This window comes from Panicum virgatum, chromosome 2N (genome assembly GCF_016808335.1).
Source record: "Panicum virgatum strain AP13 chromosome 2N, P.virgatum_v5, whole genome shotgun sequence".
Lineage (NCBI taxonomy): Eukaryota > Viridiplantae > Streptophyta > Magnoliopsida > Poales > Poaceae > Panicum > Panicum virgatum.
Window position 1 is genome coordinate 48,024,708 of NC_053146.1, and position 69,109 is coordinate 48,093,816.

General features: G+C 51.5%; 5 protein-coding genes and 2 long non-coding RNA genes across 7 annotated transcripts in view; 4 read left to right on the forward strand and 3 right to left on the reverse strand.

Annotated features, from left to right (window-relative positions):
- The first annotated feature begins 11,092 nt into the window (after positions 1–11,092).
- Positions 11,093–12,356, forward strand: LOC120660845. Its single transcript, XR_005669751.1, has 2 exons — positions 11,093–11,431; positions 11,665–12,356. It is a non-coding gene; the product is annotated as an uncharacterized LOC120660845 (long non-coding RNA).
- Positions 12,357–15,035: 2,679 nt separating this feature from the next.
- Positions 15,036–15,917, forward strand: LOC120660846 (agamous-like MADS-box protein AGL80). The gene has a single exon (XM_039939490.1). It carries the CDS (start codon positions 15,473–15,475, stop codon positions 15,728–15,730), a length of 258 nt encoding a protein of 85 aa, XP_039795424.1. The 5' UTR covers positions 15,036–15,472; the 3' UTR covers positions 15,731–15,917.
- Positions 15,918–16,906: 989 nt separating this feature from the next.
- On the reverse strand, positions 16,907–43,980 carry LOC120660847. The gene is made up of 2 exons (XR_005669753.1): positions 43,725–43,980; positions 16,907–17,544 (listed from the first exon to the last, which is right to left on the reverse strand). It is a non-coding gene; the product is annotated as an uncharacterized LOC120660847 (long non-coding RNA).
- Positions 43,981–44,978: 998 nt separating this feature from the next.
- On the forward strand, positions 44,979–46,670 carry LOC120660848 (aspartic proteinase nepenthesin-2-like). The gene has a single exon (XM_039939491.1). It carries the CDS (start codon positions 45,084–45,086, stop codon positions 46,437–46,439), a length of 1,356 nt encoding a protein of 451 aa, XP_039795425.1. The 5' UTR covers positions 44,979–45,083; the 3' UTR covers positions 46,440–46,670.
- Positions 46,671–49,316: 2,646 nt separating this feature from the next.
- Positions 49,317–50,312, forward strand: LOC120662693. Its single transcript, XM_039941788.1, has one exon. It carries the CDS (start codon positions 49,317–49,319, stop codon positions 50,310–50,312), a length of 996 nt encoding a protein of 331 aa, XP_039797722.1.
- A 10,443-nt stretch (positions 50,313–60,755) lies between these two features.
- On the reverse strand, positions 60,756–64,414 carry LOC120660849 (beta-1,3-galactosyltransferase 7-like). The gene is made up of 11 exons (XM_039939492.1): positions 64,096–64,414; positions 63,878–63,968; positions 63,412–63,470; positions 63,127–63,317; positions 62,849–62,912; positions 62,329–62,401; positions 62,017–62,137; positions 61,852–61,939; positions 61,636–61,761; positions 61,436–61,545; positions 60,756–61,333 (listed from the first exon to the last, which is right to left on the reverse strand). The coding sequence occupies exons 1-11, from the start codon at positions 64,200–64,202 to the stop codon at positions 61,185–61,187; spliced, it is 1,179 nt and encodes a 392-aa protein (XP_039795426.1). The 5' UTR covers positions 64,203–64,414; the 3' UTR covers positions 60,756–61,184.
- Positions 64,415–66,936: 2,522 nt separating this feature from the next.
- The window catches only part of LOC120660850 (transmembrane protein 50 homolog), a 2,826-nt gene continuing 653 nt past the window's right edge, over positions 66,937–69,109 (reverse strand). The window contains exons 3-4 of the mRNA XM_039939493.1: positions 67,350–67,502; positions 66,937–67,271 (exon numbers count right to left, since the gene is read on the reverse strand). Of these exons, the coding sequence (XP_039795427.1) occupies positions 67,235–67,271; positions 67,350–67,502 (190 nt within the window). The 3' untranslated portion in view covers positions 66,937–67,234. The remainder of the gene's footprint in view (positions 67,272–67,349; positions 67,503–69,109) is intronic.

Below are 69,109 nucleotides of genomic sequence, written 5' to 3' on the forward strand. Positions count from 1 at the left end.
CCACGTCTTAGATCCTTAATTCCAAATCTTTGCTCGGGGGCTACCCGCAGAAAAAGGGATTTTGATTTAAGGCTCGGGGGCTGCGGGATATGTGCATCAGAGATTTATTTTTCATTTTTTTTGGAAAATAATAAAGAGAAAAGACTGAAGTGACCCTCAGCCTGATTCTGCGATTCAACCTAAATCTCGGGGGCTACTCCATATGGAGCGTGAGTACTTCGCGCACCATATATTTGATCAAGATTTCGGGGCTTGAGCACCTCACAGCCTCGGAGCAACCAGAAGTAGTTGGAGGACTACTCGACGTATCTGAAGGAAGGACCAGAAGCAACCAGGAGGATGTTCTAACTACTTGAAGTACTCGACGCCTGCAGGACTCGGCTACGAAGAGCTCGGGGGCTTGTCAGACCCGGGGCAGCGGGACTGCTTATAGACATAGAATGTTCTATAGTAAGGGATAGATCATGGATGTACCTTACCTCTCTTGTAACTACCCGAATAGGCGTAGAACTAGATGCAGTACAAAGGAAACTACCTGATTGTGTTGTAGTAGGACTCCAACTGTACTCGGTGTTGTAGTAGGACTCCAACTGTACTCGGCTAGGACTTTCCATGTAACCCTGTCCCCCCGGATATATAATGGCGGGCATGGACCCCCTCGAAAGATCATGAACACCTAAGGCAATACAAACAACCACACAGGATGTAGGGTATTACGCAACTCGTGGCCTGAACCTGTCTAAATCATTGTGTTCCTTGCACCATCGAGTTCCAGAGCCGTCGATCCCTACCTACAAACCTTACTGCTAAGGGTATCCCTGAGCAGGCTTGGCGGTAAACACCGACAACTCCACCTCCGGTCCAACGTGCAAACCAAGGTCCAGCTTCTTCCACTTCACCGGCCCAGTGCACAAACTAGTGTCCCAGCTCCCCAATCCATCGTTGCCTCACTTTCATGTGGGTCCCATCTAGTGGTTCTTCTACCTCCACCTCTGGGCTCTGTTGCTCTGCACCCCCGACCGGGATCTGCACCCCCGACCATCACGCCCCCCGCGTAGGCTGCTCCGCAGCAGCTCCTCCCTCCGGGCACAGGGGACCCGACGACCCATGGTGGGAGGGGACCCGGCGGGGGGCGCCTCGCCCGGCGGTGCGGGAGGGCCCAGGTGGGCAGCGCATGAGGCTCCGGCAGACGGCGCTGGAGGGGCCCCGTGTGACGGAATCGCCAAATTAAAACTCTAATTAAGCGTAATGGCCATCATTTGAACACATCGGGTGCATTAGCTTAATGGCTTAATTTGGCGATCCTTTCTCAACCCACGGCCCGATCGAAAAAACACCAGAAGTCTCATGCGAAGGCGGGCGCAGATGGTACAAGCACGACATAATACTTAAAAATTCAGGAATGAAACACTTATTTTACAAGCCGAGTTCCAAATATACATAAAGGTTACATAAACAAAATAATTTTACAAAACATTACAAGGGTAGCCAATGTTCAAAAGAACAATTTCTACACCTAAACTTTACTCCACCCTATCCTGCCTGCACCCAACCGGTCAGACCGGTTCCTTCAACCGGTCAGTCTGGTTGCCACTGCCTGATCCACACCACCGGTCAGACCGGTCCTCGCAAAATAGAGGGGTTGCACACACAGCCCTCAAGGGTGCAACCCGACAACTCCCTAGCCTAGGGGTCTCGCTCCACCACTTCCCACCCCTCTGCATCTCGGCGGATGAACTTGACACAGCAGGGGCAGAAGTCAACATCCGGATGGCTTGAAATGATTGTGGCAACAAACCCTGAGTATACTAATACTCAGCAAGGTTTACCCGACTATTGGGTATACTTACCCACATATCTAGACATGCAAAGCTTTCTGGCTGGTGGTTTATTTTGCAGAAATGCAACTAAAGTAATTCCTTATTTTCCCTATTTTAGCCCAAGTTCTATATAAATTAATCATAGTCTAATATTTGCACAACCAAATCTAGAGCGAACATAGTGGAGCAATCAATAATAATTCATTGTGTTCATCATCGTAGGTATAACTATTATTCCATCACAACACTACGATGCGACGCAGTGACCAAAGTGCTCATATCCGAGAACGACTAACGGCGAATCGATTCGATTTAACCTTGCAAGGTGGACCTAACCAACACGACACGCGTATGCCCCGTCGGACCACACGCACCAGCCCTTCCCCTCCCCGCCTCGAACTACAGAACCGCCCCACCTACATATAGTCAGCCGAGCTCAACGAGAGACCACCAAAAGTAAACATATGCATCTCGTTTCTCCGTGACTACTCGACTCGCCCTAAGGGGTGGTGATGAAGTTCTGTACTTTCGATGTGAGGCAGTACTAGGCTTATCGGTTTCGACTACCTCCTACTCCCGGCATGCGGTTAGTACAGTTCAAACATGATCAGCAGTGCCAACAACGGTACGGTCCTTAACTGACTCAGACGGGACTAAGACACCCAGGAACCCTATCATGCTGCCATACCTATACATCATCATCAATTCCCGTCCGGTCTCAAATTTCCATGCATTCTATATCCATTTCAACAACTCATGTGTCGGAATATAAGTAAATCTCATATCTCGCGAGTAACCGGAAATTACTCGACTTCTAAACATCCTATATCTCGCGAGTGACAAGAAGTCACTCGACTTCTACCGAGAACTCTTAAGCATAGCATTACTATCGTCCTAACATACTAGTATAAATTCAAGGAAACCTAGGAATCATGCAACTAGGGTTTCAACCAATTTCTATACGTAATGCACAAGTAATAGATATATATATATAGGTGTCATAATTTAAATTAATAGGTTGTGCAACGGGCTTGCCTTGAGTCTGCTACTCAGAACTGGGGTGCACTGGGCCCTGGGCCTGGTTCTCACGCCTCTCCTCCTGCTGGGCCTGCTCTAATGGCTCCGGAGGCTCCGCAACCACCTCGTATATCGCCTCCTCCGCTGTGGCTGCTACACGTATGCACATGCATATGATATGAGAGAGTGCATGCATGACTTGCAAAAATTACTAGTAATCAACAACCAAATTAATTTCTATCCAATTGTGCCAACTAACCCTAATTAAACCCTCTCAGCCCTACTAGCACCGGTCAGTCCGGTCTGGCCTGTGTGCGACTCGAGACCAAAAATCTGGAGTATCCGGACGTATTCTCGGAATATCCGGACTCCCAAGTCCAGAGAATCCGGACCTAAACCCGGAATGTCCAGACTACCACAAACCCGGAGTATCCGAACCCATGATCGGACTGTCCGGACCCCTACCGGTCAGACCGGTCCCTCCGACCGGTCAGACCGGTCCTGCCCAGATCAAAACCTATAATCCTTGGCGCGGCAAAAATCGCCCACAAATTCTAAAACCTTTCTAGGTACTAGTTCAGGGATACATTTGGACATGTTTGACCAAAGGGAATCGCTTAAAGCCATCTAGAACAAGAGATCGAGTAAACACAAGCTAAAACACCAAGAATGAGTTTTTCCCCGCAAGAACTTGAACCCACTGCACAAACCTATCTAGGCTCTAGCTTAGAAATGTAAATAAAGATGATTGACCGGAGGAAATCGATTTAAACCCCCTAGAACAAGGGACATGCCAAACCCTAGATTATTTACCTTGGGGGTGAGCTCTTCCTTGCACCAAGAGCTCAAACCCAAGCCACCCAGGGAAGGAGCACGCGGGATAGATGATCCACCACCCAATTGAAGCTCCCTTGGGCCTTGGATCAAGGGTAGAGTGAGGGTTTTGGATCTCTAGGGTTTGGTGTGAGAGAGAGCACGGGAGAGTGAGAGAGAGCTGGGGCGACGGGAAAGAGTGAGAGTAAGTGAGAGTGGAGAGAGTGTAGTTTAAATGATGTGGGGCCACTTAGCCCCATTTCAACCGGTTCAACCGATCTGGCTGGTCGCTCCGACCGGTCGGACCAGTCCGGGCTGAGCCAGCCAAAGATTGTTAGAAAATATTCCTGGTGATTTGTCCCATCGATTTAGACCTTAATGTCCATAATTAGCCTAAATGAAAGGTAATTAACACCCGAGGTGTTACACCCCGGTGGGCGGCGGCGCGGAAGGGGCCGCGGTGGCAGCGCAGGAGGTGCCCCGTCGGGCGGGCGGCGGCGGGAGGGGCTCCTGCGTGCGGGGCCGGCGGCGCGGGTGGGGCTCTGACGGGCGGTGCAGGAGGGGCCCCAGCGGGCGGACAGCGGTGGGATGGGCCCCTGCGGTTGGACGGCGAACCCTGTGAGCGGACGGCGGAGGGAGGGGCCACGGCGGGCGGTGCCCCGACCGGCGGCGCGGTAGCGACGACGGGAGCTGTGTTGACTGAGTCATCGATAATAGAAAAGATTGAAACATTTTCTGTGTAATGAGTGGCAGTGGTGGGTAATTTTACCCAACTCCACCAGCTCTAAAAATTGATGGAGCACCTCTTGAGAAGCTCCATAAAAAAAGTGGAATGGAACCAGTTTTTGGTGGAGCCGCTAGTGGTGTTTGGGTTTTTTTTTGGAGTGGGTCAAATTTGATGGAGCAGAGTGCTCCCAAACACCCCCCATAAGCGGCGGCGGCCCGGACCATCATCGTATGCTCCGGTGCTGCGCCGGAAACGTTCAGCTGGTCTCATCCCGCTCACGGGCTCAGGCTCAGCGCCCCTAATTCGCAGGACAAAAGAAACCCACCAAGGAGAGGACAAGGATGGCGACATGGCGTTGCATATTGGGCTGTCATGGGTGCCGGTAACGGCTCACGCGTATTAAGGTTCACGGCATGGGCGGCACCAAAGTGGCCTCTTAAAAAAAATACTCAAGTGGTATAGATAGGCAAACTTGCTCGAAAACAAGCAGACAAAATATAAGTTTTGCCTACCTAGACAACGCTTTCCTCGAAAATCTAAAGGTTGTTTTTTTTATCCGAGTGCTAATAGGTGAAAGTACTAAATTTTAGCACTAGTGTATCCAAACAAAGGTGCTAATAGGTGAGCTAAAGTTTAGCCAAGATTCAAAACTTCAGCAAAGGTACAAGTGCTTAATAAGTGGTGAAGTTTAGCGCTCAACTTTAGCCCCTCCAAACAAATCCTAAACCCTCGTTGATGTGGTGATTGTGAAGGCACGAGAGCAGGAATGTATCCACTATTCAAATGATTTTAGTGACGAAATTTGAAGTTGTACCATGGATAGAGGCACGGATGTGTGAATGTGTGATACATAAGTAGCTTAGCTGTAGGTCAGTGCGTATGCGTAATCTTTGTTACCAAGAGAAAGAAGAAACCTCCAAGAATAAAAGCTAATCCATACTGCCTAGAATTTTAGAATTGTATGATAAAAAAATAAGAATTTTATAATTGTGCAACCGAAGAACTTGATCCAAATATGACTAGAGACCGAATCCATCGGAAAGACGAAAAATTCGATCCTTTCATTCTCAGAAAGAATAAAGCAAAAGAAAAGTAGAAAGTCCGCACTTTGCTTATATTCAAAGTCAGAAATGGGTAGTGCAGTAGTAAGGCCAGGTACAACATCAACTAGGCACTCTAACGTCATCGCATCACTTGGTTCATTATTACGTAGTTAATCCAATGAGAAAGCTGGTAGGAAAAATGAAATATTTGGGCCTGATACTGATCAACACCGCCTTTTAAAAAAGCAGCACAAATTCGATTATTCCTATGTCACATCACTGCATCCGAGATGGTCCTGATGGATTCCAAGTTGACTATTTCTGTTTCAAGCCAATTCGGTACACATAATATGCTTTCAAACAAAACCTGAGAACTTTTACAGTGCACTATACTACTACACGCACGATAAGTAACAGTTTGCGCCCTCTAGGTTTCTCAAGACATAAGGTGAAGAATTGTGCTTATACGGACAAATAAATCGGATCTTTCTCATGCTCCTTTATGGGGCATTCCTGATCATTCCTTTTTTTCTCAATACCACATCCTATGGCTATCCTCGTTCTTATACTCTCTCGTTGCCCTCGTTGCCCGCACCACATGCATGTTCTTTGCGAAACGCATTAGAGATGGAGACGCTTATATACACGTATGTGCACTCACCCCTATAAATACACGCACACAACTCTACTCCTATGAGTACTTCCGAGAGATCAAATCGACAGATTCTGAAGATTGATAAAATCACCACAAGTATCTTCGGTGACAATCTTGCTCCTATGAGCACCTCCGCGAGATCTAATTGGCAGATCTTGAGATTGATGAAATCAGCATAAGCACCTCGCTACCAAAAGGCACATTGCTTACCACTAAAAGAATAGCGCTGGTTATAAGCATCTCCAGCAAATTTTGATAAATCTTTTCCAATAACCATCTGGGTATGTCCTAATAATTTTTTCATGATTTATTGAGAGAGTTGCTTTTACAGTTCCCCACTAATCTCATCCCAAGCCAACTACTGTCGCTATTTGGGCTTCAACTCTCCCTCTTTTGGGGGAGAGTTGGGGTGGATTATAGGGTTGTCCCCAATAATATTGGGGGAAATGGAAAGATAAAAGAGATCTCTAGAGTATAGTTATTATACAAATTCTTCTAATATGATAGTTGGATTGGAAAATAGAAATTCACTAGATATGCTCTTAAATTCTAAAATAATTTAGGAAAATATGAACACCGTACCGAGTCGAGGAGTCGACTCGAACTCGTAAAGAATCTTAGAGAAACTCTAGCCCAAGCCTCTACTCTAAATTTTGAAAGTTTAGGAAAAAAACAAACTTCAGCCGCTTAAATGGGCTCCCATTTTAAATGGACTCTCAAATTAACACGCCTGGTAGCAATAGCAGCCTCCCATCTCGCACCCCACGAGGCAGGGCCGGCCGGCCCCGCCCCGCGCCTCCACCTCGTGGCCTGCACCTCCACCTCCGCCCCGCCTGTAGACGGCCGCCGCGCCTCCGCTGCTGTGTTCCCAAGGAGCAGGAGCTGCGCCGCCCCCGGGACTGGACGTGCCGCCGGACGCAGGGCCAGGGTCGCCGCTCTCGCCTCCTGATGATGTTGAAACTTCTCCCTCCTCGTGTCACTGTGATTGATTGATCGATGAACAAAATTTCCCTTTGTTTTTTCAAGCCGCTGGAACCTGCAATTGGTTTTGGCGGTCATGTTCTATCTTTCCCCTCTTTGAGTGATTACTCGTTCTTGCTTTTTGTTCTCATGTTTAGTATAATATATACGAGTGTAAATAATGTTTAATAATCATGGTACAGAAACCAAGTTGTTTTTCTTTTTCAGTTTGGTTTGGTTGGTTTTAAGATAAACAGAGCAGCATCGTTCTTTTGCAAAGTGCTTGATTCTCTAGAGCAGAGCACCACTTGTATATACTTCTTCCATCAGGTAGTCGTAATGTCTGGTCTTTTCCGGTCGTCCAACAAGGTTAACGACATGAATTTCTGTTTTTTTGTGCTGTCATTACTTGAAGTTTATGTGAACAGATATTAATGTCATTGAGTTTCATTTATCCTCAATTCTTGGTGGGAATTCATTTAAGCACTTCTGCATATGGCATACACGGTTTTGTATATGCTCACAGGTGCTGCATGGCTTATGAGCAATTCTTGGTGCTGATTGTTATCTGAAACAAGTGAATATTTTGCCTGACTTAAGCTATAACCTGAATATGGATGCTCCTGAATTGACTATGGACTCCAAGCATTGTGCTACTGAATTTTGCTCTAGCACTGTAATTGTTCAAACTGCAAAGCCCAATGTGCTACTATTGACTATCTGACAATGGAAGTTCACAATGACCCTGCCGAAATTGTTCACAGAAGCTACTTTAAATTATATTTTATTGTAGTCTCTGTTTAGCAGTTACAAGTTACATTTAGTCACTCCTTCCTCAGTGGGGGGGTCTGTAAAATACATCCTATAGTTGGAGCTGCATTTGGTGGCTGGATGAATGAGAACTTTTCACTGTGTGTATGTATGGCAGTACTTTTCACTATGTGCAAAGCTAATAACTTCAGTATCTATGTCTGCATATAACAGGAATGCTGGTTAAACTCTGAAATAGCATGTATTTTTTCAGAAATGGGATCAAATATTAAGAAGAAATAATAGTTAAAACTTGCACTCGCAGAAATAGTAAACAGGTTCTCTATTTAGTTAGAACTTGGATTTCTATGCATAAATAATTAAGAGGCCATGAAGAACTGTTCAGTTGCACAAAGGCTGAAAAAGTTGACAATCATTCACTGAACTCAGCTTTCATTCGCTGAACTGAAAAGGCTTCAAGAGCTACAACTGTATCATACATTTGCTGAAGCTATGTGCATAACTTCATCATGGATTATGGACTAATACTGAACTGAAGCTACAACTAATACTGAAAAAATTAAAAAATGCACCAGGCTGGATTACGGAAACTCCACGCCAATAAAAAACTAAGGACTCAATCAAAACTTGAACTTCATCATGAAAAGGCTTCCATAGCTTCACGGTTATTTCTCTAAGTAGCAATCTGAACTGGCTTCAGTTTCTTCAGTTTGCCTGGGAGCTTACTGATTTAGTTTACTTGAGGTAAATAACAGTTGGTCTCGCCTTTCGACCTGCACAGGAATACAGTAGTATCTCCTCCTTGATGAACTGCCTATCAACTGATTCGCCTATCATCCTGTCAACTGATTCGCCTATCAACTGCAAGATTGTTTGAACATACCATCAACATGTTAATTCAGACTTCAATACTTGATAGATGTTGTGTAATCTTTTCTTACATCTATGGTACCTTAAAACCCATATCTTTTTTTTAAAAAAAACATTAAAACCTATATCTAGGCATCACTAAAATGTTCCACAAATTCTGAAGCCCTCCTCTGAACTAAAGAATCACTTCAACATTTATAAGGTTGTGCATCTCTGCCAGCAGCATTGCTGAGCACACAATCACTTCAACACAACGCAGTAATATTTGTAGCAAGAAACAGCTAAATATACAACAGTAATCATTTGCAGTACACAATCAAGATAGTTGGGGGATAAAATCGCTAATACCTTGACTCTGGCATGAACGAAGAGGCCAAGAACGTTCAGTAGATGGAGATCCTGGAGCTGCAGGTATCGATCTTGCGGTCCCATGATTTGGCAATTCAGATGCTTGCCAAGTAGCAACCTGAGACAGGGGAGTGTTGGAAATTTGTGATCTCAGGATAACAATATAGATCTGCATGGCAATAATTTCCACAAATTAGATATAACATACCAAATAAATCATGTACCGTGATTGGCAGGTACACATAATGTTTTCATCTATAAGTCGGCCCCGGTCCCACAGTGCTATCTATAAATATGAGACAAAGGGGTACCCTCTGTAACCCTAATTTCAGTCTAATCGCGAGATTAACAAAACACCAATCAATTAGAGCACTGGAGGGGCTGGAAGCGCGATTTCCCCATCTACTTCGTGACAGGCACAAGGAAGAGGGACAAGGAGTTGCTGCTCGTCATCAACTTCATCAACAGAGGGAGATCTAAGTCTCTCTAATTAGTGAAGATCAAATCTACATCAGCTACTGCTACGACTATGGAGGCAATAATGGGATCTAAAGGCTATGGTCAGTTTAATCTAAGATTTCCGCATTAAGTTGATGATTAGTGATCATGATTAGACTAAGCTAAGATTTTGGTCATGGATAATTAAATCTAACAGGGAGAGCATGTGACGGCGGGCGACGCCGAGCAGCAGCCGACGCGGCGCCGGAAGGAGGAGGCAAAGGCGGAGGAGGCGGAGGCGGCGCTAGAAGGAGGAGGTGGTGGTAGTGCCGGGCCATCACGGCGGGTGGCACGTCTCAGGGGCAAGCACCGCAGTCGGGGCAGAGCGCGACCGCGGCGGGCAGCATGGAGGCCGGGGGCAGGCACGTGGCGACCGCGGCGCGGAGGGCGAGGGCGCGACGGGGCGGCGGCGTGTGCTGGGGCGGACAGGACAAGAGGAGACGCTGACACGGTTATGCTGAGTTGCATGCCGAGATTTGAGAGGCCCGCAGGAGTTGAGCTCTAATTTTATTTTGGCCCTCAAATTTTGCAGGCCAGCTCTCAAATGGAGAAATAGGAGCTTGATTTTGGGTCTCTCGAGAGTCTCAAAATCGAGTGTGGCTATTTTACGGTCAACCGTACGGAGGGAGTCCGGTCGATTTTCCGACAACAACTCTTTTATATTTTTAGTAATTTTTTTGTCGTTTTTCGATTTTAGAAATTTTTTTCTAAGAGAAATTTTGGAGAGAGAAAATTTTTTGACGAGAAAAATTTAGAAACAAAAATTTGAGAGACAAAAATTGAGAAATTTTGTAAAGAGAAATTTGGCATCCAGAATAGAAAAAAAATTTGCATCCGAAAAAAAATACTTAGAATAAAAGATTTTGCATCAAAATCAAAAAGAAAAAAAGTTTAGGTCAAATTTTGGTCGGTAAAAAAAATTGTTAAATCAAAAAAAGAAAAAAGAAAAAGAAAAAAACCTACCTCCCCGCCGACGCCGCCGGCCCGTCGGCGGTGCACCGCGCCGCCCATCCCCCGCCGCACAGCGCAGGGAGCCGGATCCGGCGGCGGGCGAGCGCACAGCAGCCCACCGCGCCGCCCATCCCCCGCAGCACAGCGCAGGGAGCCGGATCCGGCGGCGGCGACGGCGGGCAAGCGCACGGCGGCCCAGGGAGGCAGATCCGGCGCTGCCGCCACCGAGGGAGCGCGCGGCGTCCCATGGAGGCGGTCCAACGATGGAGGCGGCGGCGGCCGCGGGGGAGGTGCGGCGGCTCCAGGGAGGAAGGGGAGCGGACTCAGGGGAGGGAAGGGAGCGCGGCTCCGGGGAGGAAGGGGAGCGGCGGCATGGGCGGGGAGGCGCGCCGACAGCGGCACGGTCGGGATCTGTAGAGAGAGTGGGAGGGAAAGGAAGAGGGAACGGGGAAGGAGAAGGTGCGGGGAAGGAGAAGGAAAAAATCGACCGCTAGAGGCGGGAGTTACAATCGATCGTAAACTCAGCATTTCGCTCAAAAATAGACCTTATTTTTCTAATTTTGGATCCGGCCACGATCTAGGAGCTCAAATTCGGATCCAACTACAGGGCTCTCAAATCCCGGCCTGCAAATAAGCGGGGCCCACTGTCAGCAACAGAGTCGTCCGTGGAGTCCATCCGTGGAGCTGCCGCCGTCGCCGCGCCCGCCGCCCCGCGCTCCCGCCCCCATGGCCGCGCCCGCCGCCGCGCGCGCCCGCCCTAGCACACGCCGCCAAATCCTCGCCGGCCGTGCGCGCGCCGTAGCGCCCTCGCCCGCCGCGCCACGTGCCGCCCCCGGCCTTCGTGCTGCGCGCTGGCATGGCACTGCCTCCGCCTCCTCCGCCCAGCGCCGATTCCTCCCGGCGCCGGGTCGCCTGCTGCTCGTCGTCGCCCGCTGTCACATGCTCTCCCCTGCCTCAGGTGAAAAGGGTTCATTTTCTTGCATTTCTACAAATCGATTGCCCTGTACATGTTCTATTTCTGTTGCATGGCACTAGCTTCGTTGTGTTGCATTTGATTTGCGCACTCCGAATTGGCTGTGCATCTAATCACCTGGAATGCAGTTTCTACTTTCCTGATGTGTTTATTGGAGGAACTATGATTTGCCTAAAGCGGATAGAAGCATAATTTGTCATTTTGCGAATTACTTGTAGTTCACCGGGCCGGGAACCACATTGCAAACGCCGCTATGAAAATGCTTTTGTGCTGCGTAGCAGGTTAAATTATGTTTGAACTTTATTATGGATAATGGAGGTTGGAAACAGCAGAGGAAAACAGCTAACGTGGTAAAAAGATTGATAAGTTGCAAAGCCAGTTCAGGTGATCTGACGTAGTGGTTACTATCCGCCGGACCAAGAAAAGTGATTCTCCGTGTAGCAAAGTTGGTACATGTCAAATGTTTCCTTTCAGAATTCAAACCGTTTGAACATGCATTATAGTTTGTATCCACCGCTGACACATTGTGAGGAATGTACAGCCGTACAGGGCAACCGCAAGTGCAGATGATAGTTGAAGATGAGCGTGAGGAGCCTGACGATTGTAACTACCATCAAGAGCCGAACGGTATCCGTGTGTTGAAGCCCAAGGACTATGAGCATCGTGTTCCTCTTCTTCTAAATGACTTCCTCAAGATACACGAAGAAATTGAGGATAGGTCGTCACATGAGCGACTTCGTGATGATCTAGTAGAGCATATATAGGCAAGATATAGTGCTAGGTAGTTCTCATGTAATTTATTCATGTTATATTTAATGTGTGAAAATTAGAATTCAGATTCTTGTTCAGTTTACCTTTTGTGAAAATCTGAATGTTATATTTGGATCTGCAATAAAATAATGTTTCTAAATTTTGAATTCTGGATAAACTAGCTTCTAATTATTATTACTAATGGCTTACTGATGGATATCTGAATTGGCCAAATATTAGTCTGAGATGTAGGATCTTGGTTGGATTTGACCTAGTGGGTTCTGTTACCTGACCGAACTGGGAATCAATGTTCAGTAAACTGAAAATGACCATGAACAGTAGTGGGTACTGAATTGGACATCCTTTTTTAGTCCTGATTTTGCCTTTCACTTTCAGTCACATATACCAGCAGTGCTGCATTTTGGGTTTCAGAGGTAATCTGAATATTCATCAGTGCTATGTCAGATCATGACTCACGCATTCCACTGAATATCATAGCATTTAAGTTGCAGGTAACTTTCTGGACATGTGCAAGTTAAATTCAGAACTAGAGTAAAGAAACCTGGAAAAAAGACGTGCATGTCCAAGTGAAATCAAACTGAAAACTCAAACTCCATTAAAAATGATAAAAATGCCATAAGGTGTAAATCTGAAAGTGTCAAGTGATGTGCAGTTCAATGTATTTCAGTCGAACCATAGCACTATGCACTAGGTGTAAATCTTCTCCAAGTACCAGAATGTGGTTAGAATTTATTCCAAGAACCATACTGTGTTCCGCCCCTACAGAATCATACAAGCACCAGAATGTGTTTTGCTTGACAGCAAGGTAGCATTCAGGTGCTGCAGAGAAATACTGTGTTCTCAATTCAGGTACTTTGGTTGTTTAAAACACCAGAATGTACTTTTCATTGAAGTGGCATGAACATGTTCAGGTTTATATTTAAAACTTTTTCAGTGATACACTGATGAAGCATTCATGTTTTCTGCAAATGCTGCTCAGACTGTTTCCAATACTTCAAGCATAATGTATGTCCAGTCAGATATACTAGAGAATGCCCTGGCCAAGCAAAGGTCGACAACAGATTGTTGTTACTTCATTAATTTCTTGCAAACATTCATTGCCAGTGGATGGTATATCTTTTCTCAAGTTCAGAAAAAAAAAACAAACAAACTGAACTTTAGTAGTGTTTTTCAGTTACTCTGAACCAGCTGTATGTTCAGAACAACAACTTCATTGGGGTGCTTCCAGTAGAACTTTTTTTTTTATCATGCTTCCAGTAGAACTTGGAAGGCTCTCCCAGCGGCAGAAGTTGGTTGCTTCCAACAACCAATTGAAAGTTAATTCCCAAAGACAAATTAAAGAAATAGGACAAACAGATGACACTGGTATACCAAGTTGAGATCTGAGAAACAGTCAACAATTCTGTAACTCAAACTGAAAACTCAGACTCCTTTGAGATCAATGACAATGGTTCAGAGGAGTTTCAAAACTAACTCAAATTACAGCAGATGTAAACTTTTATCACCATAACAGTTTTCGGTACTTCAGCATGCCTTCAAATAGAAGGTAAATGTGATGCCACAAGCCCACAACCTACAGATCATTTACAGCTGAACTAATGCCTATCCACAGAATGGAAACAAGACCTGGAAGAACCATACTGTGTACACGCACTCCATCTTCTCCAAGTACCAGAATGTGGTCAGACTTTATTCCAAGAACCAGATGGAGTCGCCGAGGGAGAGGCCGGAGAAGGCGGCCGTCTGCAGGCGCAGCTCGGAGCCGGTGCCGCGGGCGCCAGAGCTCGGGGCCGGCGGCGGGGGCGCTGGAGCGCGGGACCAGCGACGCGGGCGCCGCCGGCGGCTCGGTCGCCGCAGCTCCAGACCGGCTTGGTCGCCAAGATTCACCGGAGGAGCAGCCGGCGGCAGTGGTGCGCGGTGAACCCCACGGCGAGCCCCCCGCACGCGAACCGCGTGAGCTGGACGAGCATGAGCTCCTCCGCGCCGGCCTCGCTCGGGTGCAACCGTGTCACCTCAGGGGCCGGGCTGAGCGGCAGCACGGCGTCGAGCGGGGCGTCGGCGGCGGCCTCGACGATTCGCGCGCTCTCGTCGGTGAGGAGGATGGCGCGGGCGCCGGTGCGGGGGGTCCGCGCCGCCGCGGCCCGCGCGCCATGGCCACCGCACCCGCGTGCCATGGCCGCCGTCCCGCACGCGCCATGGTCGCCGTCGACAAAGGGGGTCGTGGCCTAGCTCGAGGGGAGGCCGGCACGCCGACGCCCGCCGCACCGGCCGGGCCGCCGCGCTCGCCGAGTCCCGCAGCGCGCTCGCCATGGCCGCTGCCACCGAGCCGTCTCCGCCGTCGCCCGCCACCGAGCCGCCTCCGCCGACCACGGGCCGCCGCTGCACGCCACGGAGGGCTGTCGCGCATGCCACGGGTCGCACGCCGCCGCGGTCGGCGCGAGCGGAGGGAGCCGCGGCCGCCGCGCGTGCCCGCCCCTGCTCGCCGGGCCGGAGAGGAAGGGAGGGCGCGGTGGAGGCCGGAGAGGGAGAGAGGGTGCGGGATGAGGCAGGAGGGAGGAGGGGCGGCGCGGATCCGCCCGCCCTCGCCGGCAGACGGCCGGCGCGCCGGCGGCGCGGGGGTGGGGGCGTCGGGGCGATGGAATGGGAGGGAGGATCGGGCCCTCCATTTTTCCTAGGGCTTGACCGGGAGCTAATTTGGTTTTTTTTTTATTTTCTTCCTAAACACTCAAAATTTAGAGTAAGGAACCAAATAAGAGCCTCGCTGGAGTTGCTCCTAAGCCTCTATTTAAGTCTTTATTCTAAATTTTGAGAGTTTAAAAAAAAATAAACTCCAACAGACTCCCTAAATAAAGCTCTCATTTTAGATGGTCTCTCGAGTTAACACCTAAGTCCTAATAGGAGCCTCCCATCTCGCCCCCCACGCACCGCCCTGCCGCCGCGCCGGCCGCCGCGCCTCCACCTCGTCGCCTGCACCTCCGCCCCGCCTGCAGACGGCCGGGGGGTAGCCCGCGCACGGCGGCTGGAAACCCACGTGACGCGCGGGCGCCCGTCTCGCCGGCCGCTCCCAGGTCGCCGCCCGTTCCCAGGCCGGCAGCCCGATGTGTCGAACTCCGCCGCCCGGGGGCCGCCCCCGCTCCGCGCGCGGAGCACGACGCTCGTGCCCCGCAAGGACCGGCTCGCAAGAAGGTGGCCCTGCAGTGGATCGCCAACGACTCGACCCACTGCGTGACCTTGAAGAAGCGCCGCAAGGGCCTGATGAAGAAGGCGAGCGAGCTGGCCACGCTGTGCGATGTCGTCGTGGACTACGACGGCGAGGGTAAGGCGCGGCCGGAGGTGTGGCCGGATGCCCTCGGCGCAGCGGAGCGCATCGCCGCCCGCTTCAAGGCCGTGCCGGAGCTGGACCAGTGCAAGAAGAAGCAGGACATGAAGGGCTTCCTCACACAGAGCAACGACGAGCTCAGGGATCAGGCTGCGCAAGGCGCAGCACGAGAACCGGGAGCAAGGCACATCTAAGACTGAATTTTGTTGAAAAAATTCTATAGTTTATTATTATGAAGTCTGAACTGAATGTTATTCATTACTGAATGTTAAAATGGGTTGAAGCAATATTCAGTTGTGTGCTTTTCTGGAATGCATTTGTGCACAGTTCTACTGTGATGTTTCTTTTGTGTAAATTTAACCTCTGCATTGTTCAGAGCAATATTCCTTATGTAGCATGCTGATGCTGGTCATTCAGAGAGTTGATTGTTGTACTTCTGTCAATTAACAGAATGGTCATTATTCTGAATTGGTTGTTGTACTAAATCAATTAATAGAATGGCAACACATTGTAAGTATCAGAAGTAACAGGCCGAAAATAGTGAACCTGCCAATAATTTAGAGAACATTTAGTTTATTATGACTAACACTAACACTTACACTTACAGCAGAGAACATATATGACTAACTTATAAATAGGAAACAGATCACCAGATATAAATATCACAATTTAGCTTATTATATACCAGGATTCTGTTATCATATATTGTTAAGATAGAGAATAGTAACTAATGTTGAACATGATCCTTATCCTGCAGGTCTGAAATGGTTATTAGCTCCCTGCTGTTGTGTTCTGTTTCACTGAAAAAGGGTTCCAAAGTCACCAGTGCATGGGTTCAATAATGCTATGTCTGACAAGGACTGCTTGAAATCTTTGCTGGAATTTTATTCCCTATGTACTCACTTTCTGAAAAATATATATAGCTTGGCACTGATGATCATCTGTGATCATAATTGGTGTGGTGGTGTTCAGTGCATATATCAAAACATTCTGCCACAAATATAGCTCCAGTCACCTTACTTTTGGAAACCTCAATTTTTTGGTTTTTAATCATAAGCAGCAGTTGAAAAGATCAATTCCTTAAATACTGATTACCTACTTGTTCTTGGCCTGGAATTGCAGGGGTGAGAAAGCTTTCTGCAGCTTGGAGTGTCGATGCCATCAGCTTGCAGTGAAACTACTCGAGAGCAAAATATCAGTATTCAGTCTTGCACCAGCATTTTAATTGTAAATTTGCATCCACTTCAGCATAGATATAGAAGGAACAATATCCATCCTAGGGTTTGGTGCAAGAAAAGACATACAGAACTAATTTCTACTGAATATTTACATAATGTGAGTTATGCTGAACATTTACACCTTAGCCACACTTGATCATTCAGAGACCATCAGTAAGCCATTAGTAATAAAACAGGATACATAATGTGAGTTATGCTGAATATTTACTGAATTTTCTCTGAATGTCAGGTTAGCTGAATTCAGAACTCAACAGCAAGTTACATTCAGAATACATTCAGAATTCAGAACTGAACAGCAAGTTACATTCGGAATACATTCAGAATTCAGAACTGAATATAGCTGATCTTTACAAAATACAAGTAGTTTATGACATATTTCAGAGGATCATCAAACTACCTAGCACTATATCTTGCCCATAGATGCTCTACGCCTCTACTAGATCATCACGAAGTAGCTCATGTGACGACCTGTCCTCAATTTCTTCGTGTATCTTGAGGAAGTCATTTAGAAGAAGAGGATCACGATGCTCGTAGTCCTTGGGCTTCAACACACGGATACACCAGGCAAAGTAGTCCCGGAATATACCATCATGACCCCCCAAGATGCCCCTCCGCACGCTGTGACGACCAGGCAAAGATCCACGAAAGTTCTTCTTCTGCTTGTTCCTCTTTGAGCCCTCAATAAGACCAGCAAGAATTAGGAGGTCATCGTCATCAGATTCGTCGTCTTCATCCCACCGCTGATGAAGACTTTTTCCAAACCTTGACATCTGCCATAGAAACAAAACACATAAGTTATACACATAGCTTGAACCAACATTTATCACTGAAGGTAATAATAGACGTCGACTGATGCCAATAAGGACTGAAAACCATATAACTGCAGTCCATAAATTTAGAGGGAAAAAAATACATGACTCCTGTACTTGCTATTTTTGTTGTACAGTGAACGATATCACAAGGACAAGTTGTATGAAGTCGGCATTTTAATATAGTTGGCAGGCCTAAAGCAACAGGAGAAGGTAATGGCACTTCAAGTTCTACAAAACTTCCTTTGGAAAAAGATGAGCATTGCGATTGCATTACAATTTCTAGAAGTCATTTAGTTTCCCTGAGCCTAGAGCAACCTTCACAACAGGCTTCAGCTACTGTTAAATCTCATGCTGGAGCAGAGAAAAAGAATGGATGCCCAGATAGCATTGAAAAGCTTGTCCCAGGAAATCATAAGCAGCTTTCAGAGAGCTCGGCATCACACAGATCAAAAAGTAGTGCATAGTATGAGTAGCAGACCTGTGCCCAACAATCATTCTACATCTGATGCAAATCATAGTTCCTCCAATAAACACATCAGGAAAGTAGAAACTACATTCCAGGTGATTCGATGCACAGCCAATTCAGAGTGCGCAAATCAAATGCAACACAACGAAGCCAGTGCCATGCAACAGAAATAGAACATGTAGAGGGCAATCGATTTGTAGAAATGCAATCGATTTGTAGAAATGCAAGAAAATTAAGGATCAAAAAGTCTTCTACTGTCGGTACCCTGTAGCAGGGATACCCACTCTTACTGCGGCAAGGCAGGACCCGCGTAGTTATCCGTAACTGCGCGCAAAGGATGGAGTAGCCAGGCCCCACGGGTCAGACTCTTTCCTCACCAGGCCAACGGCCCCGGACCCGTTCCCCGCCTGGGGATGGGTCCGGAGACGCCACGTGTCTCTAAGGAAGGGAAGCTCCGAGCTGACAGCCGAGGCCTCGGACCCCCATAGGGGTCCGGGACCTCCTGCGTCCATCCGGACCCCCCTTACCGCGTGGGGGTCCGGAGCCGCCACGTGTCCCGGAGGCACGGGCGCGGGCTCGTGCGCGAGTCTTCCGCTAGGAGACTCGCCCACCCACCGCATTTAATGCGGATGGTTGAGGCGTGCTCTGTCGCCGCGGCACGCGGGACAGCCTTTGTCAGGCCTCACTGTGCACCGCGTATTACCAAGGTACACAGTGCAGCCGCATGTGCCGCACTCGCGCAGAGCCCGTCTGCAGCATTAAATGGATACGACGGCACGGCACTTTTCCATCATGCCGCCTACGCCGTAGGCTACACAACCCGTTCAGCTACGTGGCAGGCGACGCCACTAGCTACGTCTAGCATCGTCCCGACAAGACAGCGCCTGGACATGATGAACGAGGGACTCCAGGAGCAGGCAAGGGATTCCAGGAGAGAGATCTTCTTTGCCTGCGACGCCATAATGTATGAACAATATGTTATTTTATACTACATCGTTAGGCCCACCTGTCGGGGACCCAACAGCCATGTACGCGCCTCCCTTGAGATATAAAAGGGAGGCGCTCGCTGCGCACTACAAGCTCTCCAGACACACAAGCTCTTGCGAACTCTCTCTCGAGGGAAGGCAATACAACACACAGTGGACGTAGGGTATTACGCTCCGGCGGCCCGAACCACTCTAATCCCGCTATGTTCATCGTGTTCTTGAGAGAGATCGAACTAGGACTAGCTAACCCCCGAGTACACACCCTCTGGGTTAGGGCGGGCGCTTTCCGCCACCCGGCTGTGGTTTGCAGCACCACGACATTTGGCACGCCAGGTAGGGGAAGCTTTAGCTGGTCGCAGTTCATCTCTTCCTCGTCTCGATGGTTCGTGTGGATGATGTGGAGATGACAGAGGGTGTGGCGTCCTCCACGCCACACGCCTCTCACGTTCCTACTCCAGGGGCAACTGTGCATGTGGAGCAGCCACCGTCGGCAGCGGCGCGCGCTGCTCGCCGACAAGAGTCAGGGCGCCCATCAAGGGCCCCCTCACAAGCTGCGAGCGGCGGAGCGCTGGCAGCGGCTAGGGAGTTGCTTCGCAACCCCCCGGCTGAGGCAGCCTCGCCAGACGCCCTGAGGCAGTGGCGGGACGACGTCGACCGTCTCCTCCACCTGGCTCAGGCCTCCCCCAGTTCTGCAAGGACTGGGCAACGACCTCCGCCCGGCAACGCGGTGGTACCTTACCGCCAGCGTCAGGGCGGTGCGTCGGCGTCCGTGCGCTCCCCCACCATGAGGGGTGCACGAACAGAAGACCTGCGAGCGGAGCTCAACCGCCGGCGGGCGGAGCTCAACCGCCGGCGCGCGGGAGAGGATGCCCGCATCTCCGTCGAGAGGGCGCGAGAGCGCCGTCTTAACATTGAGGGCCGCAACCTCAACGCCGACTTGGACGTGGTGGCGCCCAAGCCCCCGGTGAACGCCCGGATACAGTCAGGCGCACCGGTGGCTGGGGTGGGCTGTACTGCACTGGCGGAGCACCTCCGCGCCGTGGCATGGCCGTCCAAGTTCCGCCCGCACCTGCCGGAGAAGTACGACGGTACCACTAACCCGTCGGAATTCCTGCAGGTGTACGTTACCGCCATTACAGCGGCTGGTGGTAACGGCGCCGTCATGGCGAGCTACTTTCATGTAGCCTTGTCTGGGCCAGCCCGGACTTGGCTCCTGAACCTCACACCTGGGACGATCCAGTCCTGGGAAGAGCTCTGTGCGAGGTTCACAGCGAACTTCGCCAGCGCATACCAATAGCATGGTGTGGAGGCACACCTTCACGCCGTGAGGCAAAAACCCGGAGAAACGCTCCGGGCCTTCATCTCGCGCTTCACCAAGGTACGGGGTACCATTCCTCGTATCTCAGATGCATCTATTATCACTGCTTTCCGTCAGGGGGTACGTGACGAGAAGATGCTCGAGAAGCTGGCGACGCACGAGGTGGAAAGCGTCACTACGCTTTTCTCCCTGGCAGACAAGTGTGCCAGGGCCGCTGAGGGCCGTGCATGGCACTCAGCCCCCCAAGACGGAGACACCAAGGCTGGTGGCTCCGGAGCTATCGCTTAGGGCGGTGGCAAGAAGAAGAAGAACAAGAACCGGAGCCGTGGGGAACCGCATTCTGGCGGACCAGTCATTGCAGCAGCAGCGCCAGCAGCGGCGCCGGCTGCGGCAGCAGCGGCTGGGGGCCAGAATGCACATGGCAAATGCCCTCGCCCGAAAGGTGGAAGCGGAGGTTCATGCCCAGTGCATCCCACCGCTCGCCACAGCGCCGCTGACTGCCGTGAGATCCAGTAGCTCGCGAAGCGGGTCAGTGGGCGGCGTGAGCAGTCCTCCAAGGACGGTTCACCCCCTCCTCGCCAGCGGCCTGGCAAGGAGAAGGCCTCCGACAGCGGAGCCGCTGCTGGGGAGAAGGAGCTGGGGTACCAGTCCCCTGCTCGGGAGCTGAAGGGCGTCTACCATGACGACGACTCCGATTCCGACAACGGCGACCGCCGCAAGAAGCTGTACGTAATGTACGGCGGAAGCTGGGAACTTGTCTCCCGGCGGAACGTGAAGACCCTTCGCCGAGAGGTCCTTTCGGTGAAGCCGGGGGTCCCGAAGGCGGCGCCTCACCAGAGGTGGATGAACACCACCATCTCCTTCGGGCCATCCGACTGCCCGGAGAATATGGCCAGAGTTGGTGTACTACCTCTAGTCACCGCTCCTGTCATATCCAACGTGAGGCTCTATCACGTGCTGATCGACGGTGGGGCTGGCCTCAACATTATCAGCTATGCAGTGTTCAAGCAGCTGCAGATACCGGAGTCCAAGCTGACTCCTTCTCGCCCATTATCCAGAGTGGGCCCACATCCGGTGTTCCCTCTGGGGAGCATCACATTGCCGGTCACGTTCGGGACCGAGGAGAACTTCCGCACAGAGAGCGTTCTGTTCGATGTTGCGGAGGTGAACCTCCCGTTCAACGCCATCATTGGTCGACCGGCACTCTACCGCTTCATGGCCATTGCTCATTACGGGTATTTGGTCTTGAAGATGCCTTCCCCTGCCGGAGTCCTCACCGTGCAGGGTGACAGCACCGCTGCCGTCGCTGCAGTTGAGAGACTGCATGCTCTGGCAGCAGAGGCAGCATGTTCCGAGGAGGATCCATCCACCTCGCAACCCAGGGCGCCTGCAAAGGCTCCCAAGGTCCAACCATCCGATCCGGACCATGTTCCCGTGAAGACGGTGCAGATTGGAGCGGACTCCACCAGGACCACCCGCATCGCGGGGAACCTGGAGGAGAAATAGGAAGACGCGCTCATCGCTTTCCTCCAGGCAAATGTCGATGTGTTCGCCTGGGAACCGTCGCAGATGCCCGGGATTCCCAGGGAAGTGATCGAGCACAATCTGAGGATCTACCCTGACGCCACGCCGGTGCGCCAGAAGCCTCGGAAGCAGTCCGTGGAGCGGCAGAACTTCATCCGCGAAGAAGTCCGCAAGCTCCTACACGCTTGCTTCATCGAGGAGGTCCACCACCCCGAGTGGTTGGCCAACCCGGTCGTCGTCCCAAAGGCAAACGGGAAGCTTCGGATGTGCATCGACTACACCAGCCTCAACAAGGCATGTCCTAGATACCCCTATCCTCTTCCGCGTATCGATCAGATCGTGGACTCCACCTCCGGGTGTGACCTTTTGTCTTTCCTAGATGCATACTCTGGATTCCACCAGATTCAGATGTCTAGAGAGGATAGGAAGCATACTGCCTTTGTAACAGTAGATGGGCTTTATTGCTACATTGTCATGCCGTATGGTCTAAGGAATGCCTTACCCACGTTTGTACGAGCTATGAACAAAACCTTCTGTAATCTAATTAGAGACATTGTTGAGGTTTATGTCGATGACATTGTGGTCAAGACTAAGGTAGGGTCAACACTAGTGGAGGACCTGTCCCTCGTCTTCGACCGGCTCCGCGCCACGCGCACGAAGCTGAACCCCGAGAAGTGCATCTTCGGCATCTCAGTCGAAAAGCTGCTGGGTTTCCTGGTCTCACATCGAGGCATCGAGGCAAACCCAGCCAAGATCAAGGCGATCGAAGCGATGAGGCCTCCTGGCCGCATCAAAGACGTCCAGAAGATTACTGGATCTCTCGCTGCTCTTAGCCGCTTCATATCGAGGCTGGCTGAGAGGGCCCTTCCCTTCTTCAAGCTATTGAGGAGGTCCGGTCCATTTTCTTGGACCGAAGAGGCTGAACAGGCCTTCCAGGAACTGAAGCAGCACCTCACCTCGCTGCCAGTATTGGTGGCTCCAGAGCCCGGTGAGCCGTTGTTTCTGTATCTTGTTGCGTCTGCGGAGGCAGTCAGCATGGTGCTGGTCGCCGAAAGGACGGAGCAAGCTCGCCACGGGGACACCAGGGTCTCCCCGGCCAAGGATGGTGAGCCGGACCCCGGACACGGGGGCCCGTCAGCCTCACCCCAGCTTGAAGGTCCAGACCCCGCACAAGCGGGTCCGGAGGAGCCTCGTCCCAATGGGAACCCAGAACCGCTGGGGGCCCAAGGACCTGATGTGGTGGATAAGGGCGAGCCGGACCCGGTAATTAAGGTTCGGACCGTCCAGAAGCCAGTTTACTACGTCAGCGAAGTCCTCCACGAGGCCAAGGCCAGGTATCTTGAGACGCATAGGCTTATCTATGCGATACTTATCGAGTCCAGGAAACTGTGCCATCACTTTCAGGCACACCGAGTTGTCGTAGTGACCTCTTACCCGCTAAGAGCGATCCTGCAAAACTCCAACGCCACAGGCAATATTGCCAAGTGGGCGGCAGAGCTGGCTAAGTTCCAACTAGACTTGCAGCCTCGCCATGCAGTCAAGAGCCAGATTCTGGCTGATTTCATAGCGGAGTGGACTCCTTCCCCAAGCAATTCTGGGGTCCGGACGTCAATGCCGGACCCCCGGAGCCGGAAATCAGGACACCAGTCTTCACCGAGCCCCACTGGACACTCTTCTTCGACGGGTCCGCCCGCGAGAAGTGGGCCGGAGCTGGTGTGGTCCTCATCGACCCAACCGGTGATCAGCTGAAGTACATGGTGCACCTTGAGTTCAAGGCCACCAACAACATGGCGGAGTACGAAGCTCTGATCTTTGGCCGGACGCAAGCCCTCTCATTGGGGGTCCGACAGCTTCTGGTGAAGGGGGATTCCTAGCTAATCATCAAGCAGGTCCGAGGGGATTGCAGCTGCAACCATCCCCAGCTCGCGGCATACCTCATGCACGTGAGGAAGCTCGAGAAGGACTTCGACACCCTGGAACTGCAACATGTTCCCCGCGAACTCAACTCAGCAGCAGATGATCTCTCCGCAAGAGCATCTACCTGGGCATCCGTGCCCGAGGGCGTCTTCGAAAGACGGCTGCTGAGACCTACCGCCCAGCCTGCCGAACTGGGTGAAGGGGATCAAGCTAGCACCTCGAAGCTAGCCATCCCGGCGGCATCCCACCTATGGTGCCAAACCTGGGCTGTGTGCTCTGTTGAGGATCCTGGTGACCTCGTAGAGCCACTCCCACTTGCTCAGGAAGCTCCCGATTCATGGATCTCCGAGATCCGGGGCTACCTGAAAGATAACATCCTCCCTGATGACGATGTGTCCGCTGAGCGCATAGTCCGATTGGCTAAACGCTACGCGGTGGTAGAAGGGGATCTCTACCGCCATGGCGCCAATGGTGTCCTCATGCGGTGCATTTCCCAGGGAGAGGGCCGCGAGTTGCTCGCGGAGATCCATGGAGGCGAGTGTGGAAGTCATTCCTCATCTCGCACGCTTGTTGGCAAGGCCTTTCGGCATGGCTTCTACTGGCCAACAGCAATCCAGGATGTGGCTGAGCTGGTAAAGTCCTGCAAAGCATGCCAATTCCATGCAAAGCAAATACACACACCGGCTCAAGCTCTGCAGATGATTCCGCCCTCATGGCCATTCGCTGTGTGGGGTGTGGATATCCTGGGGCCATTCCCCCGGGCCGTCAGCGGGTACCGGTTCCTCTACGTCGCCATCGACAAGTTCACAAAGTGGCTGGAGGTTACCCCTATGGTTAATATCACAAAGAAATCAGCAGTCGCATTCCTCAAGTCCATTGTGTGCATATTTGGCGTCCCAAACCGCATCATCACGGACAACGGGACCCAATTCAAAAGCAGACTCTTCCAAGAGTACTGCGAGGACATCGGCATCCAGCTATGCTTTGCGTCCGTGGCACATCCCCGCAGCAATGGGCAGGTTGAGAGAGCGAATGCAGAGATCCTCAGGGGACTCAAGACCCGCACCTACAACTGCTTGAAAAAGCATGGTGCCAAATGGGTTGATGAGCTTCCATGTGTACTATGGGGCAACCGGACCACACCCAGCCGAGCCACCGGGGAGACTCTGTTCTTCCTGGTCTACGGGGCTGAAGCATGCCTTCCCCCAGAAATTCACCTGGGCTCACCACGGGTCCAGGCTTTTGACGAATCCATGCAGGAGCAGCTGCGGCGTGACAACGTGGACTTCGTTGACGAACGAAGGTGGCGAGCAGCAATCCGAAATGCACGCTACAACCAGGCGCTATCATCAACGGTTCGTGCACAGTAGGGAGCTCCGGGCTGGCGACCTCGTCCTCAGACGGATCCTGAGCCGAGCAGGGCTCCATATACTTTCCCCCAGCTGGGAGGGGCCCTTCAAGGTTACAGAGGTATGCCGGCTCGGATGCGTTCGCCTCGCCACAAAAGATGGAGTGCTGCTGCCCAACCCATGGAACATAGAACATCTGCGTAAGTTTTACACCTAGGCAGAGCAGGGAAATAAACTTTTCCTTTGTAATAAGTTAGAGTTAGCGTGCGGCCCAGAGCGGTTGGGGGCCACCCTCATAAACCCGACCTCTGGCATCCATCGCACCGTCGGCTAACGCGCGGCTCAGAGCAGTAGAGGTCCGACCTCGTAAACCCGGCCTCTGGCATCCATCGCGCAAGGCCATGTACATCAAGATTGCAAAGGAAATAATTTCTCCCAAATCTATCTCTGTGTCAAAATTTAATTTCGCATTCTGATTCTCGAGATTTTACCTTTCTAATCCCCGCGGGGACCTCTACTCTTGTTGCTACAATTAAGATCTGCATTGAGCTGCTGGACTACCGTACAGATCCGGACCCTCTTGCTGCTGGAGAGGGGTCCGGACCCCTAGGGACCTACTCTAGAGAGTGGGTGCTTGTTTCCTGGGGTGGTCCGGAGGCCTGTGTAGCCGCTTAGCTGGTTCCGTACCCAAAGCCTACACACTCCACCACCCTGTAACGAGTGCTCTAGTACCTGGAGCCGGGTAATTAGGGGCCCGGACCTCGTTCCAGCTCAAGAGTTGGCTTCCTAAGTCCCACACGGCATGTCCAGCCCTATATCTTAAAGGATCGAGTACAACAAAGTGACCTCACCCACTGCTGCGAAGGGTCTGGGACGATGAAGCCGGGTCCGGAAAGATCGTGCTGTTTCCTGGAGTGGTCCGGAGCCCTGTGTAGCGCCTTAGCCTAGTTCCGTACCCTAAGCCTACGCACTCCACCACTCTGTAACAAGCACTGAGCTACCTGGACCTGTGCATCTAGAGCCCCGGACCTAGTACTAGCCTGAGATCGGTCCAGGATGAGTCCCGCGGGCCTGCTACTAAGCTGTAACTTTGATATGGTACACAGGTTAAGCCCTGACTGGTGGTATCCAGCCTCAAACCATTGAGCCTACCTACCAGGGGGTCCTGGCATCCGCTTCAAAGGTTTCATGCAGATCAAGGGTCAGTCTCAATGATAGACAGACTCAAAACAACTGAGTCTATCTCCCAGGGGGCCCGGAGCATCCGCTTTGACCCAAGACATCATGAATGGATTCTGCATGTGTCAAACAGCTAAGTTGCAGTATCATTACTACCGTATAAGCGAATTTGATTCTTCTCTCTGTAGTTCTGTATGCTACACAGGGAACAAGACGCTTGCTTGCCTTGCAAACTATGCGGCACCTATGCCCAAGGGGGTACGGAGTATCTTCTACGGCTCAGGTGGCAGACAGGTCCAATCAACTGAACCTATCTGCCAGGGGGCCAGGGCACCGGGGTGCTGCATACCGCAAATCAGCAACTGACAAACAGCTAAGTTGAAGTTTTCTTCTATTTCAAAAATTTCAACTAATACAACGTTTGTTACATAATGCAAAAGATACAAAGATACATCCCCAGCTCAAGGGTCTGCAGGCTCCCGCTTGAAGTAGGCGGCAACGAAGTCGACGACCTCCCGCACGCTGTCCCGAGCGGCGGCCTCCGTCTCCGCAACAGGACCATTGACCACGGGCGTCAGCGAGATGGCCGGGTCGTGGCTCCGGAGGCAGGTCAGGATGTGCTCCGCCACCATCCGGATCAGCTCGCGACCCTCGGCTTCGAGCTGACCAGCAAGGACCGGCTCTAGACGCCGGAGCCTATCCGAAGCAGAACTCAGCACTGGGAGGGCGTCAGCTATCAAAGCTGGCGGCTCCGCCACCTGGATTGGGTTCATTCCAAATGGCACCAGTGCTAGGCTCGCTTCGGCCGCCCAGTCGGCAATCTGCTGGGCCCCCACGCACTGGTCCTCCTGGTGCTTCCGGACCGCCTCCTGTACCGCCTCTTGCACCCGGGTGTCCAGAGCCGCCTTGGCCACCTCCACCTCTGTAACACCCTAATTTTAAATTTCAGTATTTATTAATAAATTAATTGGCTTTAGTTAAATTTTCTAAGGTTTATTGTGTTTAGTTGGCATTTAATCTAATTTTGTTCTACAAGTAATTAAAATTTACCATAGGTTTAAATTTTTGTTGTTGCATTCATGCTGGTGCATACTTTTATTTGAGTGTGGTTTGAGTTCAAATTCAAATTTGAATTCAAACTTTGTTTGAATTAGATTTAGAAAAGTAAGAGAAATAGAATGGCAAAACCCAAAACCCAAACCCACCAGCCCATCTCAGCAGCCCAAGTCGGCCCAAGCCTTGCCGCAGCCCACTCCCCTCCTCCTCCCGCTCGGCCCAACCCAAGCCGACGCCTCAGCCAGCCCGCTCTCCGGCCCGCTACGCCACTCCCCCGCACGGCCCGCCCCACGGCCTGCCTTCGCGCTCGGCCCAGCCCGCGCCCTCTCTCCCTCACGCGCAGCCCAGCACGCGCTCGCGCCGGCCTGCTCCCCTGGCTCCCTGCGCGCCCGACCCCACCTGTCGGCTCCGCCTTCCCCGTCGCGCCGCGCAGCAACGCACTCCCGTGATCTCCGGCCGAGATCCCCGGCGAGCCCCGCGCCCGAATCCCGCCCGAGATCCCTGGTTTCCCCTTCTTAAACCCAGCCACACCCCCTGCGCCGCCATCCCACCCCGCAGCGCAGCCCAAACCTTAGCCTAGCGCCGCCACGACGTCGGATCCACGCCGGTGAGCCCCTGTTTCGCCTCAATTCATCACCTCCGGTGATCACCGGACTAATTCGGCTTTGGACCACCCTCGCAGGACCCGCACGGACCCCCTCCGGCAGACCCAGCGCCTGGAGCGCCCCCTTCCCGGCCCCGCCACCGAGCTCGGCGCCGACCCGCCGCTTGGCCACGCCGACGATCTCCCTGCACGGCCTCCCCGTCCGAATTCCAGCCTTGGTAAGCGCCTCTAGGTCTCCGCGTTTCTTTTGCGCTAGATTTCGGGAGCTGTAGCCCACCCTGGGGGCCCGAACATCGCACGCCGGCGAGTTCCCGGCGCCCAGGTCCGCCCGCGCCTCAGTCTCGCCATGGCGAGGTCGCTGCAGTGCGCCATAACCCCACACCGGTCTTGCCTAGTCACGCCTTGGTCACGTGCACACTCACTGACTCGAGTTTGAGCCCGGCAGGGTGCAACCGCGCGTGCGCCGGCGAGCGCCGCCGCACAAAGCCACCGCCGCGGTCGCACCCAACCCTCCAAGCCTCCCCGAACCCCACCAACGCCCCTGGTGAATCGCGCATGGCCTAGCGAACCTTCCCGATCCGAGAGCTGGTTGATTTGACCCCGGGAAGGCCGATTTCGGCCTACTCCGGTGAGGCGCCGCCGCGGGGGCTTCTGCTCCGGCGAGCCGTTCCGCCGTCGCGCGCCAAGAGCCCCTTCGTCCGTCCGATCCGAAACCGACGCTCCAGATTAGATCGTAGGTTGATCAAACCCAAACCGCCAGATCTGAATCCTGCGGTCGAGATCTGCAGATAACGGTTCGGCCCGCTCTTTTTGCATAAGAGCCCCCCAACTTCCTCAAAATGAACCCGCGCTCCACACCAGTAGAAAAATATTTCCAAACCCACCCCTGCTTTTACGTTTTAGACCCTGGGTTTCTTTAAAATACAACCCGCCGTCCAACCGTGGCAGTTTTACGCGTTAGCCCTTGAAACTAAGGTTTAATTGTGTTTAGGCCCTCGGTTTTAGCAGAAAACCCCCTGGAACTTCAGTTTTCTTACAAATAAGCCCCTGGACCTTGTTTTTAGCCTAGAATATGCGTTTTAGCTCCGATTTTAGCGTTCTTTATATCCACGCGATCGTTGTAACGCGTAGAAGAGTTCTAGAGTAGTTTTGTGCGCTGTTTTCATGTATTGTTGTACTGTTTCTTAGCTTTTGTTAGTGTTTGCCTGTATGCTTATTTTGTGCATTGTTTTGGCCATGTGTTCGTGAGTAGACGTTGATCCATCTGAGGAGCCCCAGTATCAGTACCCGGAGCAGCCATCTTCGGAGCAGTTTGAGCAGCAGCCAGAGCAGTACGAGGAAGGCAAGTATAACATGAACAACCTATCATCTTTAAATATAATTTCATACTGCATTTTAATATTATATGCCTATAAGGACATTCCTAGCCACTTTATATCTTTTATATATACCTTTGGGTTGCATTTTGGTTAGTTGTGCTAGGTTGCTGCGCTACAACATTTTCTGGTCCTTTTTAATTAAATTGATTAATGGATTACTTGAATTAAATTCTGAGAGTGGCACTCTGTGTGGCTTGAGTGGCTCACTTCTCGTTAAAATTGGTTTTGTTAGAAACATGGTTTAGGGGGCCAGCACGGTGCTTAGTGCTTGGTTGGCCACTCTCCATAAGGACCGGTTCATAGAGCGACAACCTGGGACAACAGCGCTACCACAAGACTGGAATGGGACGGTCTTGGCTTACTAATTAGGCCATTTTGGTTCGGGAGTAACTTACCGACGGGGCATGGGGGGTGGTGAGCTTCAATGGTGGCCAGGCTACGAGGCTGGTCTGTGTGTCTTGTACCCCCTCGAGGTGGTTACCATCGTTGCGGAGCCTGATTCCTTAGCGGTTACACCTTACCAATGTGTCCTTTGTAACGGCCTCATAGTGAGTCGCTAGTCATCTCACCTAAGGAAGTGTGATGAACAACTGGCGTAGCTCACGACTTGTGGGTAAAGATGTGCAACCTCTGCAGAGTGTAAAACTGGTATACTAGCCGTGCTCACGGTTATGAGCGGCCCAGATCCTCCTTTTGATTAGTGGAGTTATCTCTTTCCGACGAGGGAGGTGCTTCTCGGGGTTACCTTGGTGGTTTGGTCTTGGTTTGGTTCTCAGTAGTAGTATAATTAATTCTGATTAATTACTATGTAACTGGGTTAATGGTAATTCATCAACTCGTAGTAAATAGTTTTAATAAAATTTTGCCAACACTTAAAAGCTAATGCAGTTGAGTCAGCCAGCCTAGAGCCTCATAGTTTGTGTTATACTTGTTGAGTACAAGTTGTGTACTCACTCTTGCCTCCTCTCTACTTTTTCCTCTTGGCTACGCTACTGCTGCTCAGTTCCTGCCGACGCGAGGGAGTTCGCTCAGCGCTACCAGGACTACGAGGACTTCTAGGTGTTCGTCTCCCAGTCGACGTCCCTGTGGCGCCCTGCTTCGGCTTCAGAGAGCTTTATCGTATTTTGTACTTCGCTTCCGCTGTATCAGACATTTTGTCATTATTGTAATAAATAACATTCGTATTCGCTTTATTATGTCTTTTTACGTGATATGTGCTATGATATACTGTTCATTCTGTTGTATATACGTGTGACTTGATCCTGGCACGTATATGATTGCTCGGTTTATGTTCTTTTATAAACCGGGTGTTACAGAGTGGTATCAGAGCCATATCGACTGTAGGACGAAGCCTAGATAGAACTGGTCGAGTTTTAGGACTTCTTCTCACCAATCCTTGTCTGCTGAAACTATTTTACTATTATACCCCTTGGCTTCTTTGACTTTTTACCCTTCTTGCCTTGATTTCTCTCTCTGAAGAATAGTTTCGTAGATTTTGGCCTGAATCAGTCATCTGACCACCATGAGCATAGCTAGGTGACCTTTTTATAATAATACGATAGCACGTTCTGCGACGCGTTGTGTTAGTCGAGTCTTTTGCTAAACTCGGCTATGTCGTGAAAAAAATTGTCTGCTTGTTATTATGCTACATGTTTGATTTGGATCTTTGAATGATTGCATAGCTTAGTAGTTAAATTTGCTTAAAGAAAATCACTCAGATGTTAAAGTTAACTAATTAATAAAATGAGTTAGATCGTTGTGGGTAAAACAGTCAACTCTATCCTGTCTACTTTATCATGGCTGAGTCTTTTTCCGCAAAGAGTTATCATATCCATCTGAATTTATTCCTGCAATATCCTTACTCGTGAAATCTTTTGGTCAAATCAGATGGTGAACACCAGGAGCACCGGTTCAGGTTCTGGCCAGCAGCAGGGTCAGAACAACCAGGGTACTGGGATCCCGATGCCTCCGCCCTTGACTCCGGAGCAGTACTTCCAGCTCCAGATGCAGATGATGGCTACCCTGAACAACACCGTTCAGGCTCTTCAGCACGCTCACACTCAGCCTCCGCCTCCTCCACCGCCGCAGCCTCGCGACAGGCGTGCTGAGTTCCTGAGGGGTCACCCGCCGACGTTCTCTCACACGTCCGACCCTCTTCAGGCTGACGACTGGCTCCGTGCAGTGGAGCGTCAGCTGGACATCGCCCAGTGCGATGATCGTGAGCGCGTCTTGTACGCAGCAGGACAGCTGCGAGGGGCAGCTTTGGACTGGTGGGAGTCCCACCCAGTTCACGACCGCGAGTCTCTTACTTGGCTCCAGTTCAGGGAGCGTTTCCGTAGCCACAACGTCCCCGCGGGCGTTATGAAGATGAAACAGAAGGAGTTCCTTGCACTGAAGCAGGTAATCTTAAGTATAATCATTCAGCGTTTTCTTTTGAGCTTATGCCCCTTGTTCTATCCTTATGAATCTTGAGTTAATCTTCCGATATCCATCTGTCTTTGTGAATTCAGGGGACTATGTCGGTCACGGAGTATCGTGATCGCTTTCTTCAGCTGGCACGCTACGCCCCTGCCGAGGTTGCGGATGACCGCAAGAAGCAGGAGCACTTCATGGAGGGTCTTGAGGACTACCTCCAGTACGCGCTGCTCAACCTCCGCTTCTACGACTTCAACCATCTGGTTGACAGTGCGCTCAACACTGAGCGTAAGCACCTGGAGATGGAGGACAAGAAGAGGAAGGTTGTCCCCGTTGCTTCCGGCAGCAACACTCGCCCTCGACTCCAGCCGCCCCAGCAGTACCAGCCTCAGTACCGGCCTCCTCAGCAGTACCAGCAGAGGCCACCGCAGCAGTACCCGCCTCGACAGCAGCAGGCAGGTCAGGGCCCGAGGTTACCGGCACCTCCGGCTCGTACTGCTCTACCAGCTCCACCGGACAGCAGGCTCCAGCACCTCCTCGCGTCTGCTATCACTGCGGCCAGCCGGGGCACTACGCCAACACTTGCCCCCGGAAGGCGCAGGCGGGACAGCAGGGGCGCCCAGCTCAGCCCAGGGCGCCACTTCAGGGCAGAGTGAACCACGTGACGGCCGAGTCAGCGGCCGAGGCTCCCAACGTGGTTATTGGTACGTTCATGGTCAACTCACATCCAGCTTCAGTGCTTTTCGATACTGGTGCTACTCATTCTTTCATCACCAAGTCATTTGTTGAGGAGCATAGTTTCTTTACCACTGTATTAAAGAACTGTCTGCTAGTTTCTTCACCGGGAGGGGAGTTGAGATCCCATATTGTTTGCCCCCGAGTCAGTGTAGCCATAAGGGGGGCAATGTTCAGTGCTAATCTGAGGGTGCTAGACACCAAGGGTATCGATGTGATTCTGGGAATGGATACTCTTGCCAAGTGGGGAGTCAGAATTGATTGTGCTCATCGAGCAGTTCACCTGACAGCATCTGATGGCCAAGAGGTGACAGTCAGTGCTTCAGAACCCTGTTCATCAGATGCATGAAGAAAGCCGGGGCATTAGTCAAGCCGAAGGACATGACTGTATACTCATATAGCCCGTACTTGCAGGTGAATGCCGTCTTCGGAATATCCCCAGGACGGATCCTCAACTGAAAATAACCCGAACGAAGATCAATCTTCGAGAATATACGAGCACCTCGAAGCAAATCGAAGAGATCCTCAATACGGGGCAGTGGATGCTTGTTCTTGATAGTGACTGCATTCAGCTCCCGATAATCCACACACATCCTCTTCGAGCCATCCTTCTTATCTACTAGCAGCAATGGAAAAGCCCAAGGAGAGAAGCTGCGACGGATATAGCCCTTGGCTAGCAACTCATCAATAGTCTTCTTGACTTCTTCATGCTCTATAGGCGCCATACGGTAGGGCCGCTTTGCAATAGGAGCTGTGCCAGGCAAGAGATCAATACAAAACTCAATGGCGCGTTCGGGCGGCATACCTGGCAGATCATCCGGAAAGACATCCGGGAATTCAGACACCACGCGAATACCGTCCGTGGGTCTAGCTTCCATCTGATGAAGAAATCCCGAGGGTTCTGAAGCACTGACTGTCACCTCTTGGCCATCAGATGCTGTCAGGTGAACTGCTCGATGAGCACAATCAATTCTGACTCCCCACTTGGCAAGAGTATCCATTCCCAGAATCACATCGATACCCTTGGTGTCTAGCACCCTCAGATTAGCACTGAACATTGCCCCCCTTATGGCTACACTGACTCGGGGGCAAACAATATGGGATCTCAACTCCCCTCCCGGTGAAGAAACTAGCAGACAGTTCTTTAATACAGTGGTAAAGAAACTATGCTCCTCAACAAATGACTTGGTGATGAAAGAATGAGTAGCACCAGTATCGAAAAGCACTGAAGCTGGATGGGAGTTGACCATGAACGTACCAATAACCACGTTGGGAGCCTCGGCCGCTGACTCGGCCGTCACGTGGTTCACTCTGCCCTGAAGTGGCGCCCTGGGCTGAGCTGGGCGCCCCTGCTGTCCCGCCTGCGCCTTCCGGGGGCAAGTGTTGGCGTAGTGCCCCGGCTGGCCGCAGTGATAGCAGACGCGAGGAGGTGCTGGAGCCTGCTGTCCGGTGGAGCTGGTAGAGCAGTACGAGCCGGAGGTGCCGGTAACCTCGGGCCCTGACCTGCCTGCTGCTGTCGAGGCGGGTACTGCTGCGGTGGCCTCTGCTGGTACTGCTGAGGAGGCCGATACTGAGGCTGGTACTGCTGGGGCGGCTGGAGTCGAGGGCGAGTGTTGCTGCCGGAAGCAACGGGGACAACCTTCCTCTTCTTGTCCTCCATCTCCAGGTGCTTACGCTCAGTGTTGAGCGCACTGTCAACCAGATGGTTGAAGTCGTAGAAGCGGAGGTTGAGCAGCGCGTACTGGAGGTAGTCCTCAAGACCCTCCATGAAGTGCTCCTGCTTCTTGCGGTCATCCGCAACCTCGGCAGGGGCGTAGCGTGCCAGCTGAAGAAAGCGATCACGATACTCCGTGACCGACATAGTCCCCTGAATTCACAAAGACAGATGGATATCGGAAGATTAACTCAAGATTCATAAGGATAGAACAAGGGGCATAAGCTCAAAAGAAAACGCTGAATGATTATACTTAAGATTACCTGCTTCAGTGCAAGGAACTCCTTCTGTTTCATCTTCATAACGCCCGCGGGGACGTTGTGGCTACGGAAACGCTCCCTGAACTGGAGCCAAGTAAGAGACTCGCGGTCGTGAACTGGGTGGGACTCCCACCAGTCCAAAGCTGCCCCTCGCAGCTGTCCTGCTGCGTACAAGACGCGCTCACGATCATCGCACTGGGCGATGTCCAGCTGACGCTCCACTGCACGGAGCCAGTCGTCAGCCTGAAGAGGGTCGGACGTGTGAGAGAACGTCGGCGGGTGACCCCTCAGGAACTCAGCACGCCTGTCGCGAGGCTGCGGCGGTGGAGGAGGCGGAGGCTGAGTGTGAGCGTGCTGAAGAGCCTGAACGGTGTTGTTCAGGGTAGCCATCATCTGCATCTGGAGCTGGAAGTACTGCTCCGGAGTCAAGGGCGGAGGCATCGGGATCCCAGTACCCTGGTTGTTCTGACCCTGCTGCTGGCCAGAACCTGAACCGGTGCTCCTGGTGTTCACCATCTGATTTGACCAAAAGATTTCACGAGTAAGGATATTGCAGGAATAAATTCAGATGGATATGATAACTCTTTGCGGAAAAAGACTCAGCCATGATAAAGTAGACAGGATAGAGTTGACTGTTTTACCCACAACGATCTAACTCATTTTATTAATTAGTTAACTTTAACATCTGAGTGATTTTCTTTAAGCAAATTTAACTACTAAGCTATGCAATCATTCAAAGATCCAAATCAAACATGTAGCATAATAACAAGCAGACAATTTTTTTCACGACATAGCCGAGTTTAGCAAAAGACTCGACTAACACAACGCGTCGCAGAACGTGCTATCGTATTATTATAAAAAGGTCACCTAGCTATGCTCATGGTGGTCAGATGACTGATTCAGGCCAAAATCTACGAAACTATTCTTCAGAGAGAGAAATCAAGGCAAGAAGGGTAAAAAGTCAAAGAAGCCAAGGGGTATAATAGTAAAATAGTTTCAGCAGACAAGGATTGGTGAGAAGAAGTCCTAAAACTCGACCAGTTCTATCTAGGCTTCGTCCTACAGTCGATATGGCTCTGATACCACTCTGTAACACCCGGTTTATAAAAGAACATAAACCGAGCAATCATATACGTGCCAGGATCAAGTCACACGTATATACAACAGAATGAACAGTATATCATAGCACATATCACGTAAAAAGACATAATAAAGCGAATACGAATGTTATTTATTACAATAATGACAAAATGTCTGATACAGCGGAAGCGAAGTACAAAATACGATAAAGCTCTCTGAAGCCGAAGCAGGGCGCCACAGGGACGTCGACTGGGAGACGAACACCTAGAAGTCCTCGTAGTCCTGGTAGCGCTGAGCGAACTCCCTCGCGTCGGCAGGAACTGAGCAGCAGTAGCGTAGCCAAGAGGAAAAAGTAGAGAGGAGGCAAGAGTGAGTACACAACTTGTACTCAACAAGTATAACACAAACTATGAGGCTCTAGGCTGGCTGACTCAACTGCATTAGCTTTTAAGTGTTGGCAAAATTTTATTAAAACTATTTACTACGAGTTGATGAATTACCATTAACCCAGTTACATAGTAATTAATCAGAATTAATTATACTACTACTGAGAACCAAACCAAGACCAAACCACCAAGGTAACCCCGAGAAGCACCTCCCTCGTCGGAAAGAGATAACTCCACTAATCAAAAGGAGGATCTGGGCCGCTCATAACCGTGAGCACGGCTAGTATACCAGTTTTACACTCTGCAGAGGTTGCACATCTTTACCCACAAGTCGTGAGCTACGCCAGTTGTTCATCACACTTCCTTAGGTGAGATGACTAGCGACTCACTATGAGGCCGTTACAAAGGACACATTGGTAAGGTGTAACCGCTAAGGAATCAGGCTCCGCAACGATGGTAACCACCTCGAGGGGGTACAAGACACACAGACCAGCCTCGTAGCCTGGCCACCATTGAAGCTCACCACCCCCCATGCCCCGTCGGTAAGTTACTCCCGAACCAAAATGGCCTAATTAGTAAGCCAAGACCGTCCCATTCCAGTCTTGTGGTAGCGCTGTTGTCCCAGGTTGTCGCTCTATGAACCGGTCCTTATGGAGAGTGGCCAACCAAGCACTAAGCACCGTGCTGGCCCCCTAAACCATGTTTCTAACAAAACCAATTTTAACGAGAAGTGAGCCACTCAAGCCACACAGAGTGCCACTCTCAGAATTTAATTCAAGTAATCCATTAATCAATTTAATTAAAAAGGACCAGAAAATGTTGTAGCGCAGCAACCTAGCACAACTAACCAAAATGCAACCCAAAGGTATATATAAAAGATATAAAGTGGCTAGGAATGTCCTTATAGGCATATAATATTAAAATGCAGTATGAAATTATATTTAAAGATGATAGGTTGTTCATGTTATACTTGCCTTCCTCGTACTGCTCTGGCTGCTGCTCAAACTGCTCCGAAGATGGCTGCTCCGGGTACTGATACTGGGGCTCCTCAGATGGATCAACGTCTACTCACGAACACATGGCCAAAACAATGCACAAAATAAGCATACAGGCAAACACTAACAAAAGCTAAGAAACAGTACAACAATACATGAAAACAGCGCACAAAACTACTCTAGAACTCTTCTACGCGTTACAACGATCGCGTGGATATAAAGAACGCTAAAATCGGAGCTAAAACGCATATTCTAGGCTAAAAACAAGGTCCAGGGGCTTATTTGTAAGAAAACTGAAGTTCCAGGGGGTTTTCTGCTAAAACCGAGGGCCTAAACACAATTAAACCTTAGTTTCAAGGGCTAACGCGTAAAACTGCCACGGTTGGACGGCGGGTTGTATTTTAAAGAAACCCAGGGTCTAAAACGTAAAAGCAGGGGTGGGTTTGGAAATATTTTTCTACTGGTGTGGAGCGCGGGTTCATTTTGAGGAAGTTGGGGGGCTCTTATGCAAAAAGAGCGGGCCGAACCGTTATCTGCAGATCTCGACCGCAGGATTCAGATCTGGCGGTTTGGGTTTGATCAACCTACGATCTAATCTGGAGCGTCGGTTTCGGATCGGACGGACGAAGGGGCTCTTGGCGCGCGACGGCGGAACGGCTCGCCGGAGCAGAAGCCCCCGCGGCGGCGCCTCACCGGAGTAGGCCGAAATCGGCCTTCCCGGGGTCAAATCAACCAGCTCTCGGATCGGGAAGGTTCGCTAGGCCATGCGCGATTCACCAGGGGCGTTGGTGGGGTTCGGGGAGGCTTGGAGGGTTGGGTGCGACCGCGGCGGTGGCTTTGTGCGGCGGCGCTCGCCGGCGCACGCGCGGTTGCACCCTGCCGGGCTCAAACTCGAGTCAGTGAGTGTGCACGTGACCAAGGCGTGACTAGGCAAGACCGGTGTGGGGTTATGGCGCACTGCAGCGACCTCGCCATGGCGAGACTGAGGCGCGGGCGGACCTGGGCGCCGGGAACTCGCCGGCGTGCGATGTTCGGGCCCCCAGGGTGGGCTACAGCTCCCGAAATCTAGCGCAAAAGAAACGCGGAGACCTAGAGGCGCTTACCAAGGCTGGAATTCGGACGGGGAGGCCGTGCAGGGAGATCGTCGGCGTGGCCAAGCGGCGGGTCGGCGCCGAGCTCGGTGGCGGGGCCGGGAAGGGGGCGCTCCAGGCGCTGGGTCTGCCGGAGGGGGTCCGTGCGGGTCCTGCGAGGGTGGTCCAAAGCCGAATTAGTCCGGTGATCACCGGAGGTGATGAATTGAGGCGAAACAGGGGCTCACCGGCGTGGATCCGACGTCGTGGCGGCGCTAGGCTAAGGTTTGGGCTGCGCTGCGGGGTGGGATGGCGGCGCAGGGGGTGTGGCTGGGTTTAAGAAGGGGAAACCAGGGATCTCGGGCGGGATTCGGGCGCGGGGCTCGCCGGGGATCTCGGCCGGAGATCACGGGAGTGCGTTGCTGCGCGGCGCGACGGGGAAGGCGGAGCCGACAGGTGGGGTCGGGCGCGCAGGGAGCCAGGGGAGCAGGCCGGCGCGAGCGCGTGCTGGGCTGCGCGTGAGGGAGAGAGGGCGCGGGCTGGGCCGAGCGCGAAGGCAGGCCGTGGGGCGGGCCGTGCGGGGGAGTGGCGTAGCGGGCCGGAGAGCGGGCTGGCTGAGGCGTCGGCTTGGGTTGGGCCGAGCGGGAGGAGGAGGGGAGTGGGCTGCGGCAAGGCTTGGGCCGACTTGGGCTGCTGAGATGGGCTGGTGGGTTTGGGTTTTGGGTTTTGCCATTCTATTTCTCTTACTTTTCTAAATCTAATTCAAACAAAGTTTGAATTCAAATTTGAATTTGAACTCAAACCACACTCAAATAAAAGTATGCACCAGCATGAATGCAACAACAAAAATTTAAACCTATGGTAAATTTTAATTACTTGTAGAACAAAATTAGATTAAATGCCAACTAAACACAATAAACCTTAGAAAATTTAACTAAAGCCAATTAATTTATTAATAAATACTGAAATTTAAAATTAGGGTGTTACAACCTCGCGGGACCTCTCCTCGAGCTCGCGGGACCTCTCCTCGAGCTCGGCCTTCCTCTTTTCCGACCACTCTTTCAGCTTCTTGAGGGAGTCCCGCTGACGCCCGAGTTCCTTCTCTATGCCGGTGGTGTGGGCCTCCCGCTTATAGAGGGACTTCCGGTCCTCCTCCAGCTCCGCCTCGGCAACAGTCAGCTTGTCTGCTCTCTCCTGCAGTTGCTCGCGCAATCCCTGTAGAGTCGCAGAGAAGACGTCGAGCTCCTGCCTGCGGATTTCGAGACCCTGGCTGCGAGTCTCCAGCTCGGACTGCTGGGCCGCGAGGCGAGTCTCGAGGTCGGACCGCTGAGCCGCGAAGCCAACAACCTCCAAGGCAAAAGTCTCCTCCCGCTGGGCCAGGGTCTTCTCCCGGCTCGATACTGCAAGCTCCCGGTTGAATACCTTCAGAAGGTTGGCTCGATAGGCCTCCTGGTCGGCTTTGAGCTTCGACCGGGTTTCCGCAGCACGGGAGGCTTCCGCCTTCAAGTGTGCCTCCAAGCGGGTGTGCCAGTCGGAGAGGCGCTGGCGTTCGCTCTCCAGGGCAGACCACTCTCGCCGGAAGGCCGCTTCGGCAGAGGAGGTTGCCTCCACTATCGACCGTCGGACCTGGGTCAGCACCTGGGGAAGGGGAGTCGCTTCCTCCTCCGGGAGTTGGAGCTGCAGGAGTCGCCTGCCAAAGACCACCTCCAACTCCTCCTCTGCAGCAGGACCGGAGCTGGAGGTGGGGGCTTCTGCTGCAGCACTTGTCTCCGGCGCCTCAGTCACCGCCGCGTCGGGTGTGGCTGCGCCCAGTGCCGGCGCCTCCGCCGCCGATGCGTCGGGTGCGGCTGCGCCCAGCACCGGCGCCTCCGCCATCGCAGCGTCGGGGGCGGCAGCGCCCAGTGCCGGCGCCTCAGCCGCCGCAGCGACGGGTGCGGCAGCGCCCAGCACCGGCGCCTCCACCGCCGCAACGTCGGGTGCGCTAGCGCCCAGTGCCGGCGTCTCAGCCGCCGCTGCGTCGGGTACGGCAGCGCCCAGCACCGGCGCCTCCACCGCCGCAGCGTCGGGTGCGTTAGCGCCCAGTGTCGGTGTCTCAGCCGCCGCAGCGTCGGGTGCGGCAGCGCCCAGCACCGACGCCTCCGCCATCGCCACGTCGGGTGCGGCTGCGCCCAGCGCCGGTGCCTCCGCCATCGCAGCGTCGGGTGCGGCTGCGCCCAGCACCGGCGCCTCCGCCTCCGCCGCCGCTGCATCTGCTGCGCCTACCACAGGCACCCCCGCCGCCGCAGCGTTGTGTGCTGCTGAGTCTGGTAATAACGCGCCTGTCAGCACCACATCGGGCATCACCAGGCTGGCAGAGGTCGCTGTACCTGAGGATCCTGCGCCCGCTGTCACCGCTGCTGTCGCCGCCGAGGCCGCGGTCGCCAGGCCACCAGCCGACGAGCCGGCGATGGTAGAAGACTGCTGGGGCAAGGAGCCCTGGCAACAAGCGGAGAAACCTTCAGCAAAAGCAGAGCACCTGGCATAGGGGAAGAGAGCAGAATAGCACTAACCCAGAGGTGCCGGGTACCCAGCGTCCTCGGAGGCCCGGCCTCCGCTCCTGGTGCTGCTACTGTTCCCGTGGCTGCGGCGCGGGCGCAACCCGGGGTCGCACCTGTTGCTGCTGTTTCCGCTCTCGCGCCCGCTGCAGCTGCTCCTGCGGCTGCTGCTGCTGCTGTTGCTGTCGGTGGGAGGAATCTCTCGGCGGCGATGGTGGCGGTGCAGTCGCCCCGGAGGACCCGCGAGGGCCGGCGGCCCGGGAGCTACCCTGGCCCGCGCCCTCAGAGGTCCTCTGACGCTTCGTGGCGGGCTCCGAGACCAGGGTCCCGTCGCCCCTGAGTAGCCTGCGCCGGCCTGCATCTCCCGACGACGCACCGGAGCTGCTCTGTACCTGGCTGGATCCGGCTGTGGCGGCGCTACTGGCCACGGCCTGCTTCCCCTTCGTGGAGGCGCCGGACCCTGCGGTGCTCAGTGTAGCTTGATCCCCTGATGCGCCAGGGATCCGGAGCCCACGGTTCGGATCGCCCCCGGTCTGGCGTGGGGCCAGCCCCCCGTCGTCAAGAGTTGGCAGGGTAGCCAGCACAGCCATCCTCGCGGAGTCCTCGCAGAGGGGGACAATATCCTGAGGGAGGATCAGGTTCTCCGGGATGAAGGCGTCTCCCATCACAGCCCGCACCAGGACCTCCAAGGCTTCCTGGGTCAGGTCGCTCCCTTCTCCGCGGTGGGTCCTGCTGCAGTCGTTGAGGCCGGTGAAGCTCCAAGCGGGGTGCGGGCACTGCTTCAGGGGGGCGATCCGGCGCTTCAGAAAGTCTCCGAGCACGTGCCACGAGGTGAGGCTGCTCTCCGCCAGTGACCTGATCTTGCCCAGCACGGAGTCGAATTCCGGCTGCAGGGACGGCTTGGCCCTCCAGGATTCGCGGTCGGTGGCGGGCCCCTCGGTCGGCAGGGCGAGACGCTCGTTGGCTTCGGTGGTGGCGATCACCCAATCCCTGCGCCACTCCTCCCACTTCCCGCCAGTAAGGCCGGGAATGTAAGGAGTCGGCAGGTCACTCCTTATCTGGAAGTAGTACCCCCCCCCCCCCCACTTCGTCCTTGCTCCTTCCGGACCTCACCAAGATGAAGAAGTAGCGGAAGAGGATGACGCAGGGCCGCACTCCCACGAACATCTCGCACAAATGCACGAAGATGGACGTCAGGAGGAGGGAGTGGGGCGTCAGGTGCTAAAACTGGAGGCCGAAGTCGGAGGCCGAAGTCTTCCAGCAGCAACAACAGGAACGAAGAAATCGGCAGTCCCACGTCGGTGGAGATGTGCGAGGTGAATAGCACAAACTCCCCGGCACGGAGGTTGCCAAGGGGAACCGAGCCTGCTCGGACCCCCCAGCCGGTCTCCTGTGCACTCCACCCAAGCAGGCGGCGCACCGTGTTCAACTCTTCCTCGGTCTGGAAGCGGCGGGGATGAACAAGGGATGCCATCTCTCTGTGGAGGTGAGGAGCAGCCTGCGTGGGGGAGAAAGGGGCAGGGAAAGCTCGAAGGCAAAGGGGCGCAAAGGTTGGAAGGAAGAAGGCGAATGCGGGAAAGTAACCGCGGTATGCGGTTCGCCCCATTATAAAGCCTGACTCAACCGGCGCGCCCCGGAACCGTCGCAGGAACCCAAGCGATGCCCGCACCTGGTGTTAACCGCCGGCCCATGACAAGGGGGCCCAGGCCCATCTGTCAGGGAGAGCGGGTAACCAACAAAGGTGAGAAAAGGCAGGATCTGAACAGTCGCCCACGCGCGAAGCGAGGCGGAAGCTGAGCTGACATGCGCGTATTAAGCGCTGGCGTGGCCGAGCTTTTCGAGAACTGCGCCGGTGGTAAATGATCCGTTTACTCCGACCGCAACAATGCCGAGCGTCGCGCGCGTGACTAGGTGAACCACTGTGCGTGGGGGCCATGAGTCAGTAAGCCGTTGCGATGTGATGAGGCAGCAAACAACCCGATGGATGGTCAAAGCCGGTCAAGACCCCTGCAGTAAGAAGCTTCAAGCTATGCAGAGCCAAATCGCAGTAGTGGCCCCACCTGCGGGTTCGTACCTCCCCCAAGGTGGGCCCGGGGGCCACTGTCGGTACCCTGTAGCAGGGATACCCACTCTTACTGCGGCAAGGCAGGACCCGCGTAGTTATCCGTAACTGCGCGCAAAGGACGGAGTAGCCAGGCCCCACAGGTCAGGCTCTTTCCTCACCAGGCCAACGGCCCCAGACCCGTTCCCCGCCTGGGAATGGGTCCGGAGACGCCACGTGTCTCTAAGGAAGGGAAGCTCCGAGCTGACAGCCGAGGCCTCGGACCCCCCATAGGGGTCCGGGACCTCCTGCGTCCATCCGGACCCCCTTACCGCGTGGGGGTCCGGAGCCGCCACGTGTCCCGGAGGCACGGGGCGCGGGCTCGTGCGCGAGTCTTCCGCTAGGAGACTCGCCCACCCACCGCATTTAATGCGGATGGTTGAGGCGTGCTCTGTCGCCGCAGCACGCGGGACAGCCTTTGTCAGGGCTCACTGTGCACCGCGTATTACCAAGGTACACAGTGCAACTGCCTGTGCCGCACCCGCGCAGAGCCCGTCTGCAGCATTAAATGGATACGACGGCACGACATTTTTCCATCATGCCGCCTACGTCGTAGGCTACACAGCCCGTTCAGCTACGTGGCAGGCGACGCCACTAGCTACGTCTGGCATCGTCCCGACAAGACAGCGCCTGGACATGATGAACGAGGGACCCCAGGAGCAGGCAAGGGATTCCAGGAGAGAGATCTCCTTTGCCTGCGACGCCATAATGTATGAACAGTACATTATTTTATACTACATCGTTGGGCCCACCTGTCGGGGACCCAACAGCCATGTACGCGCCTCCCTTGAGATATAAAAGGGAGGCGCTCGCTGCGCACTATAAGCTCTCCAGACACACAAGCTCTCGCGAACTCTCTCTCGAGGGAAGGCAATACAACACACAGTGGACGTAGGGTATTACGCTCCGGCGGCCCGAACCACTCTAATCCCGCTGTGTTCATCGTGTTCTTGAGAGAGATCGAACTAGGACTAGCTAACCCCCGAGTACACACCCTTTGGGCTAGGACGGGTGCCTTCCGCCACCCGGCTGTGGTTTGCAGCACCACGACAAAAATGAACCCTTTTCACCTGAGGCAGGGGAGGGGCGCTGCCGCAGCCGCGGAGGGCGGCCTGGCGTGGCGGGCTACGCCGACAGGCGAGGCGACCTGGCGCGGCGGGCGAGGGCGCTATGGCGCGCGCACGGCCAGCGAGGAGTTCCGGCCAGGCGCGGGCTCCGGCAGGCGCGAGCACCGGCCAGGCGCGACCGCAGCGCTGGACGGCGGAGGGCGGGCGTGGAGGGCGACGGCGCCGTGCGGGGGCGCGGCGGCGGCCAGCCGTGGCGCGGTCGGGCGCACGGCTCGGGTCTGACTGGCGGATCCCACACGAATAGGCCCTCATTTGCAGGCCCGGCTAGAGTTGAGACTCATTTTGGACCCTCATCTCTTACGGCTCCTAAAATGAAATGTAGGGGCTTCATTTTCCATGCCGGCCTGGAGATGCTCTTATAGCTCAGCTCGAACCGCACGCGCGTGTTGCCGCACCCTCCATACTACGTGCGCACATTTCCAGTCACGTTACATCACACCAACCTGCATTCCATTATGTAAAGGAGGGCACATTTCTGTGGCAAACCGAAGCAGCTTGTGGTGCAGATGAAATTGGCCGGCCGGCGTACATCGCGTAGGCTTAACTTTGCTCAGTGCTGTGCTGCTTTAGTCCAATAGAGTGCACATTCCGGTCGAAACAAGTAGTGTGGACACGGCCTGCCGGGCGGTGATTTGCCCGGCCAAGGAATCGCATAACCCTTGTGAAACCATCTTCTAATGGATTGCCTGCATCATCCACACATGCTCATGCTCTGATCCCTCTCTCTTATTCTACTAGATATTTTCCGCTGCTTGCCGTGTATTCCTAAAAAAATTTTACTTGCCGTGTTAATGAACTCCGATTAGTTCCGAATTAGATCCGCACACATGGAGCTTCAGATGGCTTAGAATATCTGATCCTTGAGTAACCCGGCACCACTGCTACCGCGCTTCGGACCTCTTTTCGCCGGCAGCAACACATGTGCATACTCGCCTCAGAATTCGGCGATCACGTCAAGAGTTGTAGCCACACAGACAGCAGCCTGCGGTCAGCTGGTGAGTTACAGGTCGCCAACCATTCTCCTCATCTTCGCAGCCGGGTACCGTGCCCCAAGAGCATTCCCCGACTTCTTTGGTGCCCAGGCCACCATGGCACCATCGGCGAACGAATTTTGTAATGGTCCAGTGGGCAATCTTGCCCGTTGCTTTCCCTCACGGCTTGCCTCGATGCGTTTGCGTCAGGACGGTGCAAGAATATACATCGCCGTCTGCGCACGAGCGCTCTCGCTAGCATCGCGCCCCGCGTATATATACAGGTCGCATCGGCGGCGCGAGCTAATAGAGGATTTTCGGGGAGCTAAACATGCAGCAGGGATTGGCCGCGCTCCTGCTCCTGGTAGCGACGGCGGCGTGCGCGTGCGCGTCCCCGGCCGCCTCGGCGTTCGCGGGAGACGTCCGCGTCGCGCTGAAGCACGTCGACGCCGGGAAGCGGCTGTCCAGGCCCGAGCTCATCCGGCGCGCCGCGCAGCGGAGCAAGGCGAGGGCGGCCGCGCTCTCCGCGGTGCGGAGCCGCGGCGGCCGCTTCTCCGGCGCGAGCGAGCAGCGGGAGGCGTCCCGCGGCACGCCGGTGCGCCCGTCGGGGGACCTCGAGTACGTCGTCGACCTCGCCATCGGCACGCCGCCGCAGCACGTGTCGGCGCTGCTCGACACCGGCAGCGACCTCATCTGGACGCAGTGCGCGCCGTGCACCAGCTGCCTCGCGCAGCCGGACCCGGTGTTCGCGCCGGCCCAGTCGGCGTCGTACGAGCCCATGCGGTGCGCCGGCCCGCTCTGCTCCGACATCCTGCGCCACGGCTGCCTGAGGCCCGACACGTGCACCTACCGGTACAACTACGGCGACGGGACGACGACCATGGGCGTCTACGCCACGGAGCGCTTCACCTTCACGTCGTCGTCCGGCGACGTGCTGGACGTGCCGCTCGGGTTCGGGTGCGGCTCCCTGAACGTCGGCAGCCTGAACAACGGCTCCGGCATCGTGGGCTTCGGCCGGAACCCGCTCTCGCTAGTGTCCCAGCTCAACATCCGCCGCTTCTCCTACTGCCTCACTCCCTACGCCAGCGGCAGGAGGAGCACCCTCCTGTTCGGGTCCCTGGCCGACGGCGTCTACGGCGACGCCACCGGCCCCGTGCAGACCACGCCGCTCCTGCAGAGCCCCCAGAACCCGACCTTCTACTACGTCCACCTCACGGGCCTGACCGTGGGCGCAAGGCGGCTGCGGATACCGGAGTCGGCGTTCGCGCTCCAGCCCGACGGCTCGGGCGGTGTGATCGTCGACTCCGGCACGGCGCTCACGCTGCTCCCGGGCGCGGTGCTCGCGGAGGTGGTGCGGGCGTTCCGGGTGCATCTGAGGCTGCCGTTCGCGAACGGAAGCAGCCCCGACGATGGGGTGTGCTTCATGGTGCCGGAGGCCTGGCGGAGGGCGTCGTCGACGACGTCGCAGGTGCCGGTCCCGAGGATGGTCTTCCACTTCCAGGGCGCGGACCTCGACCTGCCGCGGCGCAACTACGTCCTGGACGACCACAGGAGGAGCCGCCTGTGCCTCCTCCTGGCGGACTCCGGCGACGACGGCTCGACGATCGGCAACCTGGTGCAGCAGGACATGCGCGTGCTCTACGATTTGCAGGCCGAGACCTTGTCGTTCGCTCCGGCGCAGTGCTGACGCGCGACAAAGTAGAAGGCCGGGGGAGTTGACCATGCAAATGCAAGTCAGCCCATACTGGGCTGCACGCATAAGGGCTGTAGTAATAACTGGGTAGCCAGTGGCCCACTGGACTTGAAGTTGGGCCAGTTGATAAGCCCATGATTAAGATTTCTGTATTCAGAAGGAAAAAGTCTACTTTACTTCCTTCAACTATCGCAAAAATATGATTTTCCTCCTTCAACTACAAAACCGGGTATCCAGCCTCCCCAAACTATCAAAACTGTTTGTTTTACCTCCGTGGGCGATTTTACAAGCGGTTTTTACATTTTTTTTTCATAAATTTTTTCTTTCTCTTTTTTTTCACTCAATTGAGATAGCAAATATGGATAAAAAATTATATTAATTGGCATAGTGATAGAGAATAGTATAGCGAACACAATTTTGTAACTTTTGGAAGTTGAACTCAAACAAAATTGAAATTTGAAACTTTGAAGAAATAAAGAATTCAAACTTCATTGAATTTTTAAAGCATCAAGATGAGCTCCATCTTTGACAAAATTTGAATTGTGTGATACATATTAGAGGTGCATAAGTAAAGAATTTTGGGAGTATAGGTTCGGTAGAAAAATTTTAAGGTTCTTAGAAAGGGTCAAATTTAAGCCAAATATAATCCTTTTATTTATTTGCATATTTGATTTATACATATGCAAATTCTTAGGTATATTTTAAATTATGTGAAAATAAATAAATTATAAAATTTGGCTCAAATTTGACCCTTCATAATAAATCTTGCTATAGAACTTATACTCACAAAAAATTCCCTAGTGATTTACCTCTATATGTCATACAATTCAAATTTTGTCCAAGATGGAGCTCAGCTTGATGTCTTAAAAATTCAATAAACTTTTAATTCTTTCTTTTTTTTTGAAATTTTAAGTTTCAAATTTTTTTAGATTTAACTATGCAAAATTGGGTTCTTCCTACTCTCCTCTACCACCATGCCAATTTTTATAATTTTTGAACCACATTTAGTGCCTCAATTGAGTGGAAAAAGAGATAAGGGAGAAAAAATATATGAAAATAAATGTAAAACCACCTATAAAACTATTGAGGGAGGTAAAAAAAAATGGTTTTGATAGTTGGGGGAGGGTGGATATCTGGTTTTGCAGTTGAGGGAGGAAAATCAGACTTTTGCGATAGTTAAGGGAAGCAAAGTAGACTTTATAATAAAATGAAAAAAGTCCTTTTTATCTCTCTAAACTTTGGGACGAATCCACATTTTCTCCCTAGACAAACAGAACCGTCCGTATGGACTCCTCGGACTAGCCATACCGGACACATGACCTCCCTAAGCGGTTTTGAGGCTAAGGTGACAACGGTTTTTCTCCTTTTTTTATTTTAGCTGAATCATTAAGAAATCATAGTAAATCACAAAAAATTATAAAATTAAAACTCTAATTTTTTTGAACTCCACATCAGTAGATCTTTGCAGTGAACATATAATATGATGTACTTTAGTATAAATTTTTTTCTATAAAAAGATTTATTTTTATTTTATCATGTATGACTGAGCTTCAGATTTATCTATATAAATCTAGATATATCTATAGAGAAATCTAGACAAATCTATAGATAAATTTCTTTCCAATTCCGCCACACTGTGTATAGATATCTATTCCCGTACTTAATGTTTATAGACGTACTATTTACGTGTTCATGGGATATGTATATTGGCCACAACATACTCCAACCTGAGGGCTGGGGATATCAAGAACATGATAAAAGATAAGGAGAAAATTCCTTACTTGACATTGGAAAAACTACCGGTTCCTTTGTTGGTTCTAATTTTTTTAAATCATATTTGACACCAAGTTCAACTTTGATTCCTTATATGATATTTTGTTGGATTTTCCATCCAAGAACCGTTAAATGCCCTGTGAAAGGATGATTTTGCTCCTATGGACCCCACAACCCTTCTCACATGGCATTTAAAGATTCTTGGATAGAAAATCCGACAAAGTAAGGAATCAAAGTTGAACTCGGAGTCAAATAGCGAATGAACATTTTTTGAAGGCCGAGAAAGGAACTGGTAGTTTTTTCGGTGTTAAATAAGAAATTTTCTCAAAGATAAGATACGATCCGCTGCCAAATTTGTATACACTTCGAAGATGATGACAAAAGATAAGATGTGGTTTGAGGCAGATTGAAATGAGGCAAGTCTACACACATAATTGAAATTTGTGATTTTATAGCGTAGTGGTTATTTGCTGCTTTTGATTTTTCTAGGTCGGAGCTCTTTTGCTTCTTTTGTAGTCGTCTTGAGGCCTGATAAGGCTTCAATTGTGTTAGGGTTTGAAGTTATTTGTATCTCTTTTATCTTTCTTCTTCTAATAAAAAATACAGTAAATCTCTTGCCGTACCCTTCAAAAAATTTACAAATAACCAAAAGACTCGCAGCCAAGCCGGGCTGCAGAATGCACAAACAACGACAGCCTTCCCGTCGTCAGCAGAACGAAGAAAACCTCAAGCCACGCAACGGCGGATTTAAAGGGGCTTTGGCGGTTCGGGCCGCGGTGGGTGGGCGCCAGCCTGGTGGGCTGCTTCTTCGGTTCAGCCGCGTCAGCGTTCACGTTTCGCGCACCGCGCCAGCTCAGTGCCTCCGCGTGCCTATATGATCACGCGCCCGTTCGACTGACCCCTTCGTGACACCGGAGCAGTAGTCGCGGAGCGAGATGGAAGGCGCCGAGGCCGACGACGCCGGCGGCCGCGTCCGGGCTCAACGACGGCATCATCCTGAACATCCTGTCGCGGCTGCCGGCCAGGTCGCTCCACCGCTTCAGGTGCGTGTCCCGGCACTGGCGCGACCTCATCTGCAGCCCCGGCCACCGCGGGATGATGGCCCAGACCCTCGCCGGCTTCCTCTACATCGGCTGGACCTGCGACGAGAACCACAAGGCCTCCGACAAGTCCCTCCAGTTCACCGGCGCGCCCGCGGGCCCGGGCGGCAACGGCGGCGGCGGCGGCGAGGCGCCCGCGATCGACCCGTCGGCCCTGGCGTCGCTCTCTCCCGGGCTCCACGCGCGCCTCTACGGCATCGAGTGCTGCAACGGCCACCTCCTGATCCGCAGCTGGGACCCCTCGGTGCGGGGCAAGATCAACTACGCCGTGTGCAACCCCGCCACCGACGAGCTGGCCGCCGTGCCGGACCCCCCGACCCAGGGCGCGACGTGCACCTCCGCGCGCCTCGCGCTGGACCCACCCCCTGCCCTCGCCGGCGCATCGCCGTCCCCGCGCTCCTGCTCCTACCGCATCTTCGAGTTCCAGAGCGACCCCGGGACGAGGAGCACCCGCAGCCCCGCGGCGTGGATCTACTCGTCGGAGACGGGGGCCTGGACGTACAGGGAGTGCGGGTGGGCGAGCGGCGCCGGGGTGACCCTGCGCGACGAGAGCAGCGGCGTCTACCACAGGGGCAGGCTGCACCTGTGCCCCCATCGAGCCGGTGATCGCGTCCTCAACACCCCCGAGTACAACCACCTGAGGATGCGCGTGTGGGAGCGCGACAAGGGCCGCTGGGTCCCCATGCACAGCATCGACCTCCGGGAGCTGTTCGTGACCTGGGACCACCGGTTCGGGCTCAACTGCAGGGTCCTCGGGGTCCACCCGGACCGCGGCGTGGTCTACTTCCTCCAGGGGGATAGGAGCAAGCTGGTGTCCTGCGACATGGAGCGCGGCGACCAGGGGTCCGTGATCTGTGAGTTCGAGTACACTAACTACCCGCGCCTACGTCCTGTATGCTCCCTCGTTCGCGCGGTCGTTCCAAGCCTAGCTTGCTTGATCAGTAGTGTGGTGTCTGTTGCTATTGGAAGTCTCGTGCTTGCTCCTGCGTGTTAAGCGTATTGTACTTGTACTAGATTGTCCATGCCGCGCACGGCCGGTCTCCGTGTCTGCTATGCGTGGTCTGACCGTCTGAGGACAGAGGCGTGCCAAGTTCACGTCGTGTCGGCGTCCGCGTCGTGCGCGTGCGCACGCTCACCGCGCGCCCGGGATGAAGGCGAGCATGGGATGGCATGCTTCGTTTCCGGACCTTGTGGTGAAGTCAGCGCGTTGTGATAGTTTCTTTTCAGCTACTGTATGTACAAACAAAGGAGAGAGAACCCCCGAAAAGCTGCGGACTTTGGGCAGCAGAAATTCGTCCTCGTGTTCATGTGGATTGCAGGCAGGACGTGTTCCCGTCGACATTACTTTCTTCTAGTAGTCTTCAATGGAGAATCGACTTGAGTGTCATTTCGAGTCTGGTGTTACTCCGTGTCGCACTAAGAGCCTGAGTCTCAGATGCATACCTCTGCTTGTGCTTTATGAGCAGTGCGATCTGTGCATGTAGAACCATTTTTTTTTTGAACGAACAAGCACAGACTGTGCTTATTTCTATTAATAAAGAAGGGAGTACAGGCGAGAACCACGGAAGGTTCCTTTACAAAACAAAGAAGACACAAGAGAGACTGTACAAAGGGCGGCTCAGGCCAGCCGCTAGTCACCAACGAAGCTCGCCAGGTGTCTGGCTCCTGCGAATCCCCACATCCTTGCCTCCTCCTTAATTTTCCCCAACAGTGTTAAAGTCGAAACCTCGCGACGGTCAAAAGTTCTTGAGTTCCTTTCCTTCCAAATCTCCCAGTTTACCAGCAGTAGGAGTGATTTAATAGCCCTCTTCGGAACGTTCCGAAGCTTTCCCATAAAATGCCACCACTCATTGACCGAGTACGTGCTGTCCCACCCACTTGGGTGTAGTTGCTGGCAGTTTAGCCAATCAGCGATTAGCCTCCACATTCGTTTTGTATAGCGGCACTTGACAAGTAGGTGATGTGCCGATTCTGGTTCAGTGCGGCAGAGGGGGCACACATCGCTTCTCGGCCAGCCCCTGATTGCCAGCCGGTCGGACGTCCAAACTCTATTCTTGATAATGAGCCATGCAAAAAAATTGCACTTTGGTGGCGCCCATGGTTTCCAAATGAGTAGATGCAGATCCGTTTTGATTGACCCCAGAAATTGTGCCCGATATGCTGAGGCTGTAGTGTACTCCCCGTTGGCCGTCCACTTCCACTTGATTGTGTCCTCCGTGCCCGAATTAATGCTAGTGTCACTGACGGCGAACCAGAGCTCTACGAGTTGTTGTAGGTGATGCAGGCTGCAGTTTGGGCCAACCGTGAGATCCCGGATCCACCGGTTGTCTGTCAATGCTTCGTGCAACTTGCTATTCTTCCTTTTGCATACGGAGTAAAGATCCGGCGCAATATCCCTTGGCCGCCGGCCGGCCACCCAAGCTGATTCCCAGAAACAAACTTTCCGGCCGTCTCCAATCCTAATCTCAGTGGAGGCTGCGAAGAGTAATTTATCTGTCTCATTGCACGGTGTGCCCATGCCCACCCAAGGCTTCTCCGGCATCGTCCACTCCTGCCATAACCAACGTAGACGCAGTGCACGGGCAAATCTCTCTAGGTCTAGTAGGCCAGCCCCTCCCAAATCCGTCGGCCTTGCCACCGTGGGCCAATTGATCTTGCATTTTCCCCCGGTGAGGTTTTCATCCCCCGCCCAAAGAAACTTCTTGCGAAGCTTGTCGATGGATTCCAGTACCTCCTTCGTGCTGTTTAAGGCTGTCAGAAGGTAAACGGGTTGCGAAGAGAGCACCGATTTCGTCAGAGTCGCACGACCTGCTTGTGAAATATTACGACCCCGCCACCCAGACAGCCGGCTTGCAGCTTTATCGATCAGCGGTTGGAAGTCAACTTTCCGCAGGCGCCTAACAGACAGCGGTAGCCCCAAGTACTTGATGGGAAAACTCGCTCGAGCTGCTGTGAAGTCCGCAAGGACGTCGTCAAGGTTGATTCCCTCGCATCGAATTGCGGCGATCGAAGACTTGTGGATGTTCGTTTGTAGTCCTGTAACTTGCCCAAAGAGGTTCAGCAGCTGGCTCAGGGCTCTCACTTCATGCTTGATTGGTCGTAAAAAAATGACGGCGTCGTCCGCATATAAGGACACCCGTAGTCTTGCGCGGTTCCTTGCAACCCTTGTTAGGATCCCAGCCTCAGTTGCTAGACTGAGGAGACGCTGCAAGGGGTCAATTGCCAGGATGAATAGCAAGGGTGATAGTGGATCCCCCTGGCGCAGGCCTCTACCATGAGCAACATGCTGTCCAGGAATGCCATTAAGTAGAACCTGCGATGACGCCGTTGAGAAACTGGTAGCGATCCAGTCCCTCCATCTAGCCGGGAAACCCATATGCTGCATTAGTGAGAGGATGTATTCCCAGCGTACCGAGTCGAAGGCCTTCGAGATGTCGAGCTTTAGAAGTAGCATTGGTGTCTTGCTTTTGTGGAATCGCCTCGCCATATTCCTCACATACATGAAATTATCGTGGATGCTTCGTCCTTTTATGAAGGCGCTCTGGCTCTTGGAGATGATTTCCTGCATTGCCGGAGCTAACCTTAGTGTCAAGATCTTTGCCAGCAGCTTCGCGATGCTATGAATGAGGCTGATCGGCCGATAATCTCCGATTTTTTCTGCCCCTTCTTTTTTCAGAAGTAGCACAATATTCGCCGTGTTGAGGAGGTCAAAGTTCAAGCAACGAAGGTCATGGAAGGTATTAAGCGCTGTTATAAGATCACCGCTAATGATTGGCCAGCAGGATTTGAAGAAGTTCGCGGTGAACCCGTCTGGCCCAGGCGCCTTTCCAGAGGGTGTGAGGGAAACGGCCTTCAAAATCTCGCCCTCGCTGAATGGGGCTGCTAGGATTTCGAGCTCAAAGCGCTGAGTGTTTAGGATTTCCCAGTTGAAGTCCATAACTTGTGGTGGTGGCGGCCCCATTACCGACGCAAAGTAGTCCTGTATTATCGCCGCCTTGTCTTCATGTGTGGTGGCCCATCCACCTTGGTGTTGCAGACGTTGAATGTTGTTTTTCCTACGGCGGGCATTCACCTTCTGGTGAAAGAACTTTGTATTGGCATCCCCCTCCATAAGGTTTGTGATTCTTGATACTTGTTTTTTCCTAGCTCTTTCAATCACCGAGAGTCCCACCACCCGTCGTTTGAGTCCCCGCCTAAGCGTTAGCTCATCATCAGAAAGGGTCCTGCTTTCTTGAGCAATTTCAAGTCTCTTGATTACTTCTAAAGCCATGAACAATTTCTTTTTTGCGTCTGACGGTATGGATTTGCTCCATTTACGCAGGTGCCGCGCTGTACAAGAAAGCTTATAGTGGAGGATTCGGATCGGTTGCGAGTGTGGTGACGGCCTTTGCCAGACCTTTCGCACCTCGTCAAGAAACCCGGGTATTCTTGTCCAGTAATTCTCAAACCGGAAAGGTCGCGGCCTTCTAGGCCCTGCAAGGCTGGAGAGTATTAAAGGGCAGTGGTCGGAGAGAGCCGTGGCCAGCGCCTGTAAGCCGTGCTGCTCGAAAGCGAGGTCCCAACGCTCGTTGCAGAACACCCGGTCAAGTCTTACCAAGGTGGGCCGCCTCCTTTCGTTACTCCACGTGTATTTTCGGTTTTGGAGGTGAATTTCTCTCAGCTCGCAGAAGGAAAGCGCTGCACGAAATTGTCGCATTCTACGCAAATTTAAGTTCCGATTGTTTTTGTCTCTGGCTTGGTAGATGAGGTTGAAGTCACCCAAAACAAGCCACCCGACATCCCCGGCCGGTTTGGAGTTTCGCAGCTCCCGCAGAAACGCCTGTTTGTGATTGTCCCGTGCCGGGCCGTAGACTACCGTGATGGAGAAGGTAGTCCCACACTCGATGATGGAGACAGTGGCTGTTACGGAGAATCGCCTGATCACAATATCACGTAGGTCTAAAAGGTTGTCATTCCAGAGCAGTAGAATGCCGCCTCTAGTGCCATGTGCCGGCTTATGCGCTTAGCTGTTGAGTTTGTAGCCGCTAATAAAAGCCGCGAAGGCCCCATCAACGGACGCTAGCTTTGTTTCCTGGAAACAAGCAAGATGACAGTGTGTCGCTGCCATGAGCTCGTGGACGGTGATGCAGCGTGCAGTGGAGTTCAAGCCTCGCACATTCCAACACAGCACATCCAAGTTTGGCGCTGTCATGTTGTATCAGTGTCACTCATGCAGGTCGCAGCAATGAAGCGAGGTGGAGTTGAGCAGCACAACAGAACATAGGACTTGAAATTTAGCAGTACGACGATGCAAATGGCAATAGCGCTGGATGAAAGGTTCAGACACACATAGTTCATGAAAGGGATGAAGCAAAGCCGAAACACGTAGTCCAAAAGCACAATCTTGGAGGATTCCGGTGGAGACGACTCCCGGCGAGCCCCCAGTTGCCGCACAGGCGCGCGATCATTCATCAGCTTCATTGATCACCTCCTGGACGTCGTCGATGCCGACGCCCGCCAGCCCCATCATCGCTTCGTCCAGCTGAATCTCGAACTCGTCGTGGATGCCGAAGAAGGTGGACAGTGCTGCCACAACATCTTGTGGCAGCGGCCCCTTGTACATGTTGATGTAGTCGATCAGAGCCTTCTCGATCGGTGCACGTTCATCAGCGATGAGTCCAAGCTGGTGGCACAGGTTGATCTGTGCCTTCTTCAACGCTGGCATTGCTGGCTTGGCTGCCAGCCGCGCACTCCGACGCACCTTGGACATGTCGTAAGTCCTGCGGCGTCGAACCTGGACCTGACGCAGTACCTCTGGCTCCGGCCTGATTGCGGGCGGCGGCGGCGTGGTGAAGAAGACGTCGAGGCCCGAGTTGTCGTTGTCGTTGCCGTCGGCGTTGGCGTGGGTGACATCCGCCAGCCGCCTCTCCCCCTCCCCCGTGGGGCTAGGAGGGACGACAGACGCCGGCGATGCCGGCTGCCCCACGGAGATGCAGGCGAGCTGCAGGTCCGCAGACGCCTGGGCCGCCGCAGCCTGCATCCTATCCAGTGCTCCAGCCACCATCTCCATGGTGATGGCCTGGGGAGCACCATCTTCAACAGCCTGCAGGTACTGTTTGAGCCTCTGGAAGGTTGCCGCCACCGGGACGTCGTACTGTGCCAGCTCCAGGGGAGACCCAGCGGCCTCGTCGTTCCCCGGAGCCGCCACCACCGCGTTGCCGCTGGACAAGGCTTCATTCCCTGTAACAAAACACAGGAGCTGGGATGGGCTCGTCATCGAATCCCAGCTTGTCAGCAAGCCACAGCGCCTTGTTGATGTAGTTGTTCATGGCCGGGATGACTAGGTCGTGATTCAGCCTCACGGAGTGATTCTTGATCAGATTGTTTGTCACGTCCTGCATCGACGCCGCCTGCGCCTTGAAGAGGAACCTGAGCCTGGCGTCGTTCTCCGCGCGTAAGTCGCGGATGGTGACGAGTTTGTCAATCGGGGCCGGCGGGGAAGCGTCGCGGCGCCTGCCGTCATGGCCGGAGCCCCAGTTGCGCCTTGGTGGGGAGCGGTCCCTCACCCTGAACACCGGCTCCTGGCCCACGTTCCCGGCACCGCGGATAGAACGACTGCGGGAGCCATGGGCGCCGGGGTTGCCGTCGTCGTCGTGCTCGTCGTGGCGCCGATGGCGTTCCAAGGTGTGCCTGGGGTGGTCGTTGTTGTACCGCGGCTGCAGGCGAGCGCGGTCATCCTTGGCGGCGTCGCCCCGCCTGCTGCTGCCTCCCTGCCGCACACGCCGGAGCTCCTCCTCCCGCCGGTCCTGGCGCACCTTCCAGACCGGGGGCGGAACGTTGAAGGGGGGGAACTCTGCCTGCGGGGCTGGTACACCGTCCACTGCTCCACGATGCCAGGGTAGCCTCCGCCGCTCAGGTTCCGGCGCAGCTAGTCCGGAACCGTGGCAAACACATTGCCGTTTTCTTCTTTTAATTTTTTTCTTTTTTTTGTAGAACCATGTAAGTAAGCTGGTTTCGATTTGTGTTTATTTGGTTCAGACTTGTGCAGTTTTTTTACGAAGACCGCCATTGGTGCTGTGCATACCCACTGAAACGCTGAAAGTTCAGTGAGTCTTGAAAAGAGACTACTCTTGCAGATGCTTCTCTGTTAGAATAAATTGAACGTCTAAGAGTAGATCAATCGAGTTAACTCACTTTCTGTGGGCAAAACCTTTCTCTGGTCACACTTGCATGATCCATGGCGCCGCCGTGGAAGTCTGCCATAGTAGTCGAGGATGGCGGCGGCGGCATGGCGTAGGTGGCGCTTCCCGTCGCTCTCAGCACATCCCGATCGGCTAGGGTTTCTGTTGGTGGGGCTAAGGGCGACGAACTTTGGACTCGGTGCCACTGACCCCCACCTCTTCCTTTTATATGTGTGCTGCGCGACGAGGGCCCACCAGCCTTCCACGGGCTGGGCGCCCCCGATCAGGGCGCGAGTCAAGGCCCGTTTGGTCCGTTGGGCCCAAACGGTGGAGATCAACACTAACATTCTCCCCCTTGATCTCATCTCATCTTTTAACTTATTTCAATCTTTACTTTCTTCATTCTTGATTCTTTATCTACCTACTCCATCACGGATCAGTGCATATGAGCATGCCTCATCGTCACGGTCAATAGCTGATGGACTTAACAGCTACAACACACCTCTCGGTTCTGAAATAGATACTTTAACTTTGGTCTTTTATCGTCCGGAAAATATAGGCTATACCATAAACCCATGTCGACTGTGTGTTCTCTGTACACACTGGGCGACAAGCCTTTAGTAAGCGGATCCGCAAATACTTTCTGTCATTTATATTCACAATTTATTTCATCATGATTCCGGACTTTCTCCTTTACAACATACAACTTTGTGTCAATGTGTTTGCCACCACACTTGACTCATTGTCATTGGAGCAAACTACTTTAATGGTTATCGCTGTTGTCAACCATTATCAACTCCGGGTACAGGTTCTCTTAATCATTTTGCCTGCCCCTCAGCCTCGTATCATGCTATACCATATCTTTGCATCACAATGATCATAATTGCTTTATTTTGGAGCTTTTCCACACAAAACCTCCAAGTGTAAAAGTTAGCGACAATTGTGGATTTCGCTATACATTTCACAAGTTCTACTTTTGTACTCACAACCTTTTGAGAGTACTTGATCTTTTCAACTTAGCATGAGGCCGATATTCTTAATTTCATTCCAGTAATCTATATCTGGATTGAACTTTTGCCAAAATAACCCGGATACACAAAATATGACAGGGTAAGTTCTTTACTTGCGCGCTTATAAAGCTTCCAACAGTTGAAGCATATGGGACTATTTCCGTTTCACATTGGTTCCTGGAACACTAAGGTTCCCAAAACTATTACCATTGACAATTGGAACAGGCGTAGGTTCACTCATTCGCATACTTCATTTCTTTAGAATCTTTTCTGAGTATGCATTTGTGATAACCATAATACCCCTTCCTTTTATCTCGATGAGTCATTCGTAGAATGAAAATCCATCACCGAGATCAAAACTTGAGGACAAAAATTCTTTACCTATAACAGTATATTAACACCACCACTAAAAAGTAGGATGCTACCTTCATTTAAGATGTGGAAATCAGACTTCCCATTCTTTAACTTTGCTTAAAAGCTATTGTCCTCCTCAATCTCATTAAACCCAAAATTTCATACCGTTTCATTTAAACTTTAGATACCACAGTTCAATGATATGCTTTAATCCATAAATGGATTTGTTATTGTGGTATCCCACGTGTTCTTTCTTCTCTTTGACTAAAATTTTTGTCATAAGTTTTGCTTTATATCTTTCATCATTCCCTTTGGAGTCACATTTCGTTTTGTAGGTTCATTACAACCTACTGTAATGGCTCTTTTAGGAATCATTTCTTTTTCCATGGTCTTAACCTGTGGAATTTTTGTGACTTCCTCAAATAGGTGAACAATCTCCATTTGATTTTTCTTACTTTGTATAGGGCTGCTGTTGCTCATTTTGCCAAATGGCAATAGATTAACAAGGTCCTGCATAACAAGATCCTTCTTTACATTATTCATTTTCTTTTACAGCTAACAACAGGTGTTGTATGCAACATCAGTAGGCATGAGAAACCTATGTTCTTGAATCATTGAAGTGGACACGCATTCCTACTTCTCTTCAAATCTTAGGTCTCTACATACCATACTCCCCCAGATTTGGGTTCCATCTGTTAAAGATTTTATATGTGCTCTGTAAACACCATCTTACTATCTTTGAGGGTCGTCCAGCATGAATGCTGAAATTTAGCTATTTCTTTGCATAGGGGTATTAGTATAGTGACCAAATTTAGCTATTTCTTTGCACATGGGTATCAGTATAGTGATCGTTGTACTCCCCCGACTGTCACATTCATTCTTTATTAGATCATCTCTTACTTTCAATGCACATTACAGGGGAGTATCTTTCTTAACTATCTCATATTTCTCTCGCTCGAAATGTGGCTTGAACTTTTCTACCACAATTTCGAAAACTATTCACAACTTTCGTGAATGAGGAAACTTTTTTTTTACTTACTTCATCCACATGATTATGACATGCAGAATCAAGTAATTTATTACTTCGTATGGGAGTACCTTTTACTCATTTTACTTTGAGAACTCAATAGAGTACTTTAATCGATATGGCAGTACTTTTTCCTCATTTCACTTCACGAACTCAATAGAGTCCTTTATTACCAGTACTTTAGCAAGTCCGCTCGCATATCTTTCTTATCTTTAGGTTCGTATATAACTTTCCATTCTTCTTAAACTCATTGAGTGCTTAATCACTGTGACACAATAGAAGTGCCCGATCAATTCTAGAATAGCAAAGCTACTCCAAACTTTTCTCCCAGTGTGGGATAAACCAGCACATGAGTCATCACAACTTTCTCTCGCCCACATTGGTGCAAACTTGAATAGAGATCAAATTCATCAAGCCATTATTCAAAAAGCTTCTGAAGTAAAGAAAAAACTGAAGCTTTTCGTTACTACGCTCTTGGCCCGGCTAGCAAATTTGGCCCAAGGCCTGCTTGCGTGCGTTGCGCCCCCGCGCACCAGGCCACAACCAGGGCCTGGGCCGGGAAAGCGCTAACCCGCCTGGGCCGAAACTGGCCCACCACTGAGCCGGTGGACTCCCTGCCGTCGGATGAAATCAGACGGTCCTCCGTCGCTTTCGGCAAGGCAAAAATCCGGCGCCGGCCGCTCACCCCGTAACCCTAGCTCATTTTGCTCTTTCCCTTCTCTCTGTCTCCGTCGACTCGAGTGGCGCCGCCGCCGGCCTCTTGCTGCTGAGCCGCTCGACCCGGCCACTGAGCCACCATGGCCGGCGAGCCCTAGTGCGACTCTTTGTTCTCTCCTCCCCCTATCGGTCCGCAGCGCTCACAGAGGCGAGCACGGAGCGGCGGCGGTCCGTGGTGGCCAGAGGAGGTGGCGGCCCGAGCGTGGCTCGCCGGAGGAGGAGGTGGCGGCGCTGCCATGGCTCCCTCGCCGGCGTGCGCGCTCGCCGGATGGTGAACGCGCCGCCGTCGAGCGGGCCGTTGACGGTGCCCTGACTCGCGAGACCCCCCGTGCGCGCGCTTTCGCGTCCCGGCGGCGAGCTGCGACTTGTCTCTGTGCCGCGCCCCGACGAATGGCGGCGCAGATTTGGCCCGCACGACGGCGGTGGTGATTGCGCAGGACCAGATAAATCCCACGGCCCTTCTTTCTTTCTAGGGTTAGGGTTTGGATCATTCTTCGTCTTTTCTTTCGATTTGCATAAAAATGATGCAATCTTTCGAATCCTCCGCACCAACTAGGATTTGGGATTCGTTTTCTTTGTCGATCCGAGATCGATTTGATTTCTTTCTTTCTTATTCCTTACTTATTCCTTTGTGTCTTTCGATTCGCGAGCGAATCCTCATTCCCAATTCGATCTACTTTATTAGGTCGGCTCTGATACCATTGTTAGAATAAATCGAACGTCTAAGAGTAGATCAATCGTGTTAACTCACTTTCTGTGGGCAAAACATTTCTCTGGTCACACTTGCATGATCCATGGCGCCGCCGTGGAAGTCTGCCGTAGTAGTCGAGGATGGCGGCGGCGGCGTGGCGCAGGGGCGGCGAAGGTGTAACGCAGGGGTGACGGCGAGCCGGTGGCGCTTCCCGTCGCTCTCAGCACATCCCGATCGGCTAGGGTTTCTGTTGGTGGGGCTAAGAGCGACGAACTTTGGACTCAGTGCGACTGACCCCCACCTCTTTTTTTTATATGTGTGCTGCAAAACGGGGGCCACCAGCCTTCCACGGGCTGGGCGCCCCCAATTAGGGCGCGAGTCAAGGCCTGTTTGGTCCGTTGGGCCCAAACGGTGGAGATCAACACTAACATTCTCTGCTTACCTGATCAAAGGGATACTCCACAAATACATACTCCGATTTTCAGTATCTCGGTGTATCTGCTGCCACAAGGATAGATAGAACACACCGAGACAATGTAGTCATTCTCAAACGAGACAAATGAACTAATCCAATGTAATCGTGTTTCTGCACTGCACTGATTGAAAAACATGTATACGCACATCAGCACGTGAGCCCAGTATGCCTGTAACACCTATTTCTCAACCAAAAAAAGAAAAGAAAAGAAAAACTCATGTATCCCTGTAGTTCCTTCCATTATCAGACATGCATGATTCTCTTCTCTTAATTTCCTTTACCAGACAAAGGAGTCTTCCAGGGAACACGAGGGAGCTACCATCAGCACGGCCTGTGTCGCAGTGTCTGTATATACTAGAATCAATGGGGCCTCGTGATCTGACTCTCTAGTCTCTTCAGCCTGTGAACCCTCATCAGCAGTTCAGCACCCAGTCAGAATGAGGCGCTCCAAATGGCATCCTCACCTTCACTGCATCTCGAGTGCACGTATTTTAGCCTCTCAACCGGATTGCAGACTCCACTGCATTTCCAATCGAATGATGCGACGCAGACGTTCCCTGCTTGAGCCTTCCACTCGCAGTCTGAGAATCAGTTTCAGAGAGCAAAGATTGGTAAGAAACGCCACAGTGACTTTCAATTTCAGAAATTGTGCATGGTATAATAAAACAGCTGAGGAAACTGACCTGGTGGTGTGCCACAGCACATGTCCCTGTCATCGATGTGCTCCACATCGAGCCCGATAAACCATGCACCGAGCGATACATCTTCATTCGCATATTTGTGCAATATAGGCCTGGGTTATATGATGAATATAGTTGCATCAGTAGCTACTCAAGAAATGGTTTTTCTTGTCTGAATGAGCACAACTGTTCTCTGATCTTACTGGTTGATTGAGATGTATGTGGCAAGATCCTTGGAGATGGCATATATCTGTCCGGTGGCATGTCGGAAGTACTTGTTCCCATCTTCCCCGAACTTCCAAAACTCAGGCTCATGGTATTTTGCATTTCTGATTTAAAAACAGTGAAATGGAATGTTACTATCTATAGAATTTGATGTATTGGAACTTAAGTAGCTATGATGTTTTCAGAAGAATTACTTGTCAGAAAGGACTGGTCCAGACTTCATACAGCCAATATAGACCCGTGGTTTCAATTTATGCCGACCAAGGGTTGCGACGAGCATTCCTGGACATCGTCATAAATAAATAAGAAATCTATCCAATATAGTTGGTGGATTTAGAGGTGCATACAAAGAGTAGTACCTAGGTTTAGGTGAACATCGTCATCCACCTTGACGTAGAAGTCTGCATCCCATAAGGCCACAGCAGTGGAGAAGAATATCTTGGTCTTTGCAGATAGCTTGTGATACCCTTCAACATGGTCCTATGTGTCATACATGTAGAGTTGCATCAGAACACAGTTTCACACTGAGAGAGTCCCCAAATCAGAGGGAGAGTCACGGATTTCCATGATTGCGGTTCAACAGAAAGTTATACCAGCCTAAGAAAAATCGTGATGAAAATCAAAGTAAAAAATATGTTATGGTCAAATAATTGGTGGAAATTATATCATACCAGCCTAAGAAAATCATGATGAATTTCATCCTCCGCGTCTATAGCCTTGTCAAGGACATTGTTTGATGTAGCACTGCAACACATAAAAGCCAGTTATTGCTTCAATAATGCATGTATTTAGACTCATGTCAGAGAATACTTTAGTTTAAATAAATCAGGGAATATTTATGCTCCAGGCTCCAGCTGCTAGGAACGCTTGAAAACTGAAGGGGACACTGCCAACTATACGTCTATCTTTTTCGGTTTCAATATAGTAGTAGTCAGTGTGCTGCTTCTTTATCAAAATTTTAAAGCTAGAAATCATCAGCAGTAGTCATCGGTTGAAAAATTGCAGTCTAGTTTTTTAGAAGTTTGAGCCAAATGAACTACTATTTCAAATCTATATGAAGCACAATAGAACAAGATGCTGCTGTTTTCTGAACTTGTTCCTTTTTTCACTAAATATGCACAGCTTTCCACTGGTGTTCAGAAATAATATTTGAACAGATTTAAAATGTAAAGATAATACATTTAACCATACCTATGTCCTATTGTAAATCGGATGATGATTCCCTTTTCCTCTTCCAGTTTCTTGAGTTTCTCACCTAATAAATAGCATAGTTAGTTTGCTACAGACAGTAAGCACAGTAAAATATAAAGAACAGTAAGCTCTAATAGAGAGTTCCTGCAGCATTGGATCTTTCAAAAAAGATTCCTGTACCATTTCTTCTAGCTAGGAGCCTAGGAATAAGGAACACAATAAACAACCGCTAACCAGCATCAGGGAAGAAAAATTAAGTTTGGGTGGGGAGAGCGAACCTTGAGGCATCCAGGTCTCCCTTACAGAATCCCGACGCTTCCTGCTACTGAAGGCGGTGTTGATCCCGATCACAATAAAAGCTCTTTTCCTCTGCTTACTTATGCCACCTGCACTTTCCCCATGTAGCTCATTGCTACTGCGCTTTGCTGCCAGCTCCATCTGCAGTGTATCAATTGACTTCTCCAAATATCTAAACACCAAATGGTTCCCAAATTAGTGAAAACTTGATGGTTCAGAGAGCCACCGGTGGTAAAGAACACTTTTCAGGATTCACGACGACATACTGTATGGCCTCATGAGTCTTTGACACCTCCCCCATGATGTCCCTATCGTTAGCTGGTTTCTGAAATCAAGAAAGGGAGTTATGCATCCCGTTACGAGAACTACTATTACATCTCAAAAGGAGTATTTTATTGAAAAGTGTAGTCAAATGCAGGAATAATTTTCAAAAACAAGTGCTTTCGACCATCAAGACTGCAAGAGGTACTTCATTAATGCTTGAATGGTGCACAACGTATCCACATATGGTCCCTAAACCGCCAATGTCTCTAAACGATGTTTTTCGGCCTAATGAACACTGCCCTGTCTTTCAAACGAGAACTTGGAAATATGAATATGCAGTCATGAATATAATGCATATAACAATATCTGAAGTGGAAAGGTGAGCATATTTTAAAGCAACATAAAGAAAGGATAAACATAAAAAATTGGGGAAAAACTAATTCAGGGTAAGGGGTTAGGCAGCCCTACCGGCCTGGCAACAAACTCCTGAGATAGGCTCTGCAGCTCCCTTTCGTGCAGCCGGCGCGGCACCACGATCGGGCTCGGCACCGATCCAAACCTGCCACGAAAACCATCGCCGGACCAGCACCCGTAAGCATTGCATCCATCGCACGAACGGCGCAGACACCAGACTTGCGTGGCTCGAAGAAAGCAGCAAGAACCGAAACCAATCTATTGAGACTCACCGGTCGGTGATGAGCATGCCGAGGAAGAAGCTGACGAAGCAGAGGAGCAGTATCCGCCGCGACAGCAGCCTCCTCTCCGAGGCGGCGGCGCCGTTCTTGGGCTTCATCTATCCCCCTCTCTTCGACCGCCCTGCCTCCCTCTCCTCGGCTCCGCCGCCGTGTCTATCCAGGACCGGCGCCTGGAGGTGCGTTTCGTGGTTGATCACGGCAGATGTGGGCGAGGGGAGGGGGGCTTTATGAAGGTTCGACGTAACCGAAGCAGAGGAGGGAAACAACAAGAGGGAGACGACGACTAGTTTAATGGTGGACTCGGAGCAAATGCTACGTTCACGGCGCAAGGATGTGAACGCTGTTTTTCTAGAGAGAGAAAGAGAGAGAGAGAGAGAGAGAGAGAGAGAGAGAGAGAGAGAGAGAGAGAGAGAGCAGGCGATGGCTGCCTATGGTTTTAGTTTTTTTTTTTTTGAGAGAGCCCTGTGGTTTTAGTTAGAGAGGGAGAGCGACACGAGGGATGGCCAGGGTTAGAAGGTATGTAGTTGTTTCTCCCCTCTTTTACGGTTAGTAGAGATTTGCTACTCATGAATGCATCTTACTAAGTGAAGATTAGCTAGGAGAATCTTTATTTATTCACTCAGGCACAAGCCAGATGCTTATTTCAATATTTATAATAAAGAAGGTGAAAACGGCGATTTCATTTATTAAAAAAATTCCTTTCAAAAGTGAAAAATAACTGTTTAGCTCTAGGTCATCAAATTAACTAGACGTAAATGAAGTCTTTAAGTAGCGCAGGAGATGCATGTCATCACTTACCTATAACAATTTGATTTACATAACTTTTTTTTTTTGAAGAAAACTTTTTCTTTTTGATATACGTACAACCAACCCTCAAAAAATATACGTACAACCACCTATATATTACCCTAAAAGATACTACTCTATTCACAGTTTGGTGTGAATTGTTTCGTATACTCAATATACATTTTTCTACCCCTAAAAATATAGTTTTCTGGAGATGGAAAGATTTTATCTCACCCGCCATGTTGATGGGGTTATTAACTGCTATAGGACCTTTTAACAAACTAGCCTTTTTTGTTTGAAACCCAGAGTTGCAGATAACTTTTATATCAGGAGCATGAGCATCACAAAACAGCAGTAACCGAAAGCCTAAACACGGGGATCATATTTCGGGGAGATCTCTTGTTTGGGGGCGTTGGCACCGGCGCCGGGAGTTGCGTGTCACATCCCGGGCCCGCGAGGGACGCGGCTGGCACGGGACACGTGAGAGTGAGATCGCGGAGACCCCGCGCGCCGACCATCTGGCGCCGTCGCAGCTCCGGCCTGTCCCTCTCAGACGGACGCGCCCCCGAGGGCGCCGCGCCCGCAGCCGCCGGCGACGGCAAGGTGCGCGGCGTTTCCGTGAACGGAGCAAGCAGCGCGCGTTCTCACAGATTGACGCGGGTGCCGGGTGAGTTCGTCCGCCGCGGCAGGGCAACGCTGTTTCGCCGGAGAATCCACGCACGGTGACTAGTAGGTCTCAGCCAGCCTATATTTTTTATAATTATTAGGCCGGGATTGGAATCCACGCAATTTGAGTAAGAGCAAGCTCAAGTAAGACCAGTTCCAGTTGGCGTTTCACTAAGAGTTTCATAGTATTAGAATTTATGACACATCATCAATTTTGCTAGTACGGTGAGGAGGGAGGTGAGAGTTTTTCACGTCGAACATGCAGGACTTCAGAGCCTTTTTAGTTCTTAAAAATTTTCACGTGCTACAATAACTTGTAACGTTTGACTACTAATTTGGAGTATTAAATGTGGATAATTGACAAAACATATTCCATAACCCCCGGGTGAAATCGCGAGATGAATCTAATTATGCAATGATTAAACAATGTTGTGCTACCACTAATGACAGATTAATTAGCCTTAATAGATTTCCCGTCCATCTGTGTAATTAATTTTATAATTAATCTATATTTAATACTTCTAATTTGTGGTCAAACAGCCCAAAAATTTTTGGGAACTAAACGGCCCCTCAGTCTTTGTTTGGATTGCAGGATCTCTCATTCTCTCGTCTCAATCTGTCTGAAACCCTTATTTCGCAAACTGGCAAACGGTGACGTACTCCCTTTCGAATCAACCAACCCATGTCAAGCCTCTTCCAGTCTTTCGACGTCTCCTTCACCCTCAGTAGAGCCACGAAGTTTCTGCAGTTTTGTACGGTACTGTACCGATACTGAAAGCTTTGCCCAGGTCGAAGAAGTCGCTAGGTTACAACCACACTACCGGTATTCCCGAAGCAGGAGTCGCCCACCGTGTACGCTTCGGGGAAAGCGACGAAGCTGGATCAGGGCTGCGCGAGCAACGCGCCACGAGTGACGAGGCGCAACGGGATGTTGTTACTTTCATCGGAGGCGGCCATATAAACTTTTTATACTACTCCCACATTGCTATCGAGCTGAACGTAACGGGATTCAGATGCTCTCGATCGACACAACACAACACGGTTGCGATCGTGCCCAGCCGGCAGGTGGGCCCTACGCCGTCTTCAGCAAAACATACGAGAAAAAGCCGGGTACCGGCAGTTCAGCAATGTGTCTCCGGATTATAAAATAAAAAAAATACAAGGAAACGCAGCCCTTCGGCATAAACAACACTGACTGTCATAGCTGGACATCAGCTTCGGTACCACCAAGACACTATACCAATCAGCAGCAGTAACGATGACACGGCATCTGGATTTAATGAAGTCAACCGGAACTGACCAGGAGGCGTCAGCGTCACGTAGTAGTTACTGCAGCAATTTACTGTCAATTGCGACACTGGGCATCTGGATTTAATACTAACTTACTGCAGCAATTCACTGTCAATTGCGACGCTGGGCCAATTAACTGTCAGTTTCAGTTTTACCCTCTTGACATGCATGATCAGGACGCATCACAGGTTGGAAGAAAAACGTGCACTGGTGTTAAGCATCATTTCCGATAAACAGTCAAGATATGCACAAACGAAACATCTACCCGTCCCACTCTACAGTAGGCATGGTTTCCCATCACACAGAACCATACGCTGCCAGAAATAATTTCCTTCACACGATTATGACCAGCCTTGCTTGCAAACCATCTGCTCGGAACTTTCCGCGCTTAATCTTCATAGTGGCATGTCCAATATATCAACCCGCTGTGCAAGGATGATGGAAAGTCAGAACGCCTAATGGCAATTGAATAGGAGTCACGTGCATGAGAAACACAAATATACCTTATCAACACGAGAACGCATTGCAGAACACCAGCAACACCAGTCCAGACAGATGGGCCCTTGTCTGTCAGCGCATCTTGCACCAACAAACCAACAGATCCAGCTAGGCAGACAAAAGAAACAACATATGCAACAAAAAGCCAGAGCTTCACTCTGCAAGTCAAGAAAAGAATGTTAGAATACTTCATCACAGCTAACTAGCTAAGAAATTAAGTGCCTGTGATACAACCCATGAGGAAGAATTTTTCATATATGCAGCGCTTTTGACTAGGGATACTAACAAGGACCGTGTGATGCCTTGCAGAACCACATCAAAATTGATGCAACCATACAGAACACAATTAGGAATGCAAGTCTACTATTGTTGGGGTCATTGGGTCGACCAAACTCATTAAAAAGAACCAACCCAGATTTCAGAGCACAGGATGTGGGATAAAAATGAACTGGCTAGTGGACCCACTACTATCCAATGGTGTCAGCACTTGCATCACGACATCACTGAGCATAACGCTAGAAACTTGAGGCCCTTTTGGTAGAAAGTACAAACGTAATTTGAGGTTTCTATTGCACAGCATAAATGATTAAAAAGAACTGAAATCCCTACCTCCCCTCATGAACTTAGGCGGATGAAACTTCAGACAAGTGGTTCAGGTCCTTGCCAATGGATGTAAGGATGGGATGACAAGTCTAGGCTACTCAAGTTGAAGATTGAAAGTTCAAACTTTAACATGCATTCTTTCAAGTTCCATTGAACTGGTTTAGCAAATTCTGGTACTGGTCTTGATGAGAATGATTGCATGGGAGTATGGGACTTACAATTATGGCTCATCGTGCAAGACATGTTTTGAGTTAAACTAAATGGTCTTTTTGTCTGCCCACATATGAATTTCTACCAACAGCATTTCCATATTTTGGCTCTCTTTTTTAGATCATTGAAATATTGCATAAATTCAACAGAATTTGAGTTTACAAGCTTTATGCTGTTGCAGGCATCTTTAAAATCTATAGGACCACAGAATATTGGTGAAGCCTTTAAACAAGGATCAGCTGCATCTAACACTGGAAGCTATGCTACCCTATAAATATAGATAAACTGGATTAATTGATAAAACAACCAAAAGAGAAGTGAACTAGTTGACTTAATTGAATAAATAGTAAGTAATCGATAACACAGGAAACATTATTAGGAGATAGGACTTCTCTAACCCACTTAACTTCTAATCAGATTGATGGAGCTTTCATAATAAAATCAGCTTTAGGGACGATTTGCGAATCAGACTAGATTCAACATGCAACATTTTTTTCTTCAACTCTTCTGGATAAATGAATAACAGAGTTACATAAGTGGGAAGGTAGTTATTAAAAACATGTTGGAGTTAGAATGTAACTGCTCAAGAGGAAGTTGGAAGCCTCTTTATAATTTTACAAACTATTTTCAACTTATATAGGCACATTAGTGGCAACTTAGGTTGATGAAAAATTAATGAAATTCTCTACTTTTGATAATCGGAAGCAAGGATTTCGTATGTGATATTGAAAGCAATCAACAGGCTGGGTGTTATTGTTATAGGGTTTATATACATTACAAGAAAACACAGTGACTTAAAATTCAGAATACCCAAGAAAAAAAGGAAGGGTAGATAGGAGCCATCATATCTAAGTATAGCATGAGATGAGAGTAATCAGTTGCACATTTCTGTTCTCTCTCAAAAAAAAAAGTTGCATATTTGTGTTTAGCACGAAGCCAGTGCATTTAGTTT

What these genes read in the sequence shown, in the direction of transcription:
- LOC120662693 (XM_039941788.1), top strand. Translation starts at nt 49,317, where the DNA reads ATGGCCCAGACCCTCGCCGGCTTCCTCTACATCGGCTGGACCTGCGAC.
- LOC120660848 (XM_039939491.1), top strand. Translation starts at nt 45,084, where the DNA reads ATGCAGCAGGGATTGGCCGCGCTCCTGCTCCTGGTAGCGACGGCGGCG.
- LOC120660846 (XM_039939490.1), top strand. Translation starts at nt 15,473, where the DNA reads ATGAAGAAGGCGAGCGAGCTGGCCACGCTGTGCGATGTCGTCGTGGAC.
- LOC120660849 (XM_039939492.1), bottom strand. Translation starts at nt 64,202, where the DNA reads ATGAAGCCCAAGAACGGCGCCGCCGCCTCGGAGAGGAGGCTGCTGTCG. An exon ending in GGAGACCTGGATGCCTCAAG is followed by an intron (nt 62,913 to 63,126) that starts GTTCGCTCTCCC and finishes GCTATTTATTAG; the next exon opens with GTGAGAAACTCAAGAAACTG. An exon ending in CGATTTACAATAGGACATAG is followed by an intron (nt 62,402 to 62,848) that starts GTATGGTTAAAT and finishes TATGTGTTGCAG; the next exon opens with TGCTACATCAAACAATGTCC.